This window comes from Nematolebias whitei, chromosome 4 (genome assembly GCF_014905685.2).
Source record: "Nematolebias whitei isolate Nwh7 chromosome 4, NemWhi1, whole genome shotgun sequence".
In the NCBI taxonomy this organism is placed as follows: Eukaryota; Metazoa; Chordata; class Actinopteri; order Cyprinodontiformes; family Rivulidae; genus Nematolebias; species Nematolebias whitei.
This window is the reverse complement of record NC_056501.1, coordinates 22,487,313-22,553,436: the sequence shown is the minus strand read 5'-3', so window position 1 is coordinate 22,553,436 and position 66,124 is coordinate 22,487,313. Positions and strand designations below refer to the sequence as shown.

The following is a 66,124-nucleotide window of genomic DNA, read 5'->3' as shown; positions in this document are numbered from 1 at the left end:
TTATGGGGCCCAAAGCCCGGGCCCCATAAGAAGAAGTCCCGTTGGTGTGTTAGGGGCTAGGTTTAGGACTAAGGTGTGAATTGAGGATGTGTTAGGTTTAGGGTTAGGTATGTACTGGTAATGGTTAGGTTATGGATAAAGGTCATGGTTAGGCTATAGAAATGAATGAAAAATGAATGGAAGTCAATGCAAAGGCCCCATAAAGATAGCAAAACAAACCTGTGTGTGTGTGTGTGTGTGTGTGTGTGTGTGTGTGTGTGTGTGTGTGTGTGTGTGTGTGTGTCTGTGTGTGTGTGTGTGTGTGTGTGTGTGTGTGTGTGTGTGTGTTACTCAAGCAGCTTTTCTTAACTCTACACACTGCAGTAAAATTTCAACCCTTATAGCAGTATAATCTGCAGAACTGTTGCGCTGACTAATTATTATTTAATGTTGCACTCTTTCAAGGCAAATCTTTTCTTTCTTTTGAGAATGAGTTTTTCAGGTTTACTCTGCAGCCACTTCATCTCATGTATTGCCGTCATGTAGAGATGGCGCTGCTCTCTTCCCTGAAGGTCTTATTACTGGTACTAATTTCAAGGATGCAGATGCAACACCTAAGTGTTGGATTTAATTTCTGCTAAAACAGTTTTTTCAACAAGATCCCAACAGTTCAAATGGGATGGGGGGAATAAAACATACCGTAGATGTCACAGAGAGGCTGCTTGTGCATTTTTTATGGTAGGAATACAGTAATGAAGAGTCGTGTTAACAGAGTGCTGGACTGTAAAACTAAGCCACTCAGATCTACAGCTCGACAGCGAGAATCGTTTTCACAGCTCACAGAAAATGGCCCGGTCTTTAGAGAAGCAGGATGAATCCCATATCTTCACACAGAAGGGTGCTTCATCAAGGTAAATCAGTAAAAAGTTACAAGGACAGTTTAGATATTTTAAAGTAGGGTTTTGTTTACAAGTTATGAGCCATTAATATTTACCTGTTGCGGCTCTTTGAACAAGTCCATGTGTCCTCACAGATAATTTTGAATAACAGAGATGCCATTTCCTGCATTTTGGTGTATTTTAACGGGTTGTTATACATCAACATTTATCTACATTTGTAGACACTTAATAAAATTACTATTTTGGAGAAGAACAGCAGGTTGTGTGTGAATGAGCAGCTTCCATTCTGTCAGGTGTCCTAACCCTCTCTCCTCCCTCCCCTCACTTCATGGTTCTGATCTGAACTCTTCTCCGCTCCTGCTCCAGTCTCATGGCACCGTTTGAAGCACCTGAAGGCTTCAATTCTCTGTTGTCCAACTATCCATCCATCCATTTTGTATTAAAGTAAAATGGACTGTCTTTTTGACATTTTGATCGCGGTTGTTATTTTGACAAATTAGCGCCGTTGTTTTGAAACGTGACGTATAATGTGAAGAACACATCAAACTTTTCTATCTTTGTATTTTTAATTTATTTTTTACAGTAAGCTTTTTGTATTTATTATGTCTGAAATGTAGCAGGAGTTCAGACACCTGCTGATGTTGTGCGCGCGCTAGACCTGTCTGGAGACGTTTCTGTGCGTAACGTGCGCTGTCCACACGCATTTATTCATTCTGTTGAATAAATGATTATCGAGGGGAGGGGGGGGGGGGTTCAGTGTGCAGCCCCACTGACTATAGGGACAATATTTGGAGAGGAGGAGGATAGGAGGACTCTGCGCAGAATCTCTGTGCGTAAGACCATCTGTCCCTCCGTCCTCCCCCGCCTAAAGGCTCCTCTCTTGCTTCTCAAAGGAGCGTGTAGCAGGTTCGCCGCACGTGCTGCGGCTGGAACATCCACTCTACAGACTGGGTCCGCTGGGCTAAAGGCAACGTTTCCTCTCGTTGCACAAAGTATTTTTAATAAATAATCAAAATAAAAATGTGTGATGACTTTGGACTTTTAGGGGCGGAGTTGCTGGATCCGAGCAAAGAGTTGCAGGAACAGAACGGGTCAAAATGAGAGAGTTCCCGGATCTTGTTCCGGCAGGATCCGGCTCAAATTAACCGCTGCTCACTACTGTCTTTTAAACTTTTCCTTGACCTTTGCTGACACCCTTTAGTCACAAATAACTCCCAAAACTTTACTCCATCCTCACCATCCTGCCTGGACTCTCTTCTTCACCTCTTTACCACACTTCCCATTTTCCTGGACAGTGGACCCCAAGTACTTGAAGTCCTGCACCTTTGTGACCTCTGCTCCTTGTAGCCTCATGTTCCACCAGCCTCCCTCTCATTCACACACATGTACTCTGTCTTACTACGATTGACTTTCATTCCTCTTCTTTCAAGCGCATACCTCCACCTCTCCAAGTTCTCTTCCACCTGTTCCCTGCTCTCACCACAGATCATGTCATACTTCATTTCTCCACAGTCAATAGTGGTCAGAAAGTATTATATGTGACTAAGTTAATAAAATACAAACCGGTAACTTCAAAAACAATTCTATGAATTGAAACTGTTGGGTTTAAACAAAGGAACAGGGACACAAAGTGAGATTTTCTTTGCAAAGGGAAGAGCACAAACTCTCTTGGACTTGCTCGTTCCTTCTTGCGCTTTTTATTAACTTCAAACAATGGTGGGTGTGATCGTATAGCGTGACAACAACATGATTGGTGGGATTTTCCACTGAAGAGGATATGAACATGAAATAAAATGATCATAAAGACAAAACCATAAAAGTAAACTCATGAAGAAAACCAAGAATAAAACATAGAAGAATAATATGATAAAAACCGACTGTTCTAACAGAAACAATATTAGTTTACTGTGGTTTTCATGGCTTCTTAGTCAGCCATGTTGGATTTTGAAGTCAGGGTTGTTCTTCACTTCTGACTGGACTGATTTTTTTCTGACTTACAAATCAAAACTTTAAATTGAATAAAAATGGGACGCACCATAGGCAAACTCTTCTTCTCCAAACTGATCTTCTGCAACAGGTAAAAAAAAAAGTTAATACATTTTCCACTGAACCCCACTTCGAAAGATCTGCACTATCTTTTTAACAAGCTATTATTTTTGTTGCCAAAGGTTTTACAAATAATGTCCTGATTATCTGAAATGTGGGTTTGTTTAAAAATAAATCTTGAACTTTGTTCTTACAGTTGTTTATTAAAATTACAGTTAAAAAAGGTGAAACAGGAAGTAATTGCATCATTGTATGAGTTGAGATGCATCTCTGTTCTGCAGCATCCGCAGTGTTGATCCGTAAGCAGGCAGTTCGATCCGACTGGACCAGCACAAATAAATCAGAACAACGAAAAACTGGATGAAAACTATTGCACTGGGTAGTATGGAAATATGTGGGATAGGATTGCTGAATAATCTTGTAATAAACTAGTCATAACAACACTAAAACTTAAAGAAACAATCAAGTAATAACAGAATTAGAAATGCTAAAACAGTTAAATCTGGTCCTCTGGACATTCAAAAAAACAAAACAAAGCAAAACAACAAAAAAATGTAGTAATTCTACATTTTTTTGTTGTTTTGCTTTGTTTTGTTTTTTTGAATGTCCAGAGGACCAGATTTAACTGTTTTAGATTTTTCCACCTGGATTATTGAGCATGCATCAGGAGAATTAGAAATTGTTAAGTTGTACACAAGACAGGCATGCATTAAAAAAATTACCCTCAGCTATTTTTCTTGTATTTACACATGAACATTACTTATTCCAAGTCGTTAAGAGGCTTGACATGTAATTATTGTGTTCATATTCTTAAGGGAAAAACAAAAGACCCAGTTGTTTTAGTCCTGGAAGCTAAAAGGTCAGGACTGTCAGAGGACTTGCACAGACCTGAACTCAGTTCTCGGTGTTCAAATGATCCTCTGGCTCCACCATGTGGGTCCAACGACAAGACGCAGAATCTCATCTGCAAGGCTGCATTTATCTTTAGAGACCACTTGAAAAGGTTTGCTGTTCAGCAGAGCGTTTTAAATTAAAGCAGACCATGAAGTATTTTAATAAATAGAGAATCAGGTGAATAATTTCAGGCCTCATATTTGGACCTCAGCAGCTTTTTACACACGGATTGAACAAAATCACATGAGTTGAAACCAACATTAAACTCAAACCAGGGCTTAAGAAATCAGTGATTGGCTGCTCTTCTCAACAAGTTGCTGCAAAAATAGTGGTCTGAAGAGAGTATGGGGAAGCAACATAAACTAGAGAAATTGCATTTCCTGTGAAAATGCAGTGTGAATGTGTATTGCTGAAGAACATGTTGAAAAACAGCTGGAGAAGGGCTAAAAATATTCTGAAATGTAGCTGAAATAAGAAAGAAGAAAACAGAAAGAACGCATGTTTGCTGAAATGAGCACAAAAATTAGAAAATTAGCTAAAAAAAAAAAATCTGAAATTGAAAAAAAAAAAAAAACGCTTAAAAGTAGCTGAAAAGGCAAAAATAAGCTTAAACTACCAGGATCCAGAAAGAGCTGAAGAGTGCAAAAAAAGGTGGAATTAGCTGAAAAAGGTTAAATTTGCACAAAACAGCTAAATAGTACCTGAAATAACAACAACAACAACAAAAAAAGAGCTGAAACTAGTGATTCCTATATCTACATTGAAATTAGTATAAAGAAGTTAATTAGGCTGATGGTAGCAGAAATTACCACAAAAAAACTTGAATTTATCGGAAAACAGCTAAAATTAGCTAAAAGGGTAGCTGAAAAGGTAGCACAACTATGCTGAAAGAAGCAGAAACGAGCATAAAAAAATTGAAATTATCTGAAAAAAGCTGAAATTAGGGAAAAACGCTGAAAAGTAGCTAAAAAGGCAGGAAGCTGAAATTACAAGTGGGGAGAGAGAGCACATTTTTGCTGAATTAGGCTGATAAGTTTAAATGAGTGCAAAAATGTGAAATTAGCTGAAAAAGCCTAAATTAGCATAAAACAGCTAAATATTTGCTGAAATTGCATAAAAAGGTAAAACTTGCAGAAATAAGCTGAAGAGCATAAGCTGAAATTAGCAGAAAGAAGTTAGAAGCACAAAAATGTTGTAGTTAGCAGAAAGAATATGAAAGGACAGAACAGCTGAAAAATATTTAAATTAGCACAAAAAAGCTGAAGCAGAACCAAATGTGAGAGGAACAGTAAAAGGTTGTAAACACAGATCTAACGATGTGAAGATTGTAAAATGAGACCGTCATTTTCTATGAAGAAAAAAAAGGCAGAAAAGGCAAAATATTTCAAAAAGCTAAAGTTGCACCAAAACCAAGTCATAGCACCCTTCTCCTGATGAGCTGAATGTTTTCGTGTATGGTTTGTTGAAATGCCACAAAAATTGTGGAACGAGAAAGATGCTGAAAAACACACAGAAGAAAACTGGATCACAACAGTGTGGATGCTTCATAAACATTCACACAATGACTAAATACACAAAATAACTTACGGTAATATTACATGTCAGTTTATAAAATAAAAAAACCTGAGGTAGACTAGCAGAAAAGCAGGCAAGACCAGGAGAACAGATATAGAATTTATTCTCAATATCCATTGCAAAGAAGAAGAGGTGACACAGCTTGAAACAGATAATACAGAATTTATTTTCAACCAGAAGTAGGAAAAATACACGGGCAGGTGTAAAGGAAACGAGCAGAACCTGTAGTCTAAAGAATAAAAATTAAAAAAGGATCAAACTAGTCCAAAGAGAATCAAAAAGGACGGGTAAAGGTGGGGAACAACAGAAAGCATTGTTTACCATTCAGTGTGAGTTTTAAAACAGTATGTGTTGATTTGAAAAGAGCTGCCTTGATTTCTCATCTGGGTTTAATGGACATTCGATAACTTTGTGCAAGTGTTTCGCCGGTTTGTTGTCGAGTTTTTTTCTTGTTTGCTTGCTTTTTTGCTGGTATTTTATGAATGGTAAACAATAGTTGGTCCAGTGCATAAACACAGTGACACAGATCAATATATGTACTCAGCTGACTACAGAGAAAGACGATCCTGATCATCCAACAACTACCACGAAAAATCGGCAGGGACGTGAGCAAATATACAAAATGGCGGGTTTTTAAAAGGGTTGAGCTGATGAAGCAGTCTGGAAGGTTTAAAACTGGAATTTAAAAAGGTGAAACTGGCTACATTTTAAAGATAAAAAAAAAAAAAAGAGGCTCAACGTGAAGGTTTCTGGTTATTATTGCAAAGTTTAGCTGACGGGTCGAAGGAACCGAACGGTACGATCACAGATGTGACTCAAGGAAAACGACTCGTGTAGCTTGCTTTCCTTACAGCCCTGCTAACAATGACCGGAATGATTTGAAAGTTAAAATAATATATATAAAAAAAAAAATTTTAAAGAAAAAAAAAGTGGGGGTGAGACATTTGGCTCTACAACAGAGAAGTGAACTACAAGCAGCTTTGGTGTTGATCGTTACAAAAAGATGCGTCCATGTTGGGAGAGAAGGGGGCGTCAAAACAAACCACTACACCCGACAAGCTAATCATGATGCAACAGAGGACGAAGAACAGGAAAACGTGATTACTCACTGGCGTATTCGCAGGAAACAAGAGGCAACAAAAAGAAAAATAAATGATATTTGAGAGATAAATCAGAGACTATAGCTAGTTCGAACAGACTGAACCACTGTAACGCACGAGAACAGAAGATGGACTAGTAGTACCCAAAAATCACAGGACCGGTCTAGCGGCACATCATTAGCTTTGTCATACGAACACTTTTTTTTTTAAACAGCTGTGTCTAGTACTGAACTGCAGCCACGAGAAAGACAGCACTGCTGCCCTAACCTACAGACACCAGCCCTTCTCCAGGCTAGAGCCACGAAACATCAAAAATAAAGCTGACAGGTCTGGAGGAGAAAAATAAAAAAATTAAAAAAATCCCTGCGCTGTGTTAGCAGACGCCATTGATGCGAGGTGTAACCGCTGGAAAACGTTATTCTGCTGAGGCATCACCCGGAACATTCGACCTCGCCCATCGAGACGGCGCGTGCGCATGATTTCTACACAGGATCCGATTTGGTTTATGGCAGAAGAGGGGGGGGGGGGAACGTCAGGAGAATAATGCAGTAAACATATTACCATAAAGAACTCATGATTTACACATCAACACCCAAAAAACTCAGTATCTGTTTTTAGAAAGGAAACAAAGAGATACATCCTTTTATTCACACTTTACAAAAAAAAAGCTACCCTTTAAATCTACAACAATACTAATGCCATTAAAGACAAATCAAAAGTGATTTCCACTGAGAAATGGAGGGTTAAAAAGTGGGTTTAAATTCATACGTCCTCTTTTCTTGCTTCCCTCTTGCTTTAAAAAGGTCATTTGAACAAATAAAGTACTTATACTTATTAAAGTGGCTGAACAGCGAATGAGGGGAGCTGCATCTGAACCTTTTAAGCGCTCACGTTGAGTAAAAAAAAAAAAAGAAAAGGAAGCAGAACTGCTGAAATGATCCCACAGCTGACACGGTTCAATTGTCAGACGTAATAAATGCGATCCAAGCCGGCCGGGCCTTTTCAAAAGACACGGACAAGCTTACCCACCCTCATTCCTTGTTCGTCCAAAAGCAGGGGGAAAAGTGGGCCTTCTGACCTTTCCAGTGTGGAGGTAGGGGCCCCCACAAATGGCACTGTAGCTTCAATAATAAGGGTAGAAAAATCTATACAAAGAGGTGGGGGGTAAAGGGGTTTTAAAAACGTAGCTTGAGCAAGTATAGTGCTTATGTGAAGTCTGAGGTTGGGCGATTTTATGGTGGAGGCTCGGGAACACTTGTGGCCAAAAGGGAAGCTAGGGGCTTGGTATTTTAGGGGGGGTGTTAAAATGTGCTTGGGTACAAAGAGGGAGCAAAACAATCTGAAACTGATAAAACGATAAGACACCCAATTCATTACCCCTACAGAGAGGAGGTCCGTGGAGCAAAGCATACCTGATTAACTAGAGCTCAAGGAACAGGAAGGATAAACACATCATCATAACACAGTCACGTCTCATAAAAAAACAATAACAAACAAACAAACAAACAAAAAGGACATAAAATCTTCACAAATGTCATAACAGTATTTAAAAATAAAAGGAGAGGAAGCTGTTCGGGCGTTCGCTGCGTGGAAATAGTGCAAGACGACAACTGCTACAGTGAGGCGTACGCGTGGGGGCGTCTGCGAGTCGTTAACGCTCCACGTGTAGAACAGGTGGGGGCTCGTTTGCTCTTCTATTGGTTCAAAACTGACGGCGGCGGGCGCGGATCGGCCGCTTTGCTCACGGGCGACAAGCAACAGGTAGAGTCGGTGTCTATTTACATCAGAGCAACAACCAGACCGCTGAGGGAACGGGAACGCTAAAAACAATCCAAACGATACTGAAGCTAATCTCGAGGGGAGTGCAAAGGAGTGACAGCGAACGCCACGAGCAGCCTCCTCTTACGTCTTTTGTACAAGCTGGTAATATCAATTCATTTTATAACACCAACTGGATAAAAATTTAGCCATACTTTACAATACAATCTTTTTTTTTCTTCCTCAAATCTGACCATAATTTACTCTTCGTACAAAAAAATGCCAGAAAACAGGTCTTTTTTTTTGTGGTTCATATACAATCATGTAAAGACTGAGTCTAGGTTTCTATTCTGTACAAACACTTGTGAAAAACAAAACGAACACAAAACTGCTTTTTGTGTGTGTGGAACATATGGCTGGGGAGGGGGGAGGGGGGGTCACTACTGGCCTCGGAGACAGTGCTACACATCTGCCTGCAAATTACCTGTGTGTGTGTGTGTTGTGTGTGTGTGTGTGTGTAAAAGTGTGTTTATGTGCACGTGTGGAGCCGGGTGTCAGCTCCTGATAGTGAGAGGAATGCTGGTTTCATTTATTAGCCGCTTGCTCTCTTTGCCTAAACGCAACCTAAAGGGAAAGATTTGTGATAGCCCTCCATTACTTTTCCAATTAACCTAGATCCCCTGCTAAAACCTCAACAAGGTGACACTCGGGCCACATGAGCTCCTAATAAGCACAACACTAGTGCAACGCCTACACAAGCTGGGGTGAAACAGGATGGTAGCTGCTCTGCTGCCTCACATCTTTAACTCTGTATTGCCGGCATGAAATCTGGCAAAATGTCTGTTTTCCTTAGTATCTGCAGGTTTAAAGACTTGCACCAGGGCTGGTGACAGAGGTGTAGATGATCTTGTAGCACCACAGGAGGCCATGGCTATGCAAAGACCTCAGCACCACAGAATGTCAGCAGGAAAGAAAGATCACCTCGTTGGCTGCGTGATGAGATTTCAGGGACTCATCTGCCAGCAGAGCTGCTCTAAACCTACCGCATCCAACTCCTATGTGTCTTACAAAAAGCTGCTCAGAGAACGGGTGTGGGGGTTAACAAGCCAGTGATGGAGCTCTGAGAATGACAAGTCTGCCGTCTTTGCTGGTTTTAGATTTATACAGGACAGACAGGCTCAGCTCTGGAGCTTCCCAAGCAAAATATCACCCCCTCAGCTGCGTTCAAGTGTCCCCCGTTCTCCTAAACGTAACAGAGCCTTGTGTGATCAATCTGAACAAGCTACCATCTTCTTTAGTTTGAAAGATGGGGGCGGTGGCGGGGGGAGTGAATCGAGTGAGGAAACGGGAGTCCAAAACACAAAATACGATACAGACAGGAGTGGATCAAGCAGTTAAAAAAAGAACATAAAGAGAAAGAAAAAAATATAGAATATCTTTAACAAATCCCTGTCGGCCAGACCTCACTGAACAAATATTTTACAGGTTGTGTTTGTGTGTGCGTCTTCCTCCTCCAGTGTGGTGGAGCGAAGAGCTGGTAAAAAGAGGGAGCAGGGTCGCGAGGGAGAAGCTGTGGCTGCAGCGCCCCCTGGTGGTACGGCAGGGTGTCACTACCTGCGTGCAGGCAGGTGAAGCCCATTGACCTGGGAGGGCACATTGGGCAGGAGCAATTCCAGCTGAGCAAAGAGGGAGAAGTGGTCAGAGGGAATGTGGGGGTGAGGGCAGCCGCTGACATTGTTCTCTACAAGCCAGTGGGGGTCCAGAGGGCCCAGGATACCCAGCACGTTCAGGTGAGGCCTGGAGTAGAAAATGTAGTCGATCACACCCTAAGAACAGAAGAAGAGTTTAGTGCAGGAGGAACTGGAGACATGTTTTGAACCATGAGCACAAATCGGTGCCGTTTCTCTACTTACCTTGAAGTCGAAGGTGTAATTTGTGTAAGGCATCAGGCCGTTCTCGTAGGCGCTCTTCAGCTTGAAGCCGTGGGTGATCCTGCCGTTGGACAAGCTGTTCTTGCCGTTGCAGTTGAATTTGGTCAGGCTGTCGCTGTAGCGGAGCTCCTTGAAGTCCTTGTGTGTGCAGTCCACGCCACCAGTACTCAGGTACTCCACCACGCCTGAACAAAACGCACAGATGAGATTATGTCCTTGCTGTCAGAGTTACCCAAGCTAAAAGGAACTTTAAATAAAGTTGACAAACTGCACAGCCTCAGAATTAGCCGCTCGCTTACCAGAGTCAGGCAAGGAGTTGAGGTCGGCACACAGCACCAGTGGAATGGCATTGGTTTCACCAGAGGACAGCTTGAAGCTGCGTGTGGCCTTGTCCACTATGTTCTTCACCTCTGACAGGAACATCATGGTCTGGACCAGCTTAACGTCCGAGTACTCCGGGTCCCAGTGCATGTGGGCGTTTGCTACCAGCATAAGCTGCTTGTCCATGCCATGCAGGGACTTCCCAGCTGAGAGGAGGAAGGAAACATATCAGAGGAGTACTGGTGTTTCATTTGTCCCCTGCTCTGAGTTATGAACCACAGGCCTCCAGTGTCTAGCTCTGCAAATCCAGTAGTTTGGAGAATTACTAACAAAATTAGATTTAGAACTAGAGAAATTGCATTTCCTGCAGTGCAAATGCTTACTGGTGAAGAACTTGCTGAAAATCAGCTGAAATGAGCTAAAACATGCTGAAATGTAGTTACAATTGAAGAGCAAGCCTAAGTTAGCAGAAGAAAGCAGAAACACATATTTGAAGAATTGGGTTTAAATAAGCAGAAATTAGCACATAAATTGGGAAATGAGCTAAAAAAAAAAAAAAGTGAAATTAGCAAAAATAGCTGAAAAGTAGCTGAAAAGGCAGAAGGCCTAAACTACCAGAAGGAAGTGGAAGGAGCTGAAATGAGCTAAAAAAATGTGGAATTAGCTGAAAAAGTTTAAACTAGCATAAAAACAGATATAGTAGCTGAAATAGTAGAAAAAGCTGAAACATACAGATATTAGCTGAAAGGAGCATAAGAAGCGGACATTAGCAGAAAAAAGTTAGAAGAAGCACAAAAATGTTGTAGTTAGCAGAAAGAATCTTAAAGGAGAACAAAACAGCTGAAAAAATGTTTAAATTAGCACAAGGAAGCTGAAAGAAGCTGAATCAGAACAAAATGTGAAAGGAGCGGTAAACGGTTGTAAACAGATCTAAGGATTTGAAGGATGGAAACTGAGCTCAGTTCATTTTCTGTGAGAGAAAAAATGGCAGAAAAGGCTAAATATTTCAAAAAGCTAAAGTTGCACCAATAGGAGAAGTCATAGCAGGATTGTCCTGAAAGAGCTGAACGTTTTGATTTGTGATTTGTTGAAATAGCTTAAAAAGTGTGATATGAGAATCTCCCCAAAACAAACATACGGAAGAAAAATGGATTACAGTGTGAATGCTTCATAAGCGTTCACACAATGAGGAGTAAAACTTTATCTAGAAGAAATAAAAACTCTAAAAATATCAAGCAGCACATGTAATGAGAGTCCAATTCTAATAAAAAATCGGAGAAGACCAACTACTCACAGGAGATTTCAATAATCTCTTTGCGGACCTCCAGCAGTACCGCTACTCCAATGTTGTCTTTTGTCATCACCCTGTTCAACATAGCCTCGGAGCCCTCGGAGTTAGCCATGGCCAGCTGGTTGAACTCCACCGTGTGCTTCTGCACTGCGCTGAACCTGCAGATAAACACAAAAAGATGGAGAGGAAAAAATAAGCTAAAAAAAAAAAAACTTTGTAGAGAAAAGTAGAAATAAATCATTGGACCACAATAATTTACAATAAGCTGCAAAAAGATGGACTCCAGGATTAAAAAAAACAGCCCATAAGAGACTAAAGTCCCACTTACTTTTCTGTTTTGAAGAAAATTGCACATCCGTCCACATGTTTCCGATCCGACTCGGACATGGTTCTAGCTCGTGACTTTGGACTGAAGAACCCGTCGTATCCTTGCTCTTTCAACTCGGGCAAGAAAAAACTGTAGTACTGCTCCGTTTCAACCTCCTGTAATCGACAGCAAAAAAGAAGTGCCAGGTCAGCAATAAGATCTGACATCACTTAAACATTGATTATTGATAAATTAAGAATGAGTATTGATTTTTGGGCTACTAAAAATGTGCGAATGTGAAGACTTAATGTGACCATGATGCTAAGCTGTTTCCAGTCGGGGTGCATGTTTCCACAACACACCTGAATGAAGGAATACAGCAGCAGCGCACATCTGTCTCTGAAGACTTTGTTCCATTAGAGGGAGTTTTAGCTTCAGAACCTGAGTGAATTTTATTTCCCCAGACGTCTTCATGGTCATTTTAAAGCAAAAGCATGAAATAAGACAGTGTTTTGAATTCATAACACACCGCAGCAGCTGAGATTAACCTCATTAAGACTGTCTGAGTTCTCTGTTGAGAACGGCATTAATAGAATATTATAAAAGCTTTACTTTTAATATGTGAAGTAACATTAAATATTAATTTAAGGGGAGTTTTTTTTCTATAATGTACATCCTTACAACAAATAAACTTTAGGCATATTTTCTTTTATGTACAAGCACAGAAGAAATTAAAGAAACATTTTAAATATAATTTTTTGTTTGTCAAAGGCTAAAATAGGCCAAGTAAAACTACAGCATTGTGTACACTGATCATCATAAAGTAATTTATGCTTAACATAAGCTGTTTTCGTATCCAGCAGATTATCTTCTGTCTCTAAAATATATTCAGAAAATCCTGTGTGCACCTGTATATTGTGTCTGACTGCAGAACAAAGTTACATTCAGAACAAAAAAAAACAGCTGAAAATTAGCTAAAAATGCAGAAAGAAGCTGAAACTAGAAGAAGGAAGGGGACAGAGCACATTTTTGCTGGATTAGCATTGACACAATACTGAACAGTAATCTAGAAAAGAAAAGAAAACATCCACCATATTGTTAGAAAAACTATGAAAAATCACCAAGTTAGAAGATATAATGCAAGTTCCAAACAAAGTAACCAATTATCCTATTTAAAAAAAAACACTTATTCATGAGTGGATTTTTTTTTGTTGCTGAATTTTCCATCTCGTTCAGGGCAGTCTGTGCATGACTGCTAAAAACAGCCAAGAGTAAAAACTGACTCTCAGACTCAAACCCTGTTGTGTCATAGTGTTGCTGCAGCGTGTGCTATTGTTTTTCAGTGACCTCTGACCTCTGTCAGGCTTTAGCTTAGTTCGTTAAATGATTACACAGTGCCGTGTTGTTCCTGTTCAATTAAAGCTGATTTCATCTCATTTTAAAAGCTGGCAAAAGGAGTGTATACTTTTTAAAACAGAACTAATAACTACACTACAAAGTCCATCTATTCTTGCTTCACCCTGGTGATAAACTGGAGTGAATCCCAGCAGATGCTGGGCTCACTGGACAGACCAGACAATGACAAGAATTCACGTTCTCACAAAGAAGCTGGTTTAGAATAACCAAATAACGTGACATGTAAATCTCTGTGATGACAGTGTATGCTTCATGTGGAAAGGCCAGAGCCAACCAGGAAGTTCAGCTGCAGAGCCGTCCTGTCGTCAGTAAACACTGAGCAGCTCGAGGGCAACTGTAGCAAACAAGATTTAGCCACAACAACTAGACGGACACCTGCAGAATGTTATTAGGACATACAGAACATTTGTATTTGCCTAAACAGAAGCTGTAGTCAGGGGGGGAAATGGATGTTTTCAATAATCACAATTAGGTTAGCAAAAAATCCAGTAGTTTTCAAAGTTAGAAACTTTTCTCTGGAAATGATGCGTTTATGTGAATAAACGAGAATAAACCTGGAATTTAAAATATTTAAGGGTTGCCTAACTTGGATTTTTTTAATTTAACTGCAGAACATTTACTTGATTAAAACAACCAGATTTTACACAAGTACACTTGAGTATATCTATAGTATTTCTCAGTCACATGCACAAATACTTTCTGAAGTTTACACTCATCTGTTCTTTTGCTTTATTTTGTTTTTCTTTCTGTTTGCCTGCTCCCATACTCAAGGGCAGAGCTGCAATTGTTTTTTTTCTTATGCCCATGTCCTTCCTGTCACAACCACCGAGCTACCCGAGGAAAAGTTGGTAAGAGACTTGCTCAAGGGACCAGATTGGGGGAAATGAGGGTGGAGGCAGGTGTGGGTGCTTCAACTTTCCCACACATTTTTATGTTGTCGGTCTGGGGAGTTGAACCAGAGTCATCTAAAGCCAAGTTAGTCATTTTAAAAGGACACTGAAGCTGACAACAAACTGCACCAACCTACTAAAATATATAAATAAAAACTATACAACGAGTTCCTATAGTAGCTCGTTACAACTATGACCTTACTTCTAATCTTTTAAAGACATTACAAATAACTAATTCATTTATCCTCACTCAATCAAAATAAAAACACTGACTGATGGAGACGTGTTACTCTAATGCAAGTTCTTCACGTTTCATTTGAGATCAAATAAACAGTAAAAGTGCTTCATGTACAGTTAAAAATCTAACTGTTTGCTCTCGTCGTCACATTTTCTTGCAGTTGCAGTCAAGTATTTGTTGACGGAAGATGATTACTGTTTACAGCTTGCTGTGCTATAGACTTTGTGGTTAAATGTAATTGCTGGATGCCTGCAGGGCATTTAACTAAAAAACACTTGCGTTTTTCAGAAAGTTACACTTAATCGTAAATTTAAGACTTGTAACGAAAATATTCTTTGCAGAACGGTTTCCACTTGGGAATTATAAAACATGGCATCTGAAAACGCTGCTGACCAATAGAGGAACGAGAATTTTATTTTACCTTTTATCATTATTTTGAAAGCTGAGCATGCGTTTCTAACAAAAACACAAGTTAATGATATGAAAGCCACTGCTTCGCCTGAACTAAATTAAATCCTCTGGTACTTTTCATCAACAAAAAGTGGTTCCTGGAGAGAAAAAGGTTGGTCGGCTGCACCCGTACTTCAAACCTGAGCTATAAACGTAATCATAAAACATTTATAAATTAAAAAGATGAAAATGTTTTTTTTATGTTTAAGGAGATCTGTAAAGAAAAAAAAACCCACATTCATCTGTTCCAAGATGAAGTCAGCTGATTCTTACTGCTGAATGATTAGTGGCGCTGTACTTAATTAATCCAGTAATGCTGCAGAAAGAACAGCTGCTCACAGGAATCTTTCAAAATCAGGTGAATCCAGCCACAGAAGTGCCAAAACTCACAGCGGGCTTTAGTGTGATATCAGACTGGAGTGTTGGAGTATTCAGGCCAACGAGTTGAACTTTCAGTGTAAATGTAGCTTCAACTAACTTGGACCCATTTTGACTCAGAGGTTAAAGCAGCTCTAAAAACAAAAAGCTGATGCAGAAGTTGATGCACGTTTTATTTTAGCTAATTACTTGCTGGATGGTCACAAGTTCCCACCGTCCCAAAAAAAAGTTGTGTTAAATGATTCATTTAAATCTATGAATATTTTAAAAGGCATAGTTAATCCATCTTAAGCATATTTTCCCCCTCACTCCTCCAAGACCAGTGAGTCCGTTAATAAAAACTATTTTTGTTCTAAAGCCTCTGTTATTGCTTACCTGCAAACTGATGATGTCTGCGTTGCAGCTGAGGATTTCCTGCATGATAGATTTCTTCCTGTACTCCCAGTTTAGAGCCCAGGACGGGCAGTAGCCGTATAGCTGTCGCGTGGCGTACTTATCACACAGTACATTGTAGCACATGACTGAGAAGAGAGCTGAGGGAGGAAAACAGTTGGCACTGAAAATGAATGATTTATTGCAGTCCAGACAGTTTATGCATTTAGATCCTGCTCTGACTGACACAGTGATGAAGACAACTTTTAATTACATTTGTCACATATCCAAAAAGTTGCTCCATATTCAAACAAAAATCCTAGTTCTTTCCTATTAAAGCATTTTGTTGTTTATGTAATTAAATCATGGATTATTTCTTTTGAAATCACCAACAAAACTTAACACCAGCTTGTTGTGCATCATCAAGATCAGAACCGACAGGAGAAATTCGTAAAGGCACACAAGCGCAGCATTATTTATTTATCTTTACAACTGGACAGTAGACATGAATTAAGTCAACTTTCATCTTTAAATTGAGATATTTACATTATTTTATTGCTGACAGATCAGTTTCAGCAGCATCAACCTTGTATTAAACTGTTGCACATACAATGGGAACCTTTCCTGCATATATAGCTATAACTATTTGAGCAAAAAAGAAGAGAGCGAGAAAGAGCTGGAAACATTAAACAAGATAAACATAGATGAGAAAACGGTTTGTTTGTGTCATGCTTACTAGATGGACGTGTTCGGTCAGGTTCCTGAAGTGCGATCCAGGACCGAGCTGGTGGCTGCTCTGTTGGTACTGTGCAGAGACGACAATGATTCAGTATGAACGTTGAAATAATTTAATTAAAGGTGTCAAATAACACTCAAAGAAAACAAACAGCTCAAATACTGTTGAATTAAGAGCTTTTCCATCCACATGCTCAATTACTTATTTTCTTCCAGATATATAAAAGCAGTAATGGGACAAAATGCAATTATTGTTCCGATTTCACAAGAGCAGAAGACGAAGAGCACTCACTGCGCTTGATGGCCCCTGCCAGATTGTCTAACAAGTAGCTGAGCAGTCTTCGTGTGCCATCAGGTTCCTGGTAGAGGCTCATGATATCTTGTGCAAGTGGGTTTCCTGGGAGAGGGAAATCAGTCTGAATTATTAACAAACATCCAAAGAAATAAAACTCGCAGGACTTCAAAGCTTAAAATAAATACATACAAACCGGATTCCAAAAAAGTTGGGACACTAAACAAATTGTGAATAAAAACTGAATGCAATGATGTGGAGATGGCAAATGTCAATATTTTATTAGTAATATAACATAGATGACAGATCAAAAGTTTAATCTGAGTAAATGTAACTTTTAAAGGAAAAATATGTTGATTCAAATTTTCACAGTGTCAACAAATCCCAAAAAAGTTGGGACAAGTAGCAATAAGTGGCTGGAAAAAGGAAATTGAGCATATAACGAACAGCTGGAAGACCATTAACACTAATTAGGTCAATTGACAACATGATTGGGTATAAAAAGAGCTTCTCAGAGTGTCAGTGTCTCTCAGAAGCCAAGATGGTAAGAGGATCACCAATTCCACCATTGTTGCGCAGAAAGATAGTGCAGCAATACCAGAATGGTGTTACCCAGCGTAAAATAGCAAATACTTTTAAGTTATCATCATCAACCGTGCATAACATCATCAAAAGATTCAGAGAATCTGGAACAATCGCTGTGCGTAAGGGTCAAGGCCGTAAAACTCTACTGGATGCTCGTGATCTCCGGGCCCTTAAACGTCACTGCACCTCAAGCAGGAATGCCACTGTCAAGGAAATAACAGAATGGACTCAGGATTACTTCCAGAAAGCATCGTCAGTGAACACAATCCACCTTGCCATCCGCCGTTGCCAGCTGAAACTCTACAGTGCAAAGAGGAAGCCATTTCTAAGCAAGCTCCACAAGCTCAGACGTTTGCACTGGGCCAGGGGTCATTTAAAATGGAGTGTGGCAAAATGGAAGACTGTTCTGTGGTCAGATGAGTCACGATTTGAAGTTCTTTATGGAACACTGGGACGCCATGTCATCCGGACCAGAGAGGACAAGGATAGCCCAAGTTGTTATCAACGCTCCGTTCAGAAGCCTGCATCACTGATGGTATGGGGTTGCATGAGCGCTTGTGGCATGGGCAGCTTGCATGTCTGGAAAGGCACCATTAATGCAGAGAACTATGTTCAGGTTCTAGAACAACATATGCTCCCATCTAGACGTCCTCTCTTTCAGGGAAGACCCTGCATTTTTCAACACGATAATGCCAGACCACATTCTGCAGCAATCACAACATCATGGCTACGTAGGAGAAGGATCCGGGTACTGAAATGGCCAGCCTGCAGTCCAGATCTTTCACCTATAGAGAACATTTGGCGCATCATAAAGAGGAAGGTGCAACAAAGAAGGCCCAAGACGATTGAACAGTTAAGAGGCCTGTATTAGACATGAATGGGAGAGCATTCAATTCAATTCAAATTCAATTCAAAAATACTTTATTAATCCCAAAGGGAAATTATTTGTTGTTGTAACTCGTTATCCTCATTTTATTAAGAGATGTTATAGATGCTGATGTCTGTAGACAGGAAGGATCTCTTGTAAAGGTCCATCCCACAGTGGATCCTAAGAAACTGGCTGCAGATGCCGTCCGATCCGTCCACCCAGACTCGGCAGACCTCTCTGTTCCCCTGGACTGTAGGACCACCTGAATGCTGGGCTGAACTCCTCCCAGAGCGATGGCCACTCCTCCCAGCAGTCTGCCGAGCTCCTCATAGCTGTGGACAGTCAACTGTAGGTGCTGAGGGACGATCCTGTCCTTCTGCTGTCGTGAGCCGTGTTTCCTGCTAGTTCCAGGATCTCAGTGGTCAGGCACTCGAGCACAGCTGGCAGGTAGATGAGAATGCGTCCACATAACATCCTTTTCAACTCATTTGAGAGTTGGGGCCATAGTTGAGATATTATTTGAGCTTTTGAGATGTTAATCAGCTGCTGTTGTTGTAGAAAACAGCCTTGTTGCCATGGTTACGCATCATAACAAATGTCCAAAACTTAAAAAGTTTCAGTAAAAAATCCTTCTGGCTGCACAGCATCCGATACCAGAGGAAACAATCATCCAAAAAATATGATTTACATCCAGAAAACCAGGAATTAAAGTTTCCAAAATCAAAATCTCAGAATGAAAGTAACAGAGCTGTTCCAACATGCAGCCACCTTGAGCGGCGCAATTCTAGAACAGAATAAAATAGGAAATAGAAATAGATTCCCATTTCTAAACTTGAGAAACTGGTCTCCTCTGTCCCCAGACGTCTGTTGAGTGTTGTAAGAAGAAGGGGGGATGCCACTCAGTGGTAAAAATGGACTTGTCCCAATTTTTGGGGGATTTGTTGACGCCATGAAATTTGGAAACAACAGATTTTTCTCTTAAAATGATACATTCTCTGTTTAAACTTTTGATCTGTGATTTGTGTTCTATTTTGAATAAAATATTAGATGTTGGCACCTCCACATCATTGCATTCAGTTTTATTCACAATTTGTTTAGTGTCCCAACTTTTTTGGAATCCGGTTTGTAAATGAAGGCTGCAGAGGCACTCACCTTTCAACCCCAGTGTCTGTAACTGAAACAGTTTGCCCAGTTCAAATGGGAGAACTCGCAACTGGTTGTTATTTAAAAGCAATTCCCTATGAAGGACAAGTGGGAGTTTGGTTATTAAGTTCTTTAAAAGCAAAAACTAAAATTGTGAAAGGTGACATAAAAAAGGGCATTTAACTGATTTGTTAAGACATTTCCACGTAAGCTGTGAGGCACTTCGGCTCTGCACTAATGACATTGTGTAACCTGAAATCACTGACCTGAGAGACAGCATGTTGCCGAGCTCCGCCGGCAGGCTCCTGATCTTATTGGATGAGAGGTCCAGGTACACCAGGTTGTTTAGTTTGGCAATGTCTGGCGGGATGCGTGACAGTGAGTTGTCACTGAGGTGCAGGGCAGTGAGGTGGGTGAGCGACCACAGGGCTGTGCTAAGACTCCTTACTCGACCTGCAGAAGCAGGAGGGAAAAGAGACAAATGAAATATAAACTAAAACGGCTCAAGACTTGAGTCAAAACATATAAGATACAGCAATAAACCACTTTGTATTGGTACAAATAAATTTGGCAAAATGGAAAATAGAGTTTTTTGGGGAAACGTCCCAAATGCTTGTGCAAAATCTGAACCAAGAAAGAGTTATTTTATTTACTTTCGCTTTTTCTTTCTTTTTTTAACAACTAATACATGTACAGTTCAGCTAAGCAGAGAGATGAACTCATTCAGAGGCATACTGCCATAATCAACCATGATATTTGAGAATACTTGTACACTGGGCTTTAAAGTTTAATTTAGCTTTTTTAGATTAACTCAAATTTGAGCATAAACTATTTTGTGCTGAAACAAGAATCTGAAGTACATTATGTCTAGGGGAGTGGTGGTACAGAGGTTAGAGAAGGTGAGGTGATCGGAAGGTCACCAGTTCAACTCTCCCGATGGGAGGGAAAGGTGAAGCACCCCGTCTCCACCCTCATTTGCCCCACTCTGGGCCCCTGAGCAAGGCCCTTAAGTCCCCAGCTGGTCCCCGGGTGCCTTAAATATTTTTATTATTATTCAGATATTTAGCTGCCATCTGAATAAGCTGCCTTATTTACATGGAAGCTCTCTGCTCCACATGTGTGAGAATGTGCGAGAGAACTTCCACATTGTGGATTAATAAAGTGCAATGAAAACAAACAAACAAAATACAATATAAAAAGATTCTGCTGCAAATGTATTATTACAAGTTCTTTAATTAATAGGCTGCAAACGTCAGAAGGCAAACGGAGCGTTCATTAAATCAGGCTGTTAAGCCTCTGAAGGACTTTCTGTTTACATCACCTGTGCGGCCTCCGCCACCTTGCAGTGTTGGCAGGAGCCTCAGTGGAAAATTAAAATAAGCTGCAGGCTCTAATAATAAACATGAAATTACCAGGAGGACTTTTAGTATAATTAATTTTTAGATATTTAACTTTAAAATGAACATCAAACCATGTGACCAATGGCAACATTTGAACTAACTACTATAGGAAATTAACCGATTTAATTTAATTAAATTTAACTGATTCAGTTCAATTCAGTTTATTTCTATAGCACCAAGTCACAACAGAAGTCGTCTCAGGACAGTGAACAGAAACATTCATAATGACATTATTTATCTGAGGAGCAGAATGCTTCGAGTTGAACTTCATCGCAGACTCTCATCTTGAGCAAACATGAAGGCGACAGTGGAAAGGAAAAACTCCCTTTTAAAAGGAAGAAACCTTTAGCAGAACCAGACTCAGGACAAGCGGCCATCTGCTTCGACCGGCTGGGTTTGAGAGGAACAGGAAGGAAGAACAGATACACAATGGCAGGTTGAGAATCACGTTATGACAGAAATAGTATCAAATGAAAACTATTCAATTGTAACAATTCATTTTAAGAAATGAGGTCAATTTGTTCTCCTAACTATAGAATTTATCAAAAAGGAAAGTCTTACAACTGGACAATGTGTCAGCCTCATGGACAGAAACTAGAAGTTGGTTCCACAAGAGAGGAGCCTGATAATTGAAAGATCTTCCTCCCATTCTGCTTTTGGAAACTCTAGGAATCACGAGTAAGCGTGCAGTCTGAGAGCTAAGTGCTTTGTTAGGAAAATATGGAACAATAAGATCTGTAATATAGGATGGAGCTAAGTTGTTGAGAGCTTTGTAGTTTAGAAGATTTTGAAATCTAGTCTATTCTATTCTGATAAATTGTGGTTTTTGAATGACATCCATCAGTCATTCAAAAGTTAGCCCAAGATTTGTTGGGCGTTGCAAACCGGACACCCTCTGTTGTGTTGCTGTGATGCAATCGGCTTCAAAATGAAAGAATGCCGCACCCATGAGCTATTATGTGATCACTACAGTAATTATGGTTTTGGTTATTGTGACTCAGCAGGTGTTATGATTGTCTTGCAACTAAAAATAAATAAATAAGAGGGTCAATCCTGCTCACCACTTGCTCTAAAAAGTTCTTGGGCAAGACAATGAACGCTCAAGTTGTCTACAATATGCTTACGCCTTGTGGATAGCATGTGTGAACGTGCAAATAAAAACCCAACTGTATATTGTTATGCAGAACCTTTAGCATGTTAAAAAAGATATACACAGGTGCAGGTAATATAGCATTTGTTCCGTTAGTAATTTAACCAGCAGAGGAAGCTGGGAGGAGACTGGAGAACTAGTTCTGCTTTTCTTTTGTTGGATGTGCTGAAAGCGTTCAAGTTCAAGGAAGATTGTTTTTTTCTGCAGCTGCCCTCCACTTTGATTCCAAACCCACTGAATATTTCAAACACACACACACACCATCTTTTACCCCATAACATTCACCACAGATTAGACTGTGCTGAATGTTTTTTCCAGATATCTTTACATATCAAAGCCCAAACTTCTTCACGATACTCACCACTGATTTCCAGCTCAGCCCAGTAAGACTTCTTCCCATTTGCTGCCTCCTCGCTGGACATAATGGTGTACATCCGCCTGGGATCCGGCGGGTCATATTTTTCCTTGGGCATTCCTATAACACTAGAGAAATAATTTGTAATAAAACTGTCAGTAATCGTGTTATAAAATGTCTAATACACTCTATAAATTGCAAGGCATTCCTTTCAATCCGGCCAGAAACTTGTGGCTCTGTGCTGTAATCTACAGTACATCCAAGTGTCTGCAAATATAATTCTGATCATTACATAATTTCCAAAGCATTAGAGCAAATCACTCCTAATCCAAACAATCTGTACAGTATCAAAATCCTACTTTATGGAGACTAGTTTGAGGAGTAAAAACATTTCAAGAGCTTTACTAACTATGAACACTGTTGATGCAGAAAATCCAGCACTGGAGTGAAAGTATCCTGACGTCAAAATCAGGGGAGAGACGAGTTTATAGCTGGGTAAATAACTACACATTTAAAATCAAAACCTAATAACTGTTGTTTTAGCCCGACGCTAACTGATCAACCAGCTATGGAGCTGAACAACAAAGCCAGATCACTTTCGAGCTTGATAGCTAACAGTAAAAAATTTTTTTTTTAAAAAGGCGAACGGAGTTGTCGACTGCTTTACTGTCTTCACGCTCGTCCCGGCAGCTTAAACACTCCAACTGGTTCGAAGATGAGATAATGTGCACTTGTTGTTTACATAATGCCCGAGCACGGAGTGAATTGCGCATAAACACAAGGCCACGCTACAGCGCAACTCAAGAGCTACAGCTAAGCTAGCCGTTAGCGGCAGGAATTAACATCCACGACATTAAAACAGCGCGAGCGAGTTTACGTGAAACAGAACAAAACGCTGGGCTCGCGAGCTATTTTAGCTTAGCTTGTTAGCCTGCTAGCCAGCAAAGCTAGCAGCTCAATAATTAGAAGCTGTCCCGACTTTGTATTTTAAGAGTAATAAAAGCAGCGGCTTTGTACAAAGAAGCTTGAATCAGTGAGTAAACGTCCGTGGTGTGGTTCAGGTGGGGTTTAGTTTTACCTGCAAGAGCATAACAAATCGCGAGGACGACTGCGTGTTCTCTTTTGTTTTCTAGCTACTTCTTTCCCGTTTCCGCTGCTGCTGCTGTATCATGGCGACTGTACGGATTTTTTTTTTTCTTTCGATAACAGCGCTTCGTCCTATTGGTTATCGCTACAAGGTCCAACCAGCTGTTGAATCACAGTAAATAAAAAGCTGGACTGATGAATGACGGAGGGCTTGTTCAGTAAACACATCTAGCAGAGAAAAAACGGTTTCATCGAAGCCATGATGTAATGTGTGCAAAGGAGGAAATGTAACACAATAAAAGTCTTTTAGGAGAGAGGTTTAATACATACAAGGAACATTTTTGTAACAGTACAAATAAATGTATAAAATATATAATTGTATTTAAAAATGCTTTATAGAATAACTTATTAACACCAGAGTGAATTTAATTTGATTTCAACACTGACAAACATCCAGCAGGTAATCCTGCAGATAAGTTAGTGATTCTTCGACATGAAGAGGTAAGGCTTGACCCAGGTCAGCCCGGGATCTGGACAGGAAGGCGTCCACAGCTTCTCGAACAGCGGGTTTCGTCACCATGTCGCCCGGCCTGTAAACTAAAGTTCCGGCTTTGCCTCGTTGTTCGATGGACGAACTGTTCAGGTAGCCTGCAAATGACAGACCAGGCTGTTAACATGAGAGTAAACTAAAGTGGGCTTTGAAAAACCAAGTCCTGTCGCCCCACCTAGAAATAAAAGAGGAATTTAGATTGGTTTTGTAACGTGAAGTACTTATGAGTAGGCAGGTTCATATCCATCATGCAAAGCTAAAAGCAACTTAGGCCCACTTCACACTCGACCACCTGCTGTGACATAAAAACAAATCAATTACAAAGCTGCCAGAATGAGGTCTCTGCAGGGTCTTTGGAGAGTATTAGGAATGCAGCGGGATCCTCGTGTGACAGAGCATGGTTGTTCTGTGCATCACAAAACATCTAGTAAGACAGTAGAGAATTAAGATAGTATCTAACTGGGCTGTGACTACTGGAGACTAGTTGGCGACACAAAATTCTGAGAAAATAAGTAAAACTTCAGTTGCAGTCTCACTGAACTCTTGAGTGTTGTGAACAAACAACTAGCAAGCTGTGCGGCTGCATTTTGCATGTCCAGTTTTAGAAAACGAAACCCTGTTTTCATGTGCGCCCACTTTGTTCCCACCTCAACAGTTGCCACCATGTTTTGAATTAACCGAGTGGAGCACGCTTTTGAAATGAAGAGCAAATCTGAACTATTTTTTTTAACAAATACTATTTTTCATCAGCGTGGTTAGACTTCAACATTCAGAGCTGTAGCCTCTAGAGATGGGATGTATGGCTCTTTGAAAGGAACTGGATCTTGAAGATCCATTCACTTCAAAGAGCCATAGTGACGTCATGATGTACAACTGTATATCGTGACGTACAACGTCAAAGCCGTACCATGGATCTTTGAAGGGAACCAGATCTTGACGATCCGTTTACTTCATACAGCCATTCAGTAGAGCTGTTCAATTTTGAACTAGTGACATCATCGCGTACAAATATACATCAGAGTTATGTGGTGCATGACGGCCGTACCACAAGTCTCGTCAAGCAGGAAACACACCCCAACCCCTCCTCTGAGCTACTGCACTCCTCCCTTTTGCCTGTTCTCAGGGCGGCTGTGGATGAGTGGTTAGAGCAGTCGTCCTCCAATGCCAGAGTTGGGGGTTTGAATCCACCAGCAGTCACATGCCGAAGCGTCCCTGGGCAAGACAGTGAACCCCTCATTGCCTCTGATGTGTGTCCCGTCAGTGTATGAATGTGATAAAGCTCTGATTAGTCTCTTTAGGGGCAGCACGGTGGCACAACTGGTAGAGCTGCTGCCTCTCAGCGAGCAGGTCCTTGGTTCAAACCCCGGTCCAGGGGCCTTTCTGGGTGGAGTTTGCATGTTCTCTCCGTGCATTTGTGGGTTTTCTCCGGGTGCTCCGGTTTCCTCCCACAGACCAAAAACATGCATGTTAGGCTGATTGGTAACTCTAAATTGTCCCTAGGTGTGAATGAGAGAGTGAATGGTTGTTTGTCTCGTTTGTCTCTATGTGGCCCTGTGATGGACTTGCGACCCATCCAGGGTGTACCCCGCCCCTCGCACAGTGATTGCTGGACATGGGCACCAGCGACCCCCGTGATCCAAAATGGAATAAGTGGGTAAAGATAATGGATGGATGGATAGTCTCTTTAGAATAATTTGTTCAATTAGATTTGTATAGATCTAGTAGAGCGCTGTATGAATGGGTAAATGAAGGCACAGATTGTAGTGTAAAGTGCTTTGAGTATCTTGATTAGACAGAAAGGTGTTATTTAAGTACAGTCCATTTACCATTTCTCATTCATCTCAGTGGAAAAGCATAGGAGTGTTTGTTTCTGCACTTGATGAGGAAAACATGAAGTCCATCCATCCATTACCTTTTACACCCACTTCTTCTTTTTCAGGTTGCGGGGGTCACTGGTTCCCATCTCCAGCAGTCACTGTGCGAGGGGCGGGGGACACCCTGGACAGGTCTCTAGTCCATCACAGGGACAAACAAGACAAACAACCATTCACTCTCTCACTCACACTTAGGAACAATTTAGAATTATCAATCAACCTAACATGCATGTTTTTGGTCTGTGGGAGGAAACTGGAGTACCCTGAGAAAACCCACGCATGCACGGAGAAAACAAGCAAACTCCACCCAGAAAGGTTCCTGTCCGAAAATTGATCCGTGACCTTCTCACTGAGAGGCAACAGCTCTTCAGTTAACAAGAGTACCACATAAGGAACAAATCAATATTGGTTATGTGAAGTCAGCACTTGTCGTTTGGAACGAAGGACAGAGAACACTGGCTGAACATTTCTAGCACGTGAAGATGTTTGACTAGGGTTGACCAGATCTTATTACCACATTGTAGAGTTGGAACTAGTACTGCCTTTTAAACTGTCATTTTAGCACTGATGGACACTTCCTTGTGACTGAAGCAGCTTTCACTGAACAAAGAGGAGGTGTACGCAGCTCTGCTGGCTTTGTTTTTGATATTGGGTTCAAGGTCATCATCATCTGTAGGGTCACCACCTAGATATGTTGATTTGCCACTTCCTTAATCTCAAAGTCATCTGTCGTTATTTAGAGTGGATCTGGACAGTTGGTAGGTATGACCTCAGATTTGAGGTTGCTTATTGTCAGGCCTCAGTCTTTACAAGAGTTAAGTTGTTAACTAATAATAAACAAGATTCTGATAAAACTTCAGAGCTCTTTCGTAAGTGTGAACTCACCACACCTTTTACAAACAAGCAGAAGGTTCGAGTTTTAAACACCGTCTGCCTCCTTACTGCTTCACTCAGTAAAATTTAGACTTGAGTTCCAACACCTTTAATATTCTAATACGAATACATAATTCCCATGCTAATATTAAATAAAGTTCAGAAATATAATTATTTGACACCATCTTACCTTTCATCGCGTTATTATAGCTGAGCAGCAACATCCAGAGGAGGTGGATCAACTCCTCCCACCTCTGCCACCTTTCAGTCCCATCCTGACAAAAACATTCAGGGATCAGCTGTGATGAACACAAGCTTGCTTTTGTTGTCTTTAAATGTCAGATTTACCAGCAAACAAAAACAGTTCTACCAGTAAGGAGTAATGGCATCTTGAAAAAGTTGATTGTCATTAAAACCTAAATTGCAAAACACCCTCATTTCTTTCTTTAAATTAAAAGATGGGAGTCCGATATTCACCGTTGGGTCTGGTGCCAGAGTGCAGTTCTTCAGAAAGTGCAGCAGCAGGCTGAGCGACATGGGCACAGAGATTTTCTGTGGACATGCATAGTCCAACAACTGTTCCAACAGCTTACATAACAGCAGCTTGCTCTGCAGGCTCTTCAGCAACATCATCCTGCATATCAGAAACAGACAAACACGTCTGGGGAAACTGGACACAAGAGGCGCCGTGCTGCTAGAAGAAGACCACGTTTCTACGTGTAATGACTGAAGGATTACATTAAACTCAGTTTTACTCCAACTGAAATACCGTTGTTTGACATTAGTCCTCACACGAGGCTTTTTGAACATACATTCTCACTATGAAGTCAGAAATATTTGCTTTATTTAAAGAACATTTAGATATTTATTCCCTCTACAGTAGTCCCTGCTACTTCGTGGTTTGACTTGCGCACTCACTCTTTAGCGGTTTTTCAGCGCAAGATTGTACACGACACAGGATTGTCAACTTTAATATTACTCATGTGATTGGGACGGTGCGGGATAAAAAGTTAATGAAAAAACATACTTCGGACAGGCGCCACCTTTTTGTAGTTTTCTTTCAATAAGCCTACACTGTAACACCAGTCAAAAGAACTACACTACCCAGAACCCAACAGTGCTTCCAGCTGTGGCTTTCTGCCGAAATGGAAGGAAAGTTTTGCAACATAAAGTCCGAAGTAATGATCGATCTATTAAGCTCACAGAACTGGCAGGAAAATTACAAATAATCCTGAAGCTCAATTATCCACACACACACACACACGCACACACACACACACACACACACACACACATCAACCTGGATGGGGCGGTGGCTTGGTCGCTGCAGGGTAGGTCTGCTGAACCAGAACTGAGCTGCTGGTCTGCAGGGCTGGTGAGTACCCATATAAAATTGTGCAGTACTGTACAGTACATATACGTATAATGTGACCCTGCTCCGTCAGTTTACGTGGCCTACCACATCGTGGCTGTCATTCCCAAACACTTCCATTTTCTTATAATCCAGCTGACAGTTGACTGTGGAATATTTAGGAGCGAGGAAATTTCACGACTGGATTTCTTGCATAGGTGACATCCTATCAGTTCCACGCTGGAATTCACTGAGCTCCCGAGAGCGACCCATTCTTTCACAAATGTTTGTAAAACGGTCTGCATGCCTAGGTGCTTCATTTTGTACACCTGTGGCCATGGAAGCGTAACTACTTCAGTTTTTCACCCGTCACAGTGGTGTTTGGAACGTAACCCCATGATAATCGAGGGACTACTTTATCGTTTGCTTCATACATATTTTGAGATGAATTCCCTACAAAACTTGAAACTTTAATTTTATTATTTTAATAAAAAACTTTAAAATTTGTTGGCTTTTCACAAGTATCTTTATTCATTATATGTTTAGTTCCTTTCTGAAGACTAAAAACAGACCTGGTGTTGTTTGTTTGTGCGTTTCTCCACACATAAACAGCGAGTTATGTTTGAAGCAACATTTTAGTGTATCGGTATATAACCATGCCGGCAGTAATACAGTTTTTATTTTGTGCGTTATTTCAACTGACTTGGACTTTTTTTTCATCATAACTTCTGTGATTACAACATAATTCAGAGTTTATAATTACTTTAAAAAAAAACTTGATTGCAGACACTAATATTTTTCATAAAAACAAAAAATAAACATTTAGCAGTTTATCCAAACAAAACAGAAAAATGATTTGCTAAGCAAAATGACAATTATTAGATTCTTAAATAGATAATGTTAACATTTAAAGGTATTTTCTTAAACTGGACCTGAAATGTGTTAAACGTTGAAAGCAAAAACAATTTATGTAACTCTAAAAAAGTTAAATCTAGTCCTCTGGACATTCAAAAAACAAAAAAACAAAGCAAATCAACAAAAAATGTAGAAACGTTTCCACCCCTGTTTAATGATGGACGATTTCTTTTCACAAAGATGGCCTCCTTTACTCCTCTCTCAAACCATCGTTCCTCTCTGTCCAGGATGTGAACATCTTCATCCCTGAAAGAGTGACCGCTGGCCTGGAGATGAGTGTAGACCGCAGAGTCCTGGCCTGATGATGTGAAAAGAAATCGTCCATCATTAAACAGGGGTGGAGGCCTCCGGGTTCAACTGTCCCCCTCTTACAATGCTGTGATTGCTAGTATCACTCAGCCCTCTGTGAACAGTAAACAGCCATCAGTGTGCTAATGATCCATTGTTAGGCTGATGGTCCTTCTTGAGCATGTGATCAGCTGGTTTTGGTTGTCAGCAGCAAACTGGTTGATCCACTCTGAGAAGGTGCTATTTAAGAGACTGAGCTGAATACAGCTCCTCAGACTGAGGAAGTCTCTCGGATGAGAGACGAAACGTTTCTACATTTTTTTTTGTTGATTTGCTTTTTTTTTTTTTTTTAATGTCCAGAGGACCAGATTTAACTTTTTTAGATTTTTCTACCTGGATTATTGAGCATGCATCAGGATAATTTATGTAACTCTTGATTTTCCCTTTTATCGTCACATTCCTGTAAGAAATAGTTTTACAAAAACATACAGACTTTTCCTCATCTTGTTTGTCCTCACCTGTGCGCTCGAGGCGGCACGTGACTGAGGACCATATGAAAGAGCTCCTGGGAAAGCTTGGCAGAGTTTAGAGCGGGACATCGGTCCACCTCCAGAGCCAGAGACAGCATCCTTTGGAAGAGGGACACCATTCTGTGGGGGACAAAAACTTCAGTCACAAAGAGTGTGGAAGGAAAAACAAACAAATTAATCTGATATTTCCTCTGCTTGTCCTTACAGCTTTTGACGAGAGATTAAAAAAAAAAAAAAAGATCCTAATTACCGGTACACTAACAAAAGCCGAAGATAAGCTGAAGATGTTAAGACTTTCATTACCAAAGAGGACAGGTTTGGAAATTATTATTACGGTTGATCTGTTTGGAGACAAAGTTAGAGACAAGGCTGAGGTCTTGGACATGTGTGAAGGATGGATAGAGGATATTTAGGACAAAGGATACTGAAATTGGAGCAGCCAGGGAGGAAGAAAACAAACAGAAAAGACCTCAAAGTTTATGCTCAATAATCCAGGTCAAAAATGGAACAAAGTTAAGTCAGGTCCTCTGGACGTTTTTTTTTTCCTTTTTTTCTGAAACGCTTTGTCTTTCATCCAAAAGATGAGTGTGCTGCTTATGGGACTGAGTTTGTTGTGGCGCCTCGGACTGATGAAGTCTTCTGGATGAAAGACGAAACGTTTCAGCAACAAGAAACCATCCACAGAACCTGACCTCACTTTGTTGGAACACAGAGAAGGTTCGTGGATGTAGTGAGGGAGGACATGCAGAGGATTGGTGTGGTGACCTCTAAAGGGAGCGGCTGAAAGACGACGACTCACTTTAGTTGTTCATCTCGCTCTTTAATCATTTCTTTATGTAATCCAAGTTCTGTTGATTTCTTAATGGCACAGAACAGCCACTTGATGACATCTCTGGAAAAGTCAAAACAATCAAACAAACAAGAAGAAAAAATTTAAAACATTACATCTTCAGATATGATCTATAAAAGCTGCTTGAAATCAGAATAAACATGCAAGGTTGAAATATTTGAAAACTAAAATAAACCCTCATGTTGTGTCATAATCATGTTTACATTGTTGTCTATGTGCTGGCTGTGGACATTTATGCCCCTTTTCCATTAGTACCGGTACGGGCCGGTACAGCCCGGCTCTACTCTACTCGGTACGGTACAGGTTGTGTTTCCATTATGCTTTCAGTACCGGTTCCAGTGGGCGGGGTTCAAATTGACGTCACCACCTCTCACCAGCTGGTGGCGCTGAGACGCAGAAACTGTTTTCAGTACAGGTTGAGAATTTATGTTATTTTGAAGTTGTGTGTATGTATGTATGCATGTATGTGTGTATGCATGTATACATGTGTATAAATATATACATATAAACATATATATATATTTATACACACACACAAATATATATGTACACACATATGTGTTTATATTTATGTGTGTATATATATATATATACACACACACACATATATCATATGTGATATATATATATATATCACATATGTATATACACAATTATGTATATATATGTATATATATATATACACATATGTATTTATATACATATATATACATATATATATGTATTTATATATATTCATATATATTTATATACATATATATGTATTTATATATATACATATATATTTATCTATATTTATTTATAATATAAATATATATATGTATATAAATTACATATATATGTATTTATATATATACATATATATTTATCTATATTTATTTATAGATATAAATATATATATATGTATATACATTAAAACTCTGATGAACCAGATTCTACAAAAACATTACATTTAAATTTTTATAGGTTTTCATCATCATTTGATGTATTTGCACTCATTGTGTCTACTTTTAATGTTCATTTTAAATGTGTGGTTTTCTTTCTTGTTCACATATAAACATTTTATTTTTAGCTTTGCTTTAAAGTTCTTGTTTTGTGATTTGTACATTTGTGAGTTAAAATAAAGTTGAACTGAAGGTCGTCTCTTCTTTAAACATGTTTGAGGGAAATATTCCTGAGATCCAATAGTTTTGTGTCTTTTTATGATTTTCAGCTGAGTTAACAGTCATTAAAGTGAAAACAGGATTTCACGATGAAGCTGGCACCGTTTTTTTTTTTTTTTTTTTTAATCTTCAACGCTCTGCTGGTCTCGCACGACACTGCCCGCAGTCACACGATCCTCTCCTCCGGAGAAGAGGAGGCTGGCAGGCTCATCTTCCCAGCTCCGAGCTCTGCTGGTGACTCCAGAGGCTGTTCCAAGACTCCAGCCGCGCGTAATCATGAAGGTCCGACCCGCGCAGACAGGCGGGCAAAGACGGGTCTGCGACGAACGGTGGAAGCGATTTTAAAAAACATTTTACGTGTAAAAAAAATAATAATCATTTTTAAATCGCTTCAGCATTTTTTTAAAACATTTTTTGTATAAAAACAAAATATTATTTTATTTAAAAATCGCTTCCAGCGTCCGTCCCAGACTGTCCAGTCCGCCTGACTGCCGGGTGGGATCGGGATTCAGCCTTCATGATTACGCGCGGCCGGGGTCTGGCAACGGCCATCTGCGAGTCCCCATCTCCAGCTTCGCAGTGGCCTGCGGAGCTCTGAGCACACAAGGCTGGTATCTGGAACCCGAGCCTCCGAGTCGGCACATTGAAGGATCTTCCGCGGTGACCAGCTGAACTTGGAGCCGGGGAGATGACGCCCTGCCCGGCCTGGTGCTCCGAGGCTCCGGAGGGAGGATCTGGGTACACCAGCAGAGCTCCATCCAGCTTGCTCTAAATTATGTTGTCTGCCACCAAGCACAAAAAATGCCAGCACATCAACATTAGGCCAAGATGTTGTCAGTATTGTTTTTAAAATCTTTAAAATAAGTCCAGGCTGCTCCAGTCCGAGAAATTGCAAATGGCGGATTATTGTTTTGAAACGTTTCTGGAGGATCCAGTGACTCCGCCCCCGATCAATCAGTGACCGACAGTGTACTGACGTCACATTTTTGTACCTCTTCGTACCGGTTAGAACCACAGAGCCAAGGGTACTGAAAATAGTAACAGGTGCTAAGTACCGGTACTAATGGAAAAGCCTCAGAACCGGGCCAAGTAGGGTCGAGTCGGCCCGTACCGGTACTAATGGAAAAGGGGCATTAGAGGTGTGTGTGTGTGTGTGGGGGGGTGGGGGTGGGGGTGGGGGTACACATCTTGTAAAAACTGCTATTTTTGCATTCAGTTTGTGACTGTGATTTCTGTCAACCTTTGCAATTCCAATGATGCGCATGACGTTATTAAACTATTGACAACTTTTCCATAAATTGTGCCGAACTTATAAGTTGTTAACCATTCCAAGAGCCATGTTGTATGTTCCTGTAGCAACAAGCTTGTTTGAATTTTGAGCTTCTGCAACATCATTTTTCCCAACAAATACGAAAAATGAATAACCTTTTTACCTGACTGAGTTGCTTCCAATACATTTATCATTGTATAAAACATGGGCAACTGTGGCTGAGTGGTTAGAGCAGTTGTCCTCCAATGGGAGAGTTGAGGGTTCGATTCCACCAGCAGTCACATGTTGAAGAAGTGTCCCTGGGCAAGACACTGAACCCCTCATTGCCTCTGATGTGTGTCCCATCGGTGTATGAATGTGATAAAGCTCTGATTATTCTTGTAGAGATCTAGTAAAGTGCTGTACGAATGGGCAAATGAGGACACAGATTGTAGGAAGCTCAACAATTAGTTTGATTCTTGAAAAAAAAAAAATCACTGAAACAAGTTGAAGTCTGGGTACTGGGTAACAAAATCTGCTTTTCAGTAAGATTTTTGGAACTGTGGTGAAAATGTGGTTGTTTAGTCCTCCATTCCTGCTTTGGACAGGATTTCATAGTTCATAAGTTTGCAGCCTTTTAGTTTTATTTTATTATTCATAATTAGTTTTTTATTATTTACCTGTTTCCATGTTGTAACTTGTCTGAACTGCTGACAGCCAGACCCCTACTGTCCAAGCCTAATGAACTATTTAACCCCAACACAAAATGAGTGGTAATTATATAATATAGATATAATATCATTTGGTTAGCAAACTTACCTGACCCGAGGAAACTGTCGATCACACGACAGTGTTGCTTTTGCGATCGAGTGGTGAACAGATGAGGAACATTTGGCCTTGAAGTCGTCTTCTAATGTCTGCACAACATATTCCAAGAACATCCGCACAACTTCGCATCGACGCTGCTTTGTGCAGTCCTAAAAATGAAAGAAAATCAGGATATAGAACACTTTAATTCATTATGTCTCTTTTGTGTAGGTAGTACCAGATAAATTACTGTATCCTTCAGACATCATCATGCTGCTAAGTGGTCAATACGACCTTGTGCACGTTCATGTTTACAATAAAATACAGTTTCATGTCTACAGTGCAGCTTTAAGTCACCTTCGGCTAAGAGACAAGTGCGATATGATGCGACATGAAAGGAAAACTGATATTAGGTATTTACTTTACTTCTTATTCTCTTTATATATTTTATATCGTCGTAACGGAGTACTGTAATTATGTTTTATTCGCACTGGAGAATTGCACCTTACCGTAATTTCGTTGTATGAAGTTTCATTATTAATGACGGATTCTCTGATAAACACGAAAACTTAATTTGATCGCATGAAAGGATCTGAGATTTAGTGCATTTTTATTTATCACAGACAAAATTCCTTTCAGGTGTTCTTGCTCAGCATCTCCGCAGTATTCTGGTTATGTCTGCTGCTATTTCACACACACTGTGGAAGCACGGTGGCTTAGTGGTTAGCCTCACAGCAACAAGGTCCCAGGTTCAATCCCAGATTTGGACCTGGGGTCTTTCTGTGTGGAGTTTGCATGGTCTCCTCGTGACTGTGTGGGTTTTCTCCGGGTACTCCAGTTTCCTCCCACAGTAAAAATACATGCATGTTAGGCTGCCTTCAGGCCCAGGCCTCCCTTGCAAAAGAGATCTGTGATCTCAATAGAATTTGCTGCGTTAAAATAAAGGTAAAAACACTATGTACACATTTTGCTGCACACTTGGCATTACCTGATTAGACATGACTGAAGTCACTAATTCCCAATCCCATGGAACTGTGGATTTATTAATCCTGTGGTGTCTGCAGAAAAAGCAAATTCACACTGGGGTGAGGCTAAATTCAACATCTTGTAACAGGAGTTACATTTGTGCCTTCTTCTGACCTTTGTGTCCACATGAGTAAATTAAACGCCTGTACGCTGAGGTGATGGGGACTCTGTGGGTCGAGCAGAATGCCACGAAGTAGGTGGGAGATTATATCTTTAGGGGGATAGTAACCGGGCTGCAGTAGATCTGACAATAGCTGTAAAGTGCCCTCTGAGTAGTTCTCGTCGATTGTGCTATAAACCAGGCTCAGGCTCTGGCGGCACAGAACTTCTGGTGTTCCAGAAATGTCATAATCTTCATCGATCTGAAAAAGAAAAGACATATACTGTATATAAAGAAGTGCTTTGTATTGTAGCTGGCATGAAGTCAAAGTTAATGAGGGCTACAGAAATAAGTTCTTACCAGAACTCGAGGTGGTCCAGTCATAGCTTTCCTGAGAGCGACTGGGCACACGTACTGTCTGACCCCTTTACCGACTGCTCTGAAGTCCGTGACAAACCTGCTGTCTTCACGCATATCTTCTCCATCACTTTCCCCATGCCAAGGCAACGACGCTGGACTCTCACTTCTCAGATCATCATTGTATGTTTCAGTCTCCAGATACCACTCAGGTGTATATTCACCCGTCGGTTCTGAGATGGGCGACTGGTTGCCATGGCTCATATGGCTGGGAGATGAGGGACTTTTGCAAGAATGTGAGGAAGAATGATCAGAGGAACATCTTTGACCAGGTTCGGGTTGATCTAAATCCATCTGTTCCAGGTCGGAGTCAAGTGCTTGTTTTGGGACTTTAGCTTGAGGTGAAGAAATAAAAGTTGGGGACAGAATGTGGTTGGAAGAGTTTAAACTACTGGTAAGTAGTTTATTTTCCCAAGTGTTCCCCTTGTTTAGGTTTGCACCAGAATGAACTTCCTTTATGGTAGAACATTCAGCTGGATGCTGGAATTGCTCTGATCTTGCACCTTGTGTTGATTCCTTTGACAGTTTATCATTTATCTGATGTCTAGTTGGAGAATTCAGTGCCTCAGGGAGTGAAGGTTCCATATTTGATGAAGTCGTTTTTAAAATACTTGTGCATTTTGGTACTTCACTGTTACTGTTTTGTTGTCTAAAGCACATCAACATCTGAGAAATATCACTGTCACACTGTTCAGAACACCATGATGTGTTCAGATCTGAGACGTGAGTTTTGAGAAAAGGCAGTTGTGTCAACTTTACAGCTGGTGTGTCTTGCCGGAGATTTGCTGCAGTGTTTTCCTCCTGGGCTTGTGTTGGAGAATTCAAATGTCTCTTCCCTGACCGTTGGGTGCCACAGTCCTGCTGTGGGGATTTAGAGTCTTTAGGTGAGCTTTTCATTAAAATAAAATCTTGGTCATTTGGGATTTCATTTAAATGTGTGTTGCCTTTTTTGAGGTGTAGGTCATTTGGTACCTTATCCTCAGTCTGTAGTTCATTCTCTTTCTCTACACACTCTGTCAAGTCTATGACTGGAGGGTAAGGGAAATCTAGCTTCTTGTGCAGCTTAAGCTCTGGAACAGTCCATCTTGGGTCTTTGAGGTCAATACACTGCTGGAAAATGGAAGAAAAAAAAGAAGAAATGTAAGTTTTCAAACAGATTTACCAAAGGACTGATGGATTCATGCAGAACTGTGGAAGAAAAAGTCATTCCACGATGATCTGTTTACCCACATAAGCTCAAAGAACGCAGATAAACAGGAAACTGTAAAATCAGGACCTGAGCATTCAGGGTTCTTTAATCAGGACACTGGCTATCTTCATTCTGAACAACTTGCACCAGCGTGGCTTCATAAATACAAAGTGCATACACCTGAGTGCTTCAGTGACTCGTCTGCAGTCCAGATCTGCCTTCAAATGTATAACATTATGATTAAAAACAAGAAACAGACAAAAGAGGCCACAGACTTTTGAGCAGCTGCATTTAAAGGGAAGGTTTTCTAGAAAACACAACAAAGATCCGATACCTAAAGATGGAAGAAAAGAGGCTGAACTACACACTACTGCTCTACGGTCGGGGGAGAAGAGAGAAGGCCTTTCACGATTATTAAGGTTTCATCGTCTGCTCGAGGCAAAGGTGCAGCAAAAACGGTTTTGCCTGTATCACTGAGCACATGTTCATTTGTCTACACCTTTTCAATTAAATTCTCAAATTAATTACTCTCTGTATATCCTTAACTAATCAACTTCAGTCAAGGAATACTAATTTGTTAACTTTAATGACATTTACCTTCCAGCTGCAGCCCTTTCGACACAAGTACCACCTATGAAGTATCTTTTAACTAACTGGCTACTGTTGACACAGATATTTGTCCTTGAATATTTTTTCAGACTTTTGGATGTTGCTCAGATTTCCAAAACATTTCTGTTTTAAAGAAGCTAATCTTAAAGCTAACAAAGTTAAGTCAGGTCCTGTGGACAGATTCTTGTTGTTGAAACGTTTCGTCTTTTATCCAAAGACCTTCAGCCTGAGGTCCTACAACAAACTCAGTCTTATAAATAGCACCTTATCATAGTGGGTCAACCAGTTTGCTGCTGACAGCCAAAACTAATTGTTCACACGTAAAAGGAGGACCATCAGCCAAACAATGGATGCACTGATGCCACTTGCTATTCGGGTTGAGTGATACTTGCAATAACAGCATTGTACGAGGGGGACAGTTGAAAATGGAGACCCCTTCCCCGTTTAATGGTGGATGTATTCACAAAGATGACTGAGAGAAGAGTAAAGGAAGCCATCTTTGTGAAAAGAACCCATCATTAATTCCAGTCTGTCCCCAAGACATTGTTGATCCAATTTCTATACTTGAATTTATTTTTTTAACAAGCAAACATTCCCTAAAACTTTTTAGCTGAGAAGTTGTCATATAGCTAGATTAATAATTAAAATACGACATGTCTATTATGTCTTACTCGGTGTTCTCTTAAATACATGATTTTCAGATACATGTGTCCACTGTAGATAGTTTTATTTGTTTATTTATTTTCTGAAATCTTCTTATGTTCTCTAATTCTCATTTTTACAGCACCGCTGCACAAACAAAGCAACCAAAGGCCAAAGAAAAGCTTTGGAAAACCTCTAAGAATTATTCATATATTTTACTTTAAAATATTACAAGAAATTTGTTTTTAATAGAAGCAATAAATGAGTTGGGGTGGTTGAAAACTTTCGCACAGCACTGTATTGTACATATTTCTACAAACATCAGTTAAGCTCAGTTCAGGAAATCACAAACATGCTAAAGTTACGCTAAATGCTAAAGAGCACTCATACCATGTTAGTAAAGATGTTCACTTGAGCAGAATTTCGATTTAAATATGCCCAGAAACCAACTTAAAACCTGGTGACCAAAGCTTGACATGTCTGCTAATGTTGGGATAAAAAATAAGAATAGAAACTTGTGAAAAAAAAAAACAACCCTTCATACTACCTCTGAAAACCTGTTTGCTCCTCGGAGCGCTAGTTTCCATAGCAACAAGAGGCCTAGGTTCTGTTCTTACCCGCGGTATGTTGACGTTCACGGCGTCGACGTCAACCCGAAATTCTGACAGCGGCAGTGGCTCAGACTTGGTGAAGCCGCTGGAGGAGACGATCTCCACATCGTCATCGTTAGACTCATCTGAGCTGAGACAGATCACGTCCATTTTCAAACTTAAAGCTGTTCTGGTCCTCTCGCGCACGCTCAGGGGGCGAGGGTCACCTCCGTCCCGGACACACACACATACCTGAGGCAGGAAACAGTTTAGCCACTTCCTTGTTCAAATCCTGCGCTACATACCACGCATGCTGTTTGCGATTTTTTTTGATTAGTCGTAACTTTAAGTAGGCGCGCTTCGCTCGAAAGAAACGACATTAAAATGAAACCACAAGCGACAAACTCATTTCAGCAGCATTATACTTCCTAGTTTTTCTACCGACATTTCTTCTTCTCTCATCTGACGCAGTTTATCAGCGTCACAGATTGTATCTAGCGCCACCTGCGATCATGAAGTGCAACTGCAGTCTTTTTTCTCTCCTCAGCATGTCCTCAAAACCAGTGAATTCATACGTACACCAGGTAAACAATAACTAATGACAATTTAAGAAAAATAGCTACATTTAACTTTTCTGCTCAAAGCAAGAGGCTATTTGAAAACCACGATAAACATAATCAGGAAATATCCTGATGAACGCTCAATCCCAGTGTTTTGGGCCATCCTTTTGGCCAGTGGCTGTTTAGTTTCCCTGCTGTAAGACTGATCACCCTCCTGACACTGAACAACATACACAATATTACTCTGTTTGTGCTGGGGGACTGGATCTTTGGGATGGACCAGTCTTCCCAAACATCCAAACTTCATCAGGCCAGGACTCTGCAGTCTACACTCATCTCCAGGCCAGCAGTCACTCGTTCAGAGATGAAGATGTTCACATCCTTGATAGAGAGGAACGATAGTTTGAGAGGAGATTGAAGGAGGCCATCTTTGTGAAAATAAATCGCCCATCATTAAACAGGAGCGGAGGCCTCCATGTTTAATGGATGTTCATGTCCCCCTATCACAATGCTGTTATTGCTAGTACCACTCAGCCCCCTGTGAATAGCAAGCAGCCATTAGGGCTCCAACGAGCCATAGGCTAATAGTCCTCCTTGATCATGTGAACAGCTAGTTTTGAATGTCAACAACAAACTGGTTGATCCACTATGAGAAGGCGATATTTATAAGACTGAGCTGAATACAGCTCCTCAGACTGACTAAATCTTTCGGATGAAAGACGAAACGTTTCTAGAATTTTTTATTTTTAACCCATTTCCAGAGGACCTGACAACTTATTTAAATAATAAGGAAATATTTTTAATGAGTTTAAATAAATATTTTAAAAGGATTTATCTGAATATGTTTAACAAGCATGAGTTGAAAATTGTGCATCAGACAAACTAGATTATATAGCCTCCTGAACTTGTACGTTTTAATAAGCTCCAGGTTTTGGTTTAGTTAGTTCTAGGGTTTTGTCACCTTGCTAAACCCTACAGAATTTATTTCAAAACAGTTTAAAGTTCTTTTCTCAAAATAAGAATGCCTAGCCTGCTTTTGCAGCATACTTTTTGACATAAACTTTGTTAGTGCAAAGGTGGAGCCTTCAAATAATAATAAACCTACCAAAATTCAGTGTTTGTGTGTACGCTCATTTGTAACCGCTAGAGGGCGCTCCAGTTGTAACAAAGCTGGACAAATGTGAGGTGTGTGAAGTGAAAAACAGAAAAAAATACTCCCAAATTAAATTGAACCTTTTTTAAAAAAAAAGGTTTGAACAGATAAAGTTTTTTCTCCTCTTTTCTTCTGTTATACCTTCTTTAAACTGTGTTGGTTCCTACAAATATCTGACACCGTGAGGCACTAAAATATGAAAAAAGAAAATAAGTTATAAACACTGTCAGACAGGAGCTAAATAAATAAACACATGTAGTTATTCTGTAATTAAAATAAAAACATTCTTCAACAATTAGCTGAAGCCCAACTCTCATAGAGGTCAAACAGTTTGAAATATTGTCAGCCTCATTTGTGACTTCCTGTTTCTCATAAAATATTTGTGTTGTGTGAATGCTGAGTCAGCTTTCACTATTTTGTTTTCATGATTTTTTATTTGTATGTTATTTATTTGTTTATTTGTGCGACTTATTTTGCTGTGGCGACCCCTGAGAAGGGAGCAACCGAAAGAAGAAAGAAATATATGTACTTTTATTTAGCGATCTACTTTTTTATACTTTTCTCATATGTTTGCTATTCATCCATCCATCCATTATCTTTACCCGCTTATTCCATTTTGGGTCACGGGGGTCACTGGTGCCCATGTCCAGCAATCACTGTGCGAGGGGCGGGGTACACCCTGGATGGGTCGCAAGTCCATCACAGGGCCACATAGAGACAAATGAGACAAACAACCATTCACACTTTCACTCACACCTAGAGACAATTTAGAATTACCAATCAGCCTAACATGCATGTTTTTGGTCTGTGGGAGGAAACCGGAGCACCCGGAGAAAACCCATGCATGCACGGAGAGAACATGCAAACTCCACCCAGAAAGGCCCCTGGACTGGGGTTTGAACCAGGGACCTGCTCGCTGAGAGGCAGCAGCTCTACCAGTTGCGCCACCGTGCTGTCCACATTCACATACATACAAAGTTAATTAGTAAAACGTATCTAGGAAGAAAGCCAGCAGACGTGCTGAATCTTCACTTCATCTTTTAAGCTGCTGCTTTTAGAATTTGGCTTTTGTTACTTGTAAATTTTAGCTAACATTCTGCTATTTATTTTTTTTAGCTAGCCTTTAGAAAATTACGTCATAACTATTTATCTGTTACTTTTACCTATCCTTTTGCTATTTTACATTTGCGGTTGTTTTATTACTTTTTGTGTCCAGCTAGCCTTTTGTTACATTTAGCTAGTGCGTTATTATTAATTCATTTCAATTGAGTTAATTTTTTTAGTGCCAAATCACAACAGAAGTTGTCTCAGGGCACTGAACAGAAAACATTCACATACATAAAAATAACCTTCCTACTATGTTAGGGTCCGTAGTGACCCATTTTAAATTTTAAATCATGATACTGTCTTTTAAATATTTTTTTTTTGCATCAAGGCTTTTTGACTTTGTCTGGAACCTTTATTTAAATAAAAAAAATTATTTATTTTTTCACTAAATTTAATTTTTATTTTTTATAGAACAACACGCACTTGCCGCGCTGGGGTCATTTGTGACCCAGTTATGGTATAAGACTATCAACCAATAATCAGTGTCAAAACTGAAATCATAAACACACTGTGACCTCACTAACTTTTTCATACATATGTTAGGGCCTTCTGTTTTTACCTGTTTGTCTACTTCACTGACCAAAACATCCCCATTTATCCGTACTACTTTTATTGATAAGTCCCTCATACTCTGCTCCCAAAAACTGAAAAAGTTCATCCAGCTGTAGATGCAGAGACATGTTGAGGCATGCCCAAGTAGAGATAAGCCTACCTGGATAGCCATGCCCATCTTGATAGGCAGACCTAGATAGACACACCCACCTGGGTGTGTCTCTACATGGGCATGTAGAGACATGTAGAAACAGACACTCCATTTTACCTAGAGCTTGGCTGCATACCAAAATGAAGAGAAGATTCACAGTACAAGAAGCTCTAGATCACATCCTTGCTGAAAATGATGCAGAGGACACACCTAGTGACACAGATGAGCCAGTTTCTGAGGAGGACGATGCTATTGAATATGAATCAGAGTACACAGACTCGTCGGATGAGGAGGGCACAGGTGCTGAAGCTGCTCCTGTAACTGAAACCTATAAATCCAAAAAGGGTAACATCACTTGGAGTGAGATTCCTCCTGTTTCACATGGCATGGAAGCTGCTGAAAATGTTATGAAGATGACCCCTGGGATTACAAGGTTTGCTGTGACATGAGTAAGTGACATCAAGAATGCTTTGATTTGTTTATGCCATTGTCACTAAAGAAAGTCATCATTGCTATGACAAACCTCGAAGGGAAAAAAGTTCACGGTGACACTTGGAAGGACATTGATGAGGAGTGCCTGGATGCTTTTATTGGTGTTCTTCTTCTCGCTGGCGTGTACAGATCCAGCAATGAGGCCCTTACTAGTCTCTGGGATGTGTCCACAGGCAGGAGTATTTTCCGCGCAACAATGTCACTTCAGACCTTTCAAATGATCTCAAGAGTCCTCAGATTTGACAATAGAGATACTAGAGCACGGTCTGACAAGCTTGCTCCCATCAAAGACGTCTGGGATAGATGGGTGAAGCTCCTTCCACTGATGTTCAACCCAGGACCAGAGGTGACAGTGGATGAGCGTCTTCTCCCTTTCTGTGGAAAATGCCCCTTCCGGCAATACATGCCCAGTAAGCCAGGCAAATATGGCATAAAAATCTGGGCAGCCTGTGATGCGAAAACCAGCTATGCCTGGAATCTACAGATTTACACAGGCAAACTTGCAGCTGGCATCCCTGAGAAGAATCAAGGAAAATGGGTAATCCTTGATATGACTACTGGACTGTGGGGTCACAATATCACGTGTGACAATTTCTTCACCAGCTATGATCTTGGACAAGAACTTCTCAAGAGGAAACTTGCCATGGTGGGCACAATAAGAAAAAACAAACCTGAGCTGCCCCTTGAAATTTTGCAGGTGAAAGACAGGGCTCCACTGTCTTCAAAATTTGCTTTTACAGAAACCACCAGTGTTGTTTCATACTGTCCCAAAAAGAACCGGAGTGTGGTACTTATGTCCACTCTTCACAAAGATGCAGCTGTGTCAACAAGAAGTGAGAAAAAGCCTGAAATCATCCTGGACTACAATAAAAACAAAGGAGGAGTGGACACCCTGGACAAGCTGACTGCCACCTACACTTGCCAGCGAATGACCAGGAGATGGCCAATGGTTGTATTTTACAACATCCTAGATGTGTCTGCATACAATGCATTTGTCTTGTGGACCCAGATTGACTTGGGGTGGAACGCCAAAAAAAAACCACAAGCGGAGATTGTTCCTTCAGGAGCTAGGAAATTTGTTGATCAAGCCATACATTGAGAGAAGGAAACGGATACCCCGAGACCCAGCCACTGCGAACATTGTCAGACAGCTCCGGAGCACCACTCCAACCACATCATCAGCTGCACAAAGTGCATCAGTGACAACACGCCCTTCAGGCAGCCGGGCTTCAACATCGACCACACCCACAACTCCACCTGCTTCAAAACGAAAGAGGTGTCAGGTGTGCCCAAGCAATAAAGACCGGAAAACAAACACATTGTGCCTTGACTGCAGAAAATACATATGCAAAGAACATACGAAAACTGCCACTTTTTGCAACACATGCATCTGAACACAACGCAAGTTCATACGCAAGTTCATATGCATGCATGAAAGACAGAAAGAAACTAGAAAGAGCATGTTTGTAACTAGAAGAGTATTTATTTCATTTTGATTTTTTCTTGTCTTTCTGAATCTGTATTTTGTATTATTACTTGTTCTGCTTTTTATTTTATATTGGTATTAAAGTTCAATGTTTGAAAAGAAATGTTTCTTCCTTTTTTTGACGTAAATATCCATCCATCCATCCATTTTCTTCCGCTTATCCGGGGTCGGGTCGCGGGGGTAGCAGCCTAAGTAGGGAGGCCCAGACTTCCCTCTCCCCAGCCACTTGGACCTGCTCTTCCGGGGGGATCCCGAGGCGTTCCCAGGCCAGCCGAGAAACGTAGTCCCTCCAGCGTGTCCTGGGTCTTCCCCTGGGCCTCCTTCCGGTGGGACGTGTCCGGAACACCTCACCAGGGAGGCGTCCAGAAGGCATCCTAAACAGATGCCCAAGCCACCTCAACTGGCTCCTCTCGATGTGGAGAAGCAGCGGCTCTACTCCGAGTCCCTCCCGGATGATCGAGCTTCTCACCCTGTCTCTAAGGGAGAGCCCAGTCACCCTGCGGAGAAAACTCATTTCGGCCGCTTGTATCCGAGATCTCATTCTTTCGGTCACAACCCAAAGCTCGTGACCATAGATGAGGGTGGGAACGTAGATCGATCGGTAAATTGAGAGCTTCGCCTTTTGACTCAGCTCTCTCTTCACCACGACAGACCTGTACAGCGCCCGCTTCACTGCAGACGCTGCACCTATCCGCCTATCGATCTCACGCTCCATTTTTCCCTCATTCGTGAACAAGACCCCAAGATACTTGAACTCCTCCACTTGGGGTAGGACCTCCTCCCTGACCCAGAGAGGGCACTCTACCCTTTTCCGGCTCAAGACCATGGCCTCGGATTTGGAGGAACTGATCTTCATCCCGGCCGCATCGCATTCGGCTGCGAACCGCTCCAGCGAAAGCTGTAGATCACGATCTGATGAAGCCAATAAGACCACATCATCTGCAAAAAGCAGAGAAGCAATTCTGAGGCCACCAAAACGGATCCCCTCAACACCTTGGCTGCGCCTAGAAATTCTGTCCATAAAAGTTATGAACAGAATCGGTGACAAAGGGCAACCTTGGCGGAGTCCAACTCTCACCGGGAACAAGCCCGACTTACTGCCGGCGATGCGGAGCAGGCTCTGACACCGGTCATACAGGGACCTAACAGCCCGTATCAAAGGGCCTGGTACCCCATACTCCCAGAGTACCCCCCACAGGGCCCCCCGAGGGACGCGGTCGAACGCCTTCTCCAAGTCCACAAAGCACATGTAGACTGGTTGGGCAAACTCCCACGCACCCTCCAGGACCCTGCTGAGAGTAAATATACATGGGTCAAAACTTACCCTTAACACTATAAATGTTACTATGGTTAATAATATTAAAATAACAAAATAATAAGACAAATTTATTTTAGAGATGTGTTCTAATACTTCTTAAAAAAACACTGTTTTGAGGGCATTTTTTGGCTGATTTAAGATGGGTCACAACTGACCCGTTCACATCATAAGTGCGTGCCGGATCTCGCCCCGCTAGGAAGGTATAAAGCCAATTAGTAAAGTTCTCTATCTAAAGAAGCCAGCAGATTGTGAGTTGAATTTTCACTTCGTCATGTCTCCCATACTGAGCAAGCACGAAGGCAACAGTGGAAAGGAAAAACTCCCTCCTTACTGGAATAAACCTCCAGCAGAACCAGGCTCAGGACGAGCAGCCATCTTCTTCAACCGGCTGGATTTGAGTGGATAGGAAGGAGAAACAAACAAACACTGAATGGCAGGTCCAGGTGTACTTTCCACAGGAGGAAAGACATTAAAAAACATGTTAAGATATAAATAATTACAAATACAAACATGTTGAGTAGAGCAAGTAAAGACAGCAGCAGAGCGAGGAAATGTAGTCAGTTTGACCTCCAGTACTAAGCCTATAGCATCATAATTAAGGGATAGATTAGGAAACCAAGCTGACTCTAACTATAGGATTTATCAAAACAGAAAAACTTAAGCCCAGTTTTAAAACTGGACAATGTGTCAGCCTCACGGACAGAAACTGGAAGTTGGTTCCACAAGAGAGGAGCCTGATAACTGAAAGCTCTGCCTCCCATTCTGCTTTTGAAAACAGAACCACAAGTAAATCTGCACTCTGACAGTGAAGTGTTCTGTTAGGAAAATATGGAACAATAAGATCTGTGATATAAAATGGAGCTAATTATTAGTATTTTATTACTGTTTAATCTTATTACTGTTTTTTTTTACAATTTGTATTTTTGTTGGATATAACTGTGTACATAGTTTCGTTCCACTGTGGTGATTGTGCCTCAAGTGGTGTGTCTCTGTCCTGTTTCCTCTCGTGTGATTTGCCTTTTCCCACCGTGAGCCTGACGGGTGTTTTGTGTTTAGTCCTCGTCAGTGTTTGTATTTAAGGATGTATCTTTGTGATATTCATTGTCTGGGCATCGTCTGATTTCTCCTGAGTCCCTTCGTGTTCCTGCGTGTTCCTTGTGATTTTCAATGTGTCTTCCTAGAACATGAGTTTTGCTGCCTCGATGCTTCATTATTTTGTATTATTGAAAGTATTTTCTGGAGCTATTGGGGGAAGAATCAGTTTTGTGTTTTGTGTTTTCTTCACTGATGAAACTTTCTGGATGGAAGGTCAAATGTTTCCGCACAAAAAAAAAGAACTTGTCCAGATGACCTGACTGACAATTGTTGGATTGTATACCTGGATTATTGAGCATGGACTTTGTTGATTAAAAGCATTTCTTCTTTCACCACCGAGTCTCAGAGTCCTGCCTGCACCATTGGGTTCTGCCTCCAAAACCTCCATTTACGACATCTACTTCATGCACCACATGCAATATGAATGACAATAAAGACACCTTGACCTTTAGCTAGTCTATTGCTACTTTTAGCTATTATCTATTTTTAGTTTCTATCTAGCTTTTTACAATTTAGCTCATAGTTATCAATTTGCTAGCTTCAGCTTGCTCTTTTATATTTTAGCTTGCATTTAGCTGCTTTTAACATCTAGCATGACTTTTACTACAGTTTGTTTTACTTAGCACTTTGCTTCTTTCATTTGTTAGATAGCTTTTTGATACTTTTAGCTTCCAATCTACTATTTTACATCATAGCTAACCTTTTGCTACTTTTAGCTTTTAGGTACCAATCTACAATTTTCTTTTAGTTTGCTTTTTTGCTTAATTTTGCTTTTAGCTACCAATTTGCTTTTTTTTAGTTAACAGTTTTGTGTTTTCCTGGTTTCTGGCTCCGTCTTGTGTCATGTCTATCTCTTGCGTCCTCCTTGGCCTGTCTGTCTTTGGCATCTGTGATTACTCTAGGTGCCTTCACTTAGTCTAATTGGGGTTTCTTGTATTTAAGCTTGTGTATATGTCTTACCCTTTGTCCTGGCATAGTCTCTTGTCTTCTGGCGATGACCTGTTTGTTCCCTGAGTTCTCCTTGATGGATCTTATGTAAGTTTTGCTGCCCTAGCAGCTCTTTTGTTTGTAATTAAATTTATTCCTGATTCCTCGACTGCCTGCTTGCACCTCTGGGTTCACCAGCACCAGCCCCGTTGTGACACTAGGTAGCCTTTTTCTATCTAACAACATCTAATACATTTAACTTTAAGCTAATACCCTGTGTTTAGTTCACCTTTTGCTACTTACAACTTTTAGTTAGTGCTTTGCATCTTTTATATTTAGCAGCTCAGTTTCAGCTTTTCCATTAAATGTCAGCAGTCTTTCGGCGCTCTGCTTGCCCGCCGTGTTTTTACAGATACAGTTTATCTACTTCGTTTAATCGTTTAATATCAAACCTTGATTTAAATTCACTTCCTGTTCATGGAATACAATCATGAATCCACACACGTTCTAGGAAAACAGAATCATTTTGTAAGCTGCATTTGTTTTTCAAAGAGGTGTATGTTTTTTTTTCTCCTACAGTCTGGTGTAATAGGATGAAAATGGTTATTAACCTCAAATGTCTCCAGCCATTACATGCTGTGAGGAATATGAGGCAGGATGAGTCATTTCAGTCAGACACACACAACCTCCTGACATCCATTCAGCAGAGTGAGGACTTTATTGGGGGGGTCCGTACGTAAAGGCTGTGTTTAAGCCTGTGCGCTGAGAATCATCCGTCCCCACTGCATGGATTAAACAGGAAACATGTGGCAGTTTGAAAACACACCAAACTCATTGTTTCAGATCTATAAAGTCATACAACTGGAAGATCGTAAACCGCAGCAGCCATTCATTTCTACTGGACAGTTTATTAGATCTGATAACTCAAATATTAAATCTAACACAGCTGGAAAAGCAATCTAAACTGAGTAAGATAACTTTGAAACCCTCGTAAAGCAGCTGCTGCTCGTCTTTAAATAAATGATCTTGTGCTATCTGTTGGCATTCTTTGTGACATACAGTACATCAAATTTTAGCTCAGTGTCTGACTCCGAGCCGTTTTTGTGCTTGTTAATATTGAATAGCTGTGGCAGCCATCTTGAATTTAGGTGGCTCCAGCAGTGAATCAGGTGTAGCCGATATTTACGTTTCTGAAAGTTTCATTAAAATCCATCGATATCTGAGATATAAGATATTTTGCTGAAACTACAGACAAACAAACAAAAACACAAACACGTGCAGGAGCATGATCGCCTTGCAGATCTGTAAATTGCGTACAAATAAAAGAGAAAATAAGACAACGGGAAAAATAATATCCTCCTTTTTTTCCCCACACGTGTTTTCTTGAAGTCTTAATGGAACGTCTGTGACGGACTCTGATCAAAATAGGACAAAATTACAGTACCAACGCACTCATGCCACCTGACTCCTTCCTCTGCAGCTGATTTCAGGGCTCGTAATGAGGCCCTTAACTCCTCTCCTCCCTTTCTTCCGGTGAGAGAGTGTGTTTTTCTGGAGACGATTGTATTGTGTTCAGCCTGATATTAATCATCACTGCGAGCACAGGACAGCACTCCGGGCTCATTTTTATTTTAAGGTTAAATGACATTTATGTATTTTAGGATTATTTACAGTTAATAAAAAAGCCAAACGTAAGAAGGAAACCCAGCTTGGACCACATACCGTCAAGGTGCAGCAGATCCAAACTGCTCTCAGAAAAATATTTCAAAGTGTCCTAAAATGGTTGCAGGGGGTTATTTTTCCCCACTCTTTTTACTTACTTGCGTTTGCTGTGCATTTTTGGTCCCAGATTTCCTAAACCCTGAGATTATGACATTTACGTGGTTTAAATTAACTTCAGACACCCAAACATGTGGTTTAAAGGCAGTGGATGAGAATATGCTCATATTTAGTATAGTTGGATACTAACTATACTATAGTTGGACTATGCTTAGTCAATGCTTTTGAAATGAGGTTTTGTGGAAAAGTTTAAGCATCAATATCTTACTTGTTGTAGATAGGTCTTTGAATAACCTCAGCTTGCAGAGATGGAGTTTAAATCAGACTGGATTGGTCAATTAAAGGCTAGTTTGAGCAGGGCTGAGACCAAAGTGGTTTTCTGCTGTTTTAAAACAACACTTCAAAATTTCAAGCAACAGTTATTGTATAAACATTTACAAATCATCTGTAAAATCTCAGCAGTAGAATAAATATTATTCCAATAGAAATATAATTGTGTAGATTGTGTTGTCTGCTCCCTCTTGTGGTGTGTCTTGTAACCAGCTCCTGCCTGTGTCACCTGTTACCCACCACAGGTGTTTGTGTTTCTCTTTCGTTAACATCCCTAAATAAATCTGTGTCTCTGTTCTTCTTTGTCTGGACATGGTTCTGGTATGGCTTCCTGTTCCTGGCTTCCCCCATGTCTCCACATCCATAAGTTTTGCTGTCACGTCAGCTTTTGTTTTCCATTAATAAATGTCATTTCTTCTATTACTTTTTGAACAGGAAGTGCTACAGCAAGCTAATGCTATGCTATGCATTAGCATATGCTATGCATAATGCTATGCTTGCAAACCATCACATTAATGTTATGAACGTAATCATGTAATGTGAATTTGAAAGCAATGTAAAGGTTTCTAAAGCAAAGTTCACAAACACATTTGAGAGTTTTGAGCTTTCTCTGCTCAGACCGTTAGCTTCTCATGAAGTCGAAACTAAACCGAGCTCGTTCACAAAGCTATTTACAAACATTGCATTTTATTAGTTTGTACTGTTTCCTCACAACCCCACGTAAAAAAGATCTACACCAGTGTTCTCATTGAATAGAAACAACAAAAATACAAAGTTTTATTTATTTTTTGTCAGTTGTTGGTACATTTTTGGTGTTGCAAAAAAAAAAAAACATTGAAAGAAAATCTCTTGCCACATGATTAGCAAGGGGGTGTATGTACAGTAGTCTCTCGCTACTTCACGGTTCGTTTTTTGCGGACTTGCTCTTTCGCGATTTTCAAAGCAAGGTTGGACATGACGGCAGCACGGTGGCGCAACTGGTAGAGCTGCTGCCTCTCAGCGAGCAGGTCCTTGGTTCAAACCCCGGTCCAGGGGCCTTTCTGGGTGGAGTTTACATGTTCTCTCCGTGCATGCGTGGGTTTTTTCCGGGCACTCCAGTTTCCTCCCACAGTCCAAAAACATGCATGTTAGGCTGATTGGTAACTCTAAATTGTCCCTAGGTGTGAGTGAGAGAGTGAATGTTTGTTTGTCTCGTTTGTCTCTATGTGGCCCTGTGATGGACTTGCGACCCGTCCAGGGTATACCCCGCCTCTCGCACAGTGATTGCTGGACATGGGCACCCGCGACCCCCGTGACCCAAAATGGAATAAGCGGGTAAAGATAATGGATGGATGGATGGGTTGGACATGACACACAACTGGCTGATTGATGGATGAGCCACAAGATCGGCATGGAATTTTTCTTTAAAATAACTTATTTTAAATTATTATTGAGCACCTGATGCACCTGTGTGCAGCCCACAGCTGCCGGGAGAAGCTTCCTCCTGCAACGTGTCATATCTCCACACTGGAGGGAAGAAGTGGGCGTGGCCTAGAGTGCTGGCAGGTGGCAGAGAGCAGCTGGAGGCAGAGAGCTGAAATCATGTGCTTATTTTTTTTTAGAGCGTTTAGAGTTTAGAAACATTGTTTAGAATATTGAAAGAGTGTGGTACGGGTTTAATAAATATAACTTCATGCAATATTTTACAACCATTTAATATCATCAAATTTGGGCAGATTAGCTTTAGAGTGACTGCAAATATATGGATACTGTAGTGCCAAAAATAACATTTCTAACATATTTTAAAATGTCCATATTCAGATAAGACAGCATGCTCTGCCAGTTTTATGTTTCATTGGATATTTTTGGTATTACAATGTTCTTCGTATTGGTCTTTATGGTCATACATATTCAGACGTTAACAGCAGCCTCCTGCAGAATCACGTCTAAGCCTGAAATAAGCAAAGACCTCATTTTTCGAGAGTTGTTTTCACTCATTGTTGCTGGCAGCCTTTCTGCTGCGTGCAGTGAGGGTCGTTTCTGCTGCAGAGCTCAGGATTGTTGCCACAGGGCAGTGCGGCGAAGGACTGGGCAAAGCAGCTGAAAAACAGATGGTCAGAGATGTGAGATTTAAAAAAAGACTGAGAGAAACAGACATATCAGCAGAGAGAGTACAGAACCAGGAGGTGTCAGCTGCCAACACAAGGCTATTAAAGCAGCTACACCAAGGTGGGGGAAATAATGACACTGAATCTCTCACTGTGCTCTTAAGCTTTTTTAGGCCCTGCTTGATACACAAATACAAGAACATGTCAGTTTTAAAAAAAAACAAAACATGTGGATCAGCAAAGTTTATCTAACAAGGTTCATTTGATTGGCAGAGCATGGCAGGTCTGTTGACAGAGGAGGCTAATCATGTAAGTGCAGCGACTTATTCTGGAATCTGTAACCCCGCAGTGTGACGAGTGTTGCACCAGAATCCTTCGCTCGGCAGATATGAGCCAATAAACGCTGCATCAGGACCTCAGTGGGAAGCTTCAGTGCAGAATACTCACAAGTAGTTTTAAGAATCTGACAATAAAGTAGATGATTGTGAATTCAGGCAAAACCCACGTCGTCAATTAAATTGTTGTGTAATCAAAAATAACTCCAAAATAACATTTAAAAAGTCGTCTTCTCTCTTTTTATCAGTTTTAATTAAACTGATGAATCGGTTCTGATAGGGTTTAAGGTTCTTCCTGACAGAATGCTCACATTTAGAAACAGAGGTGTTTTCTAGGATTAAAAAGGCCAATTAAATAACATGATGCACATGGAAAGAGGCCAGGGTCAAAATTAAAATCAAATTTAATGAGAGCTGCAGACTTGAATGCTAAGAATCTGTTTGGAAACGCTGGGAAATGAACAGCCGGGAGTGTGAGGAGATTAGGACTTAACGGCTGCTTCATTTCACTGCAGCCTCTGCAGGACGTGGACCTCGAAGATCCGATCCAAAGTCCACTAATGTGGAGACATTTCACAGCTCCCTTACTAATGCTGATACAAGTGGGAAGGTGCTGCAGCGTCACAGAAGTCCTTCAGCCAAGTTTAGCTTCTACTCTCACATTTAAATCATTATTCATAAAAAGTTCAGAGATGCAAGTCTTAGAAATGCTTCTGAAAGTGTTATTGAGTTTAAACAACTTATAGTCACTCACAGGGTTTTTGTGTTTGAGGTTTGAAGCTGAGAACGGAAAAGTTTAAATCAATCTGCTGAACAGTACAACAGATTTGGACACATTTATTAAAAAAAAAAAAAAAAAAAAAAAAACCTCTATCAAGAAATGCATATTGCCTGCAGTTTTAAAGAAAGACTTCATGCCATCTTCCAGTGTTCAGAGTATGTGATGAAAGGGACTTTCGGCTACTAACACATTCAGTTTGAGCTCATTAGCTGTAAACCTGACTGTGTTTTCTTACACTGTAATAAAAACACACATTGCTTCAACTTTTAAAATGCAAAGTAATAATTTGCATGAATCTATTAACGTAGTTTGAATGCAACAACAGTTTGTAAATATATTAAGTATTGCAAGACTCTTGGTTTGAGTAAACCAGTTTGTTACAACCAACATTATTTTGTTTGATATTTATGTTGGAGTCAGTAGTCCCTCACTTATGGCGGGGGTTACGTTCCAGACACCTCCGCGATAGGTGAAAATCCACAAAGTATGGAAGTTACTTTGTATATTTATTTTAGTATTTATATATATTTTAAGGCTTTATAAACCCTACCCACATTCTTGCAATGCTCTTAATGTTCTAAACTCTCTAAATGCTCTAAAAGAGCACAGCAAAACAGAGCAGACAGACTGATGCTATGGTTACTGAGCCCATCAGCACCCGGGGGCAGACTGGCCATCGGGAGCACCGAGACATTTCCTGGCTTGGTTCAGATCGGCTCGGTTCGGGTTAAGGCTCGGTTCGGGTCGCACTTGATTATTTTAAATAAACAATCCATACCACTCACTCTGATATCTGCCTCACTGAAGCTCCGCAGTGATGGGGAAAGACAGACCCCAACCTCCTCCTTTTTCTTTCTGAGTCTGTCTGTCACAGGTTGCACGCCCGCCGGTTATAGTTCTTTGCTCTGCTGTGACAGACATCCTCAGAAAGAAAAAGGAGGGGGCCCCTCAAAATTCACTGAGCGGGCTAGGCCACCGGGAAACAATGTGTACAATCTTATGTTGAAAACCCGCAAAAGAGTGAGTCTGCAAAAGTTGAACCGCAAAGTATAGAGGGACTACTGTATTGTCGCTTCATCTTACTTAGTCAGATTTTCAGGACAGTTTTCACAAAATATACATAAATGTACACATGAAAACCAATCACGAGAAAATGCCCCGAGCTGCCTCGTCAACTTGCTTTTATAACTTTATCAGTTCAGCAAGTTCACAGAACTTGAAGATGTCCTTGGATCCAGCTGCAGCCTCATTCCTCATCCAGCTCTATCTGTTAACCCAAACATATGGTTCATGGGTGGAGTTAAGATTCTCAGCAATGGTAATGAAAACATCCATAATCATTTACCAAAAATTCCCCAACAATTTGTACTTAATAGTGAACTTTTAATCGGCTGAAGTAGCTCAGTGGTCAGTGCTGCGGTCTTATAAACCTGAGATTGTGGGTTTGAGTTCAAAGTCTGTCAAGAAGAACATCTGGTGTAAAACAATTGCCACATTATTCATGTGAGTTTGTTTGCTGTGGTGATCCCTGCAGAAGGGAAAGCTAAAAGAAATTGAATATTAAGTTTTAACGCTACTTATCTAAATCTACTAAGTCATTTTGTTGAAATTCTCCTCTGAAAAGTCCAAAATGCAAACTGTTACCTTGATTTTAGTTGATTTTACTTGAGCTGGAATAAATACCAAAAGCAATTTAGTTTGTTTTAAAATGATTTACTATCATGCAGCAGTGAACAGGAGTCAAAAGGGACTTGTATTTGTACTTAAAAAAAAAAAAAAGATTAAAGGTTTAAAGATAAATATTTAATTATTTTCTAAATATGAAATGTGTACATTGTATTTTTTTTTTTGTGGTTGTATTTATTTGTATATTTTATCATAGATTTATTTTATGACTTTATTATTTTATGTGTGTATAACAAGTTTCTCTTGCAAATAAGAATCGTGTATCAGTGAGGCTAACCTGTGTAAATAGGTTTTTGAAATCCCTTTGACTGACTGAACCTATAAGGTTTGTACTGTAGTCCAGGTCTCAAAGGTCTCAGGAAATAAAAAAAACATCATTATATATTTGGTAATGTCCTCCTCTTCCTAAAAAGGACAAATCACTTTTAGTGCTTAATGGCATAATTGTTTGAAAAACAGAATATTGTAAATGACAGAAGAGCTAAAGTCAAGTTTCTTTTATGTCATTTATGTTGTGCAGTTTTATAAAATAGGGATGCTGAGACAATGGTACCCATCATTCTCTGGTTATTTAATAGAATGGTACATATTTCTCACAGTAATGCACAGAAGAACATATGACTTCAAAAAACAAAGTATTATAACTTGGACAACAGAAGTTTCATGGTTGAAAATTATGTGTTTTTGTATTTAGAACCTGGGTGTTGATGACTCTTTTTTCCCCTTAAAACTATGCTACACATTTAGTGAAATTCAATGTTATTTGGCTGCTGCTAAGACAAACATTAAACGAGTTTAATCGCAGTACTGTAGTAAAGTACACATGACCAACATTCTTTCTAATATTTGTGTTTTGATTAGTTTCCTTCATTGAACAAAAGTCTTGTTAATCACCTTGAGACTTTTTGTCATAATTTGTTTTACTTTTCTTTAACCAGGGTTCAGAGTTCCAAGTCAGAAATCCCAACACAAGAAGCCGTACTGGAATTCAAGGCTTTTATTGTGAAGGTTACAGGAAGTCAGGTACGTAACTGTCTGTGGACAAGGACTAGGAAACTTGCTTGTGCCTCTCAGGTAGGCCTGTTAAAATAAACAATAAATCAATTAATCACATGATAAATGAAAATCATCGGCCTCATTTTCATTTATCGGCTTTATTGCTTCTTCGTGTCTCTCTTTCTTCTGAAGCCACTGGATGACAAAAAGCTCAACTCTGGTGCTCTTCACTGACCCCCCCCCCCCCCCCTTCTCTTTTCTCTTTAAAAATCAATTTTTACCGTTCAAAATTACATTTTTGGATCGTTAAAAGCAGCTAAACTGAGAAGCTAAGCTACGAGCTAAACTAACAAGCCGGTCTCGGGAAAAAAACCTCCGTCTTGTCGAAGCTCCAAAATTCACAATTGAAACCCGTGCCTTCGTCTAAAAAGTTGTTTTTCTCTGCAAAAAGAAGCTGAGAACTTGTTTACTGATTTTTTAAAAATTAATTAAAAGCTTTGTGTGAAAATGCTATGCTAAAGAGCTCAAGCCACAATGAGCATCTGCCATTTTGAGAACCAAAGAGACAGTCCATGTCACGTCAAGGGGCCTCCCTCCCATTTTTCTTAAGGAGACACACTGCTCGCTCCCTCACTATCCATCCTTCGGTTCAGTCTTATACTGCCATCCGGGGGTCGGAAAAAGATACTACATGCAAAACAAATTAAATAGTTATTCTTAAATTTGACAATAATTACTAATTATTGTCAAATTTCAAACAATATTATTGTTTATCGCAATAATTTCTGAGACAATTAATCGCCCAGCAAAATTTGTTATCGTGACAGGCCTATTCTCAGGTAAGTGAAACATTCTTAGTTGATTTCAGAAGTAGGTACCAGTAGTTTGTCTTACTGGACAAGATTCCAAGACAGCAGGAGTGGGTCGGCGGGGGGGTTGAATTCCCAGGAGGGGAGTATCTTTCCACATATTGAACTGTGAGGGCAACCACACATCGGCTCAGTGTCTGAGTAAACTTCTCTGATTTTCTTTTAGAACATTTGATTGATAGAGAGGAGATGCTGGAGGGTTCGCTGTGGAATGGTTCACAAAGAAGTTCAGAAGAAAACACAGGTAGGTAAATGTTTGATAAACTTTCACTATAGTCTACTTAAGGAGGTTTTTGAGGCATTTGTTATCATTGTGTAACTTTCAATGGACCAATGAAGAATCATGATTCACCTCAGCCCCAAGTATGGTTCAGAGCTATTAGGGTGGTCCTCCACAGTAGTACCAGGTGCTGGCAGGACCAGCACCGCTCAGTCATGGAGATTCAGCAACCAATAAATTTGGTTAGCGTAGGAGACATGGCAGAAAATCCCAGGAATTCTTATTACCTCATCATGCAATATCTTTAGCATCTCTAGCAAGTGATGGATTTCAAAGTTTTCAGTGAAAATGACATTTACAAGAACATTAGGTCACTAGACAAGAAATGAGTATTAATCTGAAGACAAATCAGGACTTTATTTGTTTATTGCGCTCTGTAACATCGTCCACAGAACATCTTGAAAAGTTCAAACTCTTCCCTTAAACTGAAACAAAAGACCCACGGCACAGTCACCAAATCACATCACATCATATATATTTTGGTGAAATCCCTTTCAGGGCAGTTCAGACCTCCTCAATCCTAAAGGTGTTTTTCTTTGATGAACATGTGGGCTTTTAATAAAAGGATCTGTCTTTCCAACGTAGTAAGCAGCTAATCAAACAAAGTTATCAGTTTATAACTAAAACATGTTTTTACAATCTCCAAAAAAGCTAAAGCTGTTTAGTTTAAAGTTATTAGAATGGATGCGTTGACTTTTCATTTTAGAACCATTTTATCGGACAAACGGCACGCCCAAACTGAGCTCACTCTGTGACCTTTCAGCTTCTGTTAATTCAGTTGTTTTCACTTCCTGCTGTGGTTTTCTTTAAAAATGTAGAGAGAAAAAACTAATCTTGTTTGTTTAGGACACAACAAAGGTCAGCAGTCATGTTTTCTTCCTCTGACCTGCCAAGTCTACTAACTGCAAATGCGGCCCTAGGAAGAAGGTGGGAGATGTGCAACATTTGTGATGACTGAAAACAGAAACATGAATCACGGCGTTGCTGCAGCACACAAGACTCCATCCCACTCCCATGGATGCTATATCTCCTACAAGAATAAAAGCAAAGTTGCACACCAAAATGATCCCAAAACCCTTTAATTACTTGTGCTTTTACAGTTATGAGGTCTGAGTCTGGATTAATTCTGTTGTCTCACCTCCCTTTAGAAAACGTTTATTGTATAAGATCACCTGAAACCTGAACTGAAGCTTCAACACCACGGACTTTTATTCCTGGACTGTTATGTAATCCAGCAGTGGGTTCTGCTCAGGCAGCCAAACTGCCTCCTTCACAACCAAGAAAGAAAGAAAAAAAACAACAACAAGAAAACAGTAGATGCTCCCTATTCCAGAAGAGGGCCTTTAAATTTATCTCTGTTTTATGACCCAGTGAGCCTCTAATGGTTGAGTACCTTTAGGAGCGCGTATTTGTCCAAATCTTTCATGCTCGAGTTTTAGTCCAAGATAATGGAGTTGTAGCTGTTTTGGTCAAACCTTAAAACAAAAAAAACTTTATGTGCCATCTTCTACAATATTGCAAAATGTCACATTGGTGGTGAGTTGGCTCCGATGGTGGGGGAGGATGCCGGTCAGACCTGGCAGACCCAAACGTATTGTTGACGGTTTGCTGGGAACGTCTGGCAGAGTCTCCTGTGAGACGGAGTTTTAACTCCCACCTCCGGGAGAACTTCGAACATGGTCCGAGGGAGGTGCGGGACATTGAGTCTGAGTGGACCATGTTTCGTGCGTCTATTGTCGAAGCGGCTTACCGGAGCTGCGGCCGCAAGGTTGTCGGTGCCTGTCGCAGCGGCAACCCTCGAACCCGATGGTGGACACCATCGGTGAGGGATGCTGTCAGGCTGAAGAAGGAGTCCTATCGGGCCTTTTTGGCCTGTGGGACCCCGGAACCAGCTGATGGGTACCGGCAGTCCAAGCGACATGTGGCTCAAGTGGTCGCTGAGGCAAAAACTCTGACATGGGAGGAGTTCAGAGAGGCCATGGAGAATTACTTCCGCATGGCTTCGAGGCGATTCTGGTCCACCATCCGGCGTCTCAGGGGGAGAAAGCAGTACGCCACCAACACTGTTTATAGTGGGAGTGGTGTGCTGCTGACCTCAACTCGGGATGTTGTGGGTCGGTGGGCGGAATACTTTGAAGACCTCCTCAATCCCACCGGCACGTCTTCCTGGGGACTCTGGGTCAGGCCCTCCAATCTCTGGTGCTGAGGTCACCGAGGTGGTTAAAAAGCTCCTCGGTGGCAGGACCCCAGGGGTGGATGAGATTCGCCCGGAGTTCCTTAAGGCTCTGGATGCTGTAGGGTTGTGTTGGCTTACGCGATTCTGCAATATTGCATGGACATCGGGGGAAGATCCCCTGGATTGGCAGACCGGGGTGGTGGTCCCCCTATTCAAAAAGGGGGACCTTAGAGTGTGTTCCAACTACAGGGGAATCACGCTCTTAAGCCTCCCTGGTAAGGTCTATTCGGGGGTTCTGGAGAGGAGGGTCCGTCGGATAGTTGAACCTCGGATTCAGGAGGAGCAGTGCGGTTTTCGTCCTGGCCGTGGAACACTGGACCAGCTCTACACTCTCAGCAGGGTCCTGGAGGGTGCGTGGGAGTTTGCCCAACCGGTCTACATGTGCTTTGTGGACTTGGAGAAGGCGTTTGACCGCGTCCCTCGGGGAACCCTGTGGGCGGTACTCTGGGAGTATGGGGTACCGGGCCCTTTGATACGGGCTGTTAGGTCCCTGTATGACCGGTGTCAGAGCCTGGTCCGCATCGCCGGCAGTAAGTCGGGCTTGTTCCCAGTGAGAGTTGGACTCCGCCAAGGTTGCCCTTTGTCACCGATTCTGTTCATAACTTTTATGGACAGAATTTCTAGGCGCAGCCAAGGTGTTGAGGGGATCCATTTTTGTGGCCTTAGGATTGCGTCTCTGCTTTTTGCAGATGATGTGGTCTTAAAGGCTTTATTAGATCGTGATCTACAGCTTTCGCTGGAGCGGTTCGCAGCCGAATGCGACACGGCTGGGATGAAGATCAGTTCCTCCAAATCCGAGGCCATGGTCTTGAGCCGGAAAAGGGTAGAGTGCCCTCTCCGGGTCAGGAAGGAGGTCCTACCCCAAGTGGAGGAGTTCAAGTATCTTGGGGTCTTGTTCACGAATGAGGGAAAAATGGAGCGTGAGATCGATAGGCGGATAGGTGCAGCATCTGCAGTGAAGCAGGCGCTGTACAGGTCTGTCGTGGTGAAGAGAGAGCTGAGTCAAAAGGCGAAGTTCTCAATTTACTGATCGATCTATGTTCCTACCCTCATCTATGGTCACGAGCTTTGGGTTGTGACCGAAAGAATGAGATCTCGGATACAAGCAGCTGAAATGAGCTTTCTCCGCAGGGTGTCTGGGCTCTCCCTTAGAGACAGGGTGAGAAGCTCGATCATCCGGGAGGGACTCAGAGTAGAGCCGCTGCTTCTCCACGTCGAGAGAAGCCAGTTGAGGTGGCTTGGGCATCTGTTTAGGATGCCTTCTGGACGCCTCCCTGGTGAGGTGTTCCGGACACGTCCCACCGGAAGGAGGCCCAGAGGAAGACCCAGGACACGCTGGAGGGACTATATTTCTCGGCTGGCCTGGGAACGCCTCGGGATTCCCCCGGAAGAGCTGGCCCAAGTGGCTGGGGAGAGGGAAGTCTGGGCCTCCCTACTTAGGCTACTACCCCCGCGACCCGACCCCAGATAAGCGGAAGAAAATGGATGGATAGATGGACTTAAATTCCCTCTTTACCTCAAGCACTTACTGCTTGTCAAATCAACCTATGTTTTTTATACAAGATTACTTAAAAATATCATGTTGAACATGAAGGTTTTAGCTGTTACCATAATGTAAAATATATTACGTAGTATCAATATTTTTTTTTATGTCTCTACAACTATATTTTGAAGGATAACACCAACTTATTTTTGATTGCCAGTATTACTCGCTGGAATTGTGTAATGTCAAGGCTTTGTGATCATGATCATTAAACACATGTTACAGCTTTAAATCCTACTTTTTTTTTTCAAATTAGCTTTATAAATTGCTAATGTAAAATAAATAAATAAATAAATAAAATAAACTGATATTTGACCAAAAAAAAGGGGCAAAGAATGTGAGTGCTGCTGAACAATTAAGCTTTATTAAAATTAACAGCAGTAAAAGCATAAAATAGCCATAAACCATTCTCAGTCTCACCTATGTAGCTTGTTTACACTTTTTTGGGATTTTAATCTTAATTGTAGATACAACTGAAAAAAAAATAAAACATTTTACAAAAACTTTGGCCTTAGCAGCAAATAAAAGCTACAAATAAGTGCTCATAAATGATCCCAGCATCTCCTACATATAACTTTAGTGTTTTAACGTTTTTTCACCTTCCTAAAATAATGGTCTAAGTAATTTTTTGCAAAAAGTGATTTTGGCACACACAAAAAAAATCATTTGACCAAAAAAAAAAAAAAAACACTTGCGCCATTCTTTGAGGAAGATGACTATTTGTAAAATTAAAACACATAAAACTCAATTAAGTCTTACCTGAAAAAAGCAACAAGGTTTTATGAATAAATAGGTTTAAACATACTTAATTCTGCTATGAATGATCTTAACTTAAGCCGAACAACCACATTAATCTTTTTGAACATGTATTAACATGACATTAAAGCTGCAGTATGTAACTTTTATAACAAAAAGGTTTTATTTACATATTTGTTAAAACTGTCACTATGGAATGTCAGTATAAGTCAGAGCTCGATTTTATTCCACAGATTATCTGTCTCATGTTATACTATAATGACATAGTGACAGTTTAAACAACAAATACGTTAAAAAATATATTTTTAGAAAAGTTACATATTGCTGCTTCAAGGTTGACCCAGAACACTACAGTCTACAATCCCTCATTAAATGAACACAAGGAAAATATTTTTATCCTATAGTGAGGAATAGGAAGGAAAAAAAAGAAAAGAAAGAAACGTAAGCATGAAAACATTACTGAATAGATCTAAAAAAGTTAAATCTGGTCCTCTGGACATTCAAAAAGCAAAACAACAAACAAACAAAAAATGTAGAAACGTTTCGTCTTTCATCCGAAAGACTTCCTCAGTCTGAGGTGCTGTATTCAGCTCAGTCTTGTACATAGCACCTTCTCAGAGTGGATCACTCAAGTCATTTCAAAATTAATGTAATGTAATGTAATCATTCACCTGACACCTAACATGAGCAAAGCTACTGATGGAAATCGACCTTTGGTTGAATCCGTAAAGCAAAATAAATGTTCAACACATTTCAATACACAACCAAATGAGGAAATAGGTTCGGCATTAGAGCAGGAAAGGGGCAGCAGGTTATCAGAGCTGATATTGCTAAACCATTCGTTAAATGCATTTGCTGCATTGAACACCAACATTTTAAACATAATTGTTGTGTGATCTGTTACCACCCAAAATATGGGATGAGGATGACTCTCAGCTATTTTCATGCCAAATATTGTCCATCTATAAAACAGACTGTTACAGCTATTTTGTGTTTGCTAAGCTCAGTCAGCTGCAGTGACCTTCTTGATTTAGAGCAACTCTAAAAATAAATCAGTTGTACATCTGCTGATTCTTGAAATATTTTGCTAACAGACAAACAAGGTAGACTCTAACAGGTATAGTCAAAGTTTTAAACTAAATCTTCCACAAGCTTTTAGTATGTGCTGCAGATGACTCTCAGCTACTACCACCCCAAATTTTAGCTCAATATGTGTCAAATTGACTAATATTAGCCATTTTTGAGTTTGGTAAGTTTGGTTAACTGTGGAAGCCATCTTGAATTGCGGGCATTCACTCAGACTATATTTTATTACTAATAAACAGAGTTGTCTTTATCGCCTACAGTCAGCATAGTAATGTAGTTTCACGACACCTCCACCCATAGAGTCTAATCAGAAAAGTTCTTGTCATTTGGACACTGGAAATCAGCTCTGCAGATCTGAGTGTGCAGCAGGTCTCTAGCAGCAATCAGGTGTTCAGCCTGCATACTAATAATCACAGCAACGTTAATGAATAATGTTAGGAGGCAGTAATTATCCCTAAAGTCACATCATTCAAAACATTACCTGCTGGCTGTGAGACAAGGTTGTTCATATCTGATGATTGATGATTTGATCGTCTCCTGACACGTTTGACTTCACAAAGCTGCTAATACGTCAAAATGAGACCGTACGGGTACATGAATCCAGCATCTGCGTCACACAGAGGTCATGTGTGCAACAAAGAACCCCAACATGTGGCATGGCAATCAGCTCATCAGCTTCCTCTGCAAAGAAGTGTTTTTACTTAATTAAAGAAATTCATGGAATCACTGGTTGAGAGGCAGGCAGCACGGTGGTGCAGTTGGTAGAGCTGCTGCCTCAACAAGAAGATCCCCGGCTCAAATCCCAGCCCAAGATCCTCCTGGATGGAGTTTGCATCTTCTCTCCGTGCAGGCGTGGGTTTTCTCCCAGTAATCTAGTTTCTTTCCACAGATCAAAAACATGAATGTTAGACTGACTGGTAACTCTAAATGTCCCTAGGTGTGAGTGAGAGAGTGAATGCTTGTTTGTCTCGTTTGTTTCTGTGTCCCTGTGATGAACTGGAGACCTGTCCAGGCCCCTGTCTCTCGCACAGTGACTGCTGGGTATGGGCGCCAGTGACCCATGCGACCCGAAAAAGAAGTGGGTAAAGACAATGGATGGATGGATGGATGGATGGATGGATGGATGGATGGATGGATGGATGGATGGATGGATGGATGGATGGATGGATGGATGGATGGATGGATGAATGGATGGATGATTGAGAGGCTGATAGCGCTGGTAACGCAGATTCAGCATTCCCATTATTGTTTTCCTGGTTTTGTTTGCAATCTGATTACTTTTGCACAATTTGTGCTATTTTAACCACTAGTATATCTAAATGTTTAGCTCATGCTTAACGCAAAAGTGACTATGACTTTCGATATTTTAGCTTTGTAATTTATTTATTTTTGGCTGCTCTGTTCCTCAGGGATCACCATAGCAAACTAACTCACACTAAGACTTGGCTATTTTTTTAATGCCAGATGCCCTTCCTGGACCACCACAGATCACCACTGCTACCACAGCTACCACTGATACCACTGAACTTCCACTGAGCTACCACTGAATCACTTCCTGGGCGCCCTAGATGGCAGCTCTCTGTTCCACACTGGAGCAGAGAGCTGCCATCTAGGGCACCCGGGGGAGTAGATGGTGGGGATCAAGGGCCTTACTCAAGGGTCCAGAGTGGGGTAAATGAGGGTGGAGACAGGTGTGGGTGTTTCACCTTTCAAATCAGAATCAGAATAAACTTTATTATCATTACACCGAGATACAACGAGAACATGTCCTGTCCGTACAGTCGTTCGAAAGATGGGCAGAGTGCATGAAGCTGCTACTATAAAAAGCACGGCCCTCATTATTCTTATTCAGAATAATATTTTGCTTAGATGAGAAAAGGGAAGAAAACACACACCCACATTTTTTTTAATTTTTTTTTATGTTTGTTGGTCCGGGGAGTTAAACCCACGACCTTCCGACCACAGGCTCACCTTCTCTAAACTCTGCACCACCAGTTTTTGTAACTTTAATATATATTTTTAAATAACTTTCTTTGAAAATATTTCCCCATAAATAAATTTAGAATTCCTTGAAAAAATGTTGCTCATCTAAAAATCTGCTTCAGCATACTTGCTCTCTTTTTGTCATTTTATACTGTTTCTAGCTTTTAGCCATTGTTTCTACACTTTGTTTTTAGTCAGCTTTTTGCTACTTTAGCTTTTAGTCAATATTTGCTACTATTAGCTTTGTAGCTATTATTAGCTAGCATTATTTGCTAGTATTATTAGCTATTATAGTTAATATTATCTTTTGTGTTTAACTAGCTTTATGTCACTTATTCATTGCTCCGTTACATTTAGCTTTTAGCTATCATTCTGCTACATTTAGCTTTTAACTAGCCTTTGGTTATTTTTTTCATTTGGTTAGCACTTTGTTGCTTTTTAATGCTACTTAGTCTTTTGTTACGTTTAGTCTCTAAATTTTACATTTAGCTAGCCATTTAGATTTAGCTACTGTTCTGCTATGCTTTTAGCTAGCATTTTCTCACTTTCATTTTTTAGTTAGCCCTTTGTTGCTTTTAAATGATATTTGGACTTTTGCCACTTTAAGCTTCTAACTAGCCTTTTAGGTTTAGCTACTGTTTTGCTACATTTAGCTTTTAGCTTCCAGACTGTTCCTTTTAGCTTTTAGTGACCGTATCTTCTACATTTAGCTTGCAACTTGTGTTTTACGTTTTTTTTTGTCAGAGTCAGAGAGATTTATTTGTCATTCGCATCTCATGTGGTACATGTGGTGGAATGAGATTATGTACATACGTTCCCAGTTACATCCAACAGTAAAATATAAAAGAAAAACAGTAATAAGATCTTAAATATGAAGTAAGAAAAACTTCAACTAAAAATACACTAAGCACTAATAATAGCATAAAAACATTACGCCGAACAGCAGCATGAACATAAGTTTGTGTGAGCAGATGAACACGCATGAACACAGCAACATGAAACAGCTGCTTCTTTAACAAATTTCAGTAGTCATTCAGCTCTCAGCAATTGGACTGCGTTTTTAAAGAAAATGCAGTTTTTCTAATTTATTGTTGAAATTTGCCTTTAGTCAAACAACAGAGACTTCAAAACAAAACACTTGCATCTTTGTTTCTTACCTCAACTTTAATGAGGTTAGCATAAGAGGAAGGATGAGCCGGAGAGAAAGGAAGTTGGCTGTTTTATTTATAGAAAGTCTTAGATGCTAAAATAAACATGCTCTTTTTTTAAAATTTAATTTTAGCTCTTCTTGGAGCTCAAAAATACGAATGTAAATGTCTAACATTAGATCAAACAGGGGCAGCACGGTGACGCAACTAGTAGAGCTGCTGCCTCTCAGCAAGCAGGTTGCCTCGGTTCAAATCCCGGTCTGGGGCCTTTCTGGGTGGAGTTTGCATGTTCTCTCTGTGCATGTGGGGGTTTTCTCCATGTACTCCAGTTTCCTCCCATAGATCAAAAACATGCATGTTAGGCTAATTGGTAACTCTACATTGTCCATAGGTGAGTGAGAGAGTGAATGATTGTTTGTCTCGTTTGTCTCAAGGTGTCCCTGTGATGGACTGGAGACCTGTCCAGGGTGTACTCCACCTCTCGCACAGTGACTGCTGGATATGAACACCAGTGACCCCTAGGACGCAAAAAGGAAGAAGCAGATAAAGATAATGAATGGATGGATGGATGGATCAAACAGGTTTTGACAGCTCGTGTGTAAAACATTTTCATCGAGGTCAGCCTCACTTTGTAGGGTTTCTTTTACTGTGTTTAGACATTTACTGTTCCCCCCTTTTTTGGGTTTGTTTAATATAACCCAATTGTCAAATTTGTGATTAAAGGGACAGTCTAGTTATTTTTAAGGGATGTTCTGTCTAATAGTTCTCAACTGTTTTTTTTCCCCACTATGGTAGTGTGGTATTTGTGGGACTCCCAGTTTGTTCATGGCTTCTCGGACTGAAAAAGTCCTGCGGATGAAGGATGAAACGTCTCTGCAAAAAAAAAAAAAAAAAAAACACATCCTG

At 40.6% G+C, this 66,124-nt stretch overlaps 2 protein-coding genes and 1 long non-coding RNA gene across 3 annotated transcripts; all 3 read right to left on the bottom strand.

The window, feature by feature from the left end:
• Window positions 1-7,385: 7,385 nt before the first annotated feature.
• On the bottom strand, window positions 7,386-23,528 carry LOC119408488 (CCR4-NOT transcription complex subunit 6). The gene is made up of 12 exons (XM_037675313.1): window positions 23,452-23,528; window positions 22,380-22,501; window positions 19,735-19,921; window positions 19,478-19,563; window positions 16,873-16,977; window positions 16,582-16,650; window positions 15,849-16,006; window positions 12,123-12,277; window positions 11,798-11,952; window positions 10,482-10,709; window positions 10,165-10,367; window positions 7,386-10,077 (listed from the first exon to the last, which is right to left on the bottom strand). Exons 2-12 carry the CDS (start codon window positions 22,489-22,491, stop codon window positions 9,862-9,864), a joined length of 1,674 nt encoding a protein of 557 aa, XP_037531241.1. The 5' UTR covers window positions 22,492-22,501; window positions 23,452-23,528; the 3' UTR covers window positions 7,386-9,861.
• A 527-nt stretch (window positions 23,529-24,055) lies between these two features.
• LOC119409013 lies at window positions 24,056-27,378 on the bottom strand. Its single transcript, XR_005186758.1, has 3 exons — window positions 27,234-27,378; window positions 26,947-27,031; window positions 24,056-24,107 (listed from the first exon to the last, which is right to left on the bottom strand). It is a non-coding gene; the product is annotated as an uncharacterized LOC119409013 (long non-coding RNA).
• Window positions 27,379-29,824: 2,446 nt separating this feature from the next.
• Window positions 29,825-38,763, bottom strand: simc1 (SUMO interacting motifs containing 1). Its single transcript, XM_037675636.1, has 7 exons — window positions 38,510-38,763; window positions 35,396-36,562; window positions 35,050-35,297; window positions 34,898-34,967; window positions 33,922-34,079; window positions 30,640-30,732; window positions 29,825-29,960 (listed from the first exon to the last, which is right to left on the bottom strand). Exons 1-7 carry the CDS (start codon window positions 38,651-38,653, stop codon window positions 29,825-29,827), a joined length of 2,016 nt encoding a protein of 671 aa, XP_037531564.1. The 5' UTR covers window positions 38,654-38,763.
• Window positions 38,764-66,124: the final 27,361 nt, after the last annotated feature.

Coding starts and splice junctions, on each gene's coding strand:
- simc1 (XM_037675636.1), bottom strand. CDS start 38,653: ATGGACGTGATCTGTCTCAGCTCAGATGAGTCTAACGATGACGATGTG. Junction 34,968..35,049: donor TTACTCATGTGGACACAAAG/GTCAGAAGAAGG, acceptor CTTTTTCTGCAG/ACACCACAGGATTAATAAAT. Junction 34,080..34,897: donor CTTCAGTCATGTCTAATCAG/GTAATGCCAAGT, acceptor TTTCATTTTTAG/GACTGCACAAAGCAGCGTCG.
- LOC119408488 (XM_037675313.1), bottom strand. CDS start 22,491: ATGCCCAAGGAAAAATATGACCCGCCGGATCCCAGGCGGATGTACACC. Junction 11,953..12,122: donor ATTTTCTTCAAAACAGAAAA/GTAAGTGGGACT, acceptor GTTTATCTGCAG/GTTCAGCGCAGTGCAGAAGC. Junction 10,710..11,797: donor AGAGATTATTGAAATCTCCT/GTGAGTAGTTGG, acceptor TCCTCCTCTCAG/CTGGGAAGTCCCTGCATGGC.